The following is a 72,089-nucleotide window of genomic DNA, read 5'->3' as shown; positions in this document are numbered from 1 at the left end:
CAGACAAATGTTAGGAAGGAGGAGGTTTGAAATACAGGGGCGCCCATGTCTTGTTCAACCTAGATATATACAGGATAAGCTCAAATAACAAACAGCTGTGCTTCTCTCAAAATCAAGTTCAATCATCAGGATGCTAACATTCCCATTGAACATAGAAGAGTTTGGCACAGGAACAGACCCTTTGTCATATGGGGGTGTTGGGAATGGATCCAAATGCCAGACACAGACAATGAGGTACTGGGAACTGGACTGGACTAGAGTTAGGGACAGGTCTGGACACAGACTAGGAGCTGGGACAGGAACACAGATTTGGGCTAGGACTTTGGCTAAGAAAGCGGGACCAGGACAAGGAACTGGGAACGAGGAGCCTGGGCTTGGACTCCAAGCCAGAGACTGGACAAGGACTCAGACTCAGACCCCAGAACTAGGCAAGGAAATGAGTCAAGACCCAGGTGCCGGGTCGCTGTCCAGTCTCTGGCTCGGAGTCCTTGTCCAAGTTCCCAGTTCCTAGTTCCTCGTCCAGGTCCCACTTTCCTATTCTAGTCCTAGGCCATGCCCAGTCTCCTAGTCTTGTCTAGGGCCTGTGTCTTGTCCAGTGACACTTCTTCCCCACTTCCCTTGCTTTCTTGATACACCTAGTCCTCTTCCTAGTACTTAAGTGTCAGTACCTTGCATTTGGGTCCATTCCCAGCCCACCTTATGACATAGACAGGTGAGAAGAAGTGGTCATAAAGGTCAGAGTGGGCAATAGAGGAATAGCATAAACATGAAACATTACTAGAAAGATAATTTGTATTAGGAAAAGGACAATCCAAATAATAAGATTAAAATAATTATAGAGGACAAAAGAAGAATGGAGAAAGCAAAGAGAAACTCATTTGTGACAAAGTACAAAGTAGAATGGCAGAGGGAAGGAGCTGAGGATGATGATGTCTCTGGACACGAAACAGTGGGAATGCGTGGAAGGAGTTAAGCAACCAAATTTTGAAAGCTGCCGGCAAAGAGGTGTTACCCATTATTTATCAGTATTTTTCTTCAGTGCGATAATAAAACACAGCTTTCCCAAATTGGAAGCCAGGAAAGGTTATGCATATAAAGGAGCATTGAAAATTGGAGTTAAAAAGATTAAAGGTAGAATTAAAGCTTGTTATTCAGTCACTCTTGTGCAGCAATTATTTTGCTTGATCAATTAATAGTGGTCTGCACAAGCAGTGAATCAATATTTTATTATCTGGCAAGTCATTCAGTCAAGGTGATTCTGAGCCTGGTTCTAGGTACTAATTAAACAGTTGAACGTTAAGATATTATTACAGAACTGTCTTCTACTGCAATAAATGACAAGTCATATTAAAGAGGTAATCTTATTTAATAATTAGTCTATTAATTAATGTGGTATTGAAATGATTTAACTTTGTTAAAATTAAACTAATAAATTATATCATTCTGAGGAGAAAACATCATGAACCTATGAAACAGGGAATGTTTCACATCCTTTAATACGATGAATTTGAAAATGAGTGGGGATAAAACGTACTGAAAATGAAAACTAACTAGAAACAAACACAGTTCTCTGACCCTTTCAGCATAAGCTCAGTATGATGTGTGCTGAAACTCCCCTGTGAGAGCAGCTTGGTAATTTCCATATGACAACCAAGCAAGCACACACATTGGCAATGTCGGGAAGAATTTACAAGTGACTCTGCCAATAACTATCTCAATATCATAGTTTGCTCTATTAATATCATATGAAAAATTTTCTTCAGAGATGTTTATTTTGGGAGGTTGCTGAGAATGTCCTGGAAAAAGTCATGTTAAATGTGGAAGTGATCCAGTGCTGATGAAGAGTCTCGGCATTGACTGTTCATTTCCCTCCATAGACGCTGCCTGACCTGCTGAATTCCTTCATCATTTTGTGTGTGCTGATCCAGGTTTGCAGCATCAGCAGTCTCACTTGTGTGCCATATTTGAAATTGTCTCTATGAACTTTGCAAATGACTGACTGTTATGGCATGCAGGATCAAAGGAAACATAGAAACATAGAAAACCTACAGCACAATACAGGCCCTTCGGCCCACAATGCTGTGCCGAGCATGTACTTATTTTAGAACTTAACTAGGGTTACTCATAACTCTCTATTTTTCTAAGCTCCATGTCCTATCCAAGAGTCTCTTAAAAGACCCTACTCTATCCGCCTCCACCACCGTCGCCGGCAGCCCATTCCACGTACTCACCACTCTCTGCGTAAAAAACTTTCTCCTGACATCCCCTCTGTACCTACTTCCAAGCACCTTAAAGCTGTGCCCTCTCATTTGAGCCATTTCAGCTTTAGGAAAAAACCTCTGACTATCCTCACAATCAATGCCTCTCATCATCTTATACACCTCTATCAGGTCACCTCACATCCTTCATCGTTCCAAGGAGAAAAGGCCAAGTTCACTCAACCAAAAAGGAGGATCTGTGTTTATAATATTCATTCACTGACATTTGGCATGATTTCATATTATGTGTCCTGTTTTAGTGCATGTCATAATCTCAGATCAGTAATTTGTTTTGTAGATTCTCTCTTACATTTGTAGTTTTTTTGGTTCTTTTGTTGTATTATTTATGCTTATTTTGTTTTTTTATATACTGCATCAGATGCGGAGTAACAATCATTTTATTCTCTGTAACACTTGTGCACTGAACACAGATAATAAACTGACGTGAATCTTTCAAGTTTCAAGATTGTTTAAAGTCATTTCCAGTACACAAGTATAAAGGGCAATGAAATAATTTTTATTCCGGATCCGATGCAGCACAAAAATACACACAATCAGATAATGAAGACAATAATAATAAAACACAATAAATTTAAATGCATAAGATAGTTTATAAGCATAGATTGATTGTATGTCCGCAAAGTGATGCCAGGCACAGGAGTGTCTGTACATAAGGTGACTGATAGGAAGTAATAGAGTAGTGGTGGTTGGGGGTGGGGTGGGTTAGTGGATGGAGGTGTTGATCAGCCTTACTGCGTGGAGAAAGTTACTGTTTTTGAGTATGGTTGCCCTGGTGTGGTTGCGATGTTACCTCCTCCCTGATGGAAGTGGGACAGTCCATGAGCAGGGTGGGTATGATCCTTCACAATGTTGCTGGCCTGTTTCTGGCACCTTGAACTTTGAGGCCAAGTAGGCTGGTGCTAGTGACTGGTTTGTCAGTTTTGTGGAGCCTTGCTCTCTGTCACAGTGTCCTTTCTGCACCTTACAGCGATGCAGAATGTTAGGGTATTCTCTACTGCACATCTGGAGAAGGATGTGAGTGTTGATGTGCATAGCCCAGCTGTCGTAGCCCGCTTTAGAAAGTGAAAGCATTGGTGAGCTTCGTTGATTGTGTAGAATGTGTTCTGGGACCATGAGGAGTTGTGCTATATGTGCACTCCCAAGATTTTGAAACTTGAATCTTGAATGAGAAAGAAAATAATTGAGATGTTGTAAAAGACCCTAACACATCCCTGTACATTTTGTACTCTTTGCTGTACACTGTTTTTTCTCTCTACTGCAGACAGCAATGTGATAATAATCAAGTAATCAAATTGTTTTTTTTGAATAGGTATCATATAGGGGATTAGCATTGGCTAGAGCACCAGGGAGAATTCCTCCATGTTCTTTGAAATAGTATAATGGAATCAAGGGAAAAGTCTTGTTTATTAATCTCAGCTTATAAATTTCTCTTTCAACAGTCCTACAATCCCTTAGTACTATACAGGAAGATCAACTTGAAGCAATTATACTCAATAATCTTAAATAAGACTAATGTCTGCATTGACTATTCAAGTAATTTTGTTTGAAGAATAAAGCAAACTTGAGGGCTTCCCAACTTTTCTCTGAATGGAAAACTGGTGGAGGCTTATAAGGGAGAAATATCTGGTAGACCTATATCAGCTGATGTCAGTTCCCAGAGGAGCATTCTCATTCCACTGTCATCTTACAATCTTGCAGTTTATTCTCCCTCAGATCAAAGTGTTGTATACTGCCTCTAAAATTCATTTCCAATGAATGCAATTTAATAAATTCCAAAGGCAGAAAACAGAGCATGGTATCATTATATGGCATTTTTAACTAAGCTGGAGGGGCATGTAGATTAATGGAGTCTTAGAGCACTACAGCACAGAAACAAACCCTGTGGGCCATCTAGTCCATGCCAAATTGTTAATCTGTCTAGTCCCATTGACCATCACCTGGACCATGGCCTTCCATCTCCCTCTCATCTATTTACTTAGCCAAACTTCTCTTAAATGTTTCAATTAAACCCGCAGATCTTTAAGCTTTCTACTACACTCTCCCTGCCTAATGTGCAGTTTCATGAGATTCATGAAATTCACATATTTTTTCATTCCAGAATCTGTTATTGAAGACAACATGTGTCACAGTAGGATATTTTCCAGCTTGGGCTGTTCTAAGAAAGATTGAGATCAGTGGGTTGGTATTAGGTTGTTCAGAGTGCCGGGGGGTGCATGGCCACCCACTCTATTACTTGTAGGGAGAGAGAAAGAGAGAGAGAGAGAGACATGCATGCATGCACACACACATCACTTTGGTAACCTTCTTAAAGACCAGTGTGCCAATTGGCCCATTGCCCTATTCTTCTTTGGAAGTGTGAGCTGACATACATACAGTATAGTGAGGGAACCAAATCATTCAAGACCTTAGTAAGCAAAGTCACATTTTAATCAATGACATTTTACGAATGAGAAAGAAGCAAAGGTAGCTCTAGAAAAGTGAATTAAATCAGATAAAGGAGAGATGAGAAAAGGGCAAGAAAAATGAGATGCAGAGAGATAAAAAGGAAAACAGGCAAAATGAAGATAATGAGAAATATAGGAAAAATGAAATGAAATACCAATTTCTAGTAACAATTTATGACAGGTAGAATGACATTTAATTATCTGAATTCTTCCTTTCTTGGCAGGAGTAGCTTAGTTGCAAGGCAGCAACATTAATATCAGCGATTTGAAGTTAACTTTATAATGCTGATATTAATGTTATTTTATAACTGTATGAAGTTATCATACCCTTGGCATTAATTGATGATAAATGTACAAATGACACAATTTTATGAAATTCAGGAGAATTTAAGGATGAGCTGCCACTCTTGCAAGAAAAATAGAAAGCATTGTCAGTTGTTCAGCAAAGTACTCTGACTTTTCACCTCAGGAGACATTATCTCATATGTTGTTATCTTTTCCTCTTCATAATTCACAGAGCACTTGCACAGTTAGTAACTGTGATCACTGATGGTTCAATCACAAATGTCCTGATGAAGGGTCTCGGCCCAAAGTGTTGACTGGACTCATTTCCATAGATGCTGCCTGGCCTGCTGAGCTCCTCCAGCATTTTGTGTGTGTTGTTTCCATTAATGGTTATTTTGATGATTAAAACCTGGGCCAATGTGTTGATAACCAAGAAGAAAGTACAATTGCAGAACAACACAGATGAGATTAACTTCAAATACAGCACATGTTCTGATTATATATAAAAAAATGAGTCACATAGTCAGAGCTTTAGTATGATATAATCTAATAATATGGTTTGCATATTTATTGCATTAATGAATTAATATAGTCATAGAGACACCAGAATTCAACACCCAGTAATAATAGGTTCAAAACATTTGGATCTTAGGTCAATACCATATGATGTTGTGGATCCATGTTGAATAACTAGGTTCTGCTTTTTTGTTGAAACAGTAGAGTTAAAGCTTTGTTATCAATGAGTAAAATTCTTGAATTAAAAATAAAATTTTACTTCACTGTGATAACATTAACTTGTTTCAAATGGGATGGGCAAATTGATCCACTTAACAGGAAAACAAAATAAAACATTGGGCTGCTGGCAACAGGCAAACAGCAACTAAATAAGTTAGACAGCATTTTATCAAGATCTTTGATTTTTATCTTGAATATACCTGTCAGGTTTGTCATACTTGTCAATCTCCAACACCCAAAGTAAATTAAGTCTAAGCCAAACAAGAAGAGTTTTGGATTTTAAGGGATGGCAATTTAACAGAAACACTTAGGATAAGTTATTTAGGGTTTGATTAAAAAAAACCAATTGCACTGTTGAGATAAAATGGTTTTACCATGATGCATTTTTCAACTTAGAACATCAGTCAGAAAGAGATCACTGAAAGATTGAGAAAATAGAAAATGCTCGTCAGTAGCCACTGTGAAATGAAGAACATTTCCAATCTGCTGAAGGGACTTTGACCTCAATTGTTAACTCAATGTTTTTTTCCAGTTTGTTTTTGAATTATTATTGTGAATATTTATCACTATTGCAGAGTAAGAAATTTGAACTAGGTATCTTAAGAATGAAATAAATAATCTGCAGCATTAAATTCTTCCCTGTGTATCATAATGTAAGATAGGTCTTTGCAATGATTTTAAATTTGAACCATGCCAAATTTATTATCAAGGGCTATAATACTTTAATTTGTGTTCCTTCATAAATTTTCATAATTAACTGTTATTAGTTTTATATAACCATATAATAATTACAGCATGGAAATTGGCTATCTTGGCCCTCCTAGTCCGTGCCGAACGCTTATTCTCACCTAGTCCCACTGGCCCGCACTCAGCCCATAACCCTCCATTCCTTTCCTGTCCATATACCTATCCAATTTTACTTTAAATGACAATACCGAACCTGCCTCTACCTGCCTCTTTGACTTCAATTATTAGATATAGTTTGACTTGCAGTAAAAGTTACATTATTTACCTCATTCCAGAAATATACAATACAAATCTAGAAGAAAATATTGTGTGCATCCTAAATTTAGACCAAATCATTCTTGATGAGTGATGAACTAAGACAATGTTATTTAAAGGGTTTAACTGGATTAATTGTATCAGCAATGATTAATTAACAGGCTAATAAATCTATTCTTGTGAAAAGAATACACCACTGAAGGATTAGAATTCATTAATATTAGATAAAACTGAAATAACATGGAAAAAATACTTGGGCAGACTAGAGCAAGACCTCTTATGGGTTGTTGGTGGCCCTAAGGCAGAATAATAATCATCCTTTTGGATTATAAAAAAAAATTCAGATTAAAATAAACCATTTAATACATGCAGAGGGCAAAAAATAAGATTTTAAGATTTACTTTAATATGTGTGCTGCTGGTATAACATACATGTCCTGTTTGCCAGATGCAGAAAATAATGTTATTTATTTCAAAGTATATTTTTTATCGAAGTATGAATACCATTTACAACCTCGAGATTTGTCTTCTTGCAGGCAGCCACAAAGCAAAGAAACACAAGAGAATCCATGAGAAACCTCACACAATAAATACCGTCAAACACCTAATGTGCAAAAAAAAAAGAACAAATCATGCAAATAATAGAAAAATCTCACAGCTGAAGTGCCCTACAGACAGTGCAGACACCTCCAGGAGCAATGATATCATCTGTCTAAACAGAGATCTTCACACCTAATCACTGGGAGGGGTCTCAGTTGCATTAGGAAACTGATTGAAAGATGTTGAAGGCTGGTGGCAGTGTCTGCCATTTGCTCAGTCCTGATATTTGTTCTGCTTGTTAGAATCAACTGCTAGAGTTAGTCATTCTCTGTGGAACTACTTACCTGTGCTGGTTCTGAGAAAAAAAAAACTTGCCTGGGATCTAGCCTGTGGAAAAGCCCCCGTTGTTTTGTGGACTGACTGCCTGATTTTCTCCTGAAGCCTTGGATCTTGTGAGACAGCTTATCTGAAGCTTTTCTGTTACATTTTCTGTGAACTCTAAGTAGCTTCCATATTTTATTTGAAATCTGAACAAGTGAATGTGGCAAGACACTTGTACTGAGTGCTTCTGATTGTTGAAATAAAGTTTGAATGAACTGTTGCCCTCTCTATCTGTGAGTGTGCTCAGACCACCTATATTGTTACAAAAAATGAATCAAATAAGACACAGAATATGCCTTCGAGTTCCTGAAAGTGAGGCCACAGCCATTGAGCCAGTTCAGGGCCACACTTGATCCAGGAGCCTGATTGCTACAGGGCATAGCCATGGATTTCTTTGGAGTCCCACTGGGAAATTTGAACTATGTGTTGTATTCATGGAAACTTCTCTGAGGATCATCACCTTGTCGAGGTGGAGAGGCTGAGATCCTGAGAGGGATACTGTCTAAATCATAGCTCTTGGAAGGGTCACCCATGGTAGAAAGGTCAAGGGTGTGGGTCTGGACACAGAGTAATCCAACAAGATCTCAATGGTGGAGCTGATGGAAGATGATGACATCAGAAAGGTAGTGAAGACAAAGGAAGGCTGTAACAATAAAGGGTCCCCAGTCACCTTGCATGCCATGCCACTGGACTCTGACACTGATTAATCAATGACTGTGCGATAGCTGTCTATGCATAAGCCTGCCAATGTTAAACAAAGTCATGCAAAATTGTTCTCCATTAAAGGCATTAACCCCTTGGGAGAACATCATACTTGAGAGATCAGACAACTAATTTTGCTAATTATGGAAGGATGTACATACTGTAATATATGGAAAAATGTACAGAAAACAGAAGGTCTTTTCATTAATTCCCAATATGATTAGATAGTCCAGCTGAAATATTATTCAAATATGGCTCAACAATTTGTAGATCTTTAGTACCAAACCGACTGTTGATGCTGATGTTTACATGATGTGACAGAGTGTGGGAATTTCACACATCATTGTCAAAGCTGGAAGTCCTGAATTTTCTTCAAATTTGTCAAGTTCCTCTGTTGCTGGACTCGTCCGGTAGTGGAGCTTCACTTATACTGTAAAAGTACTTCTCAGATTTAGCAACTATCAGAAGCATCAATATTCCAATGATTTTAGTAAGGATAACACAGCTATAGGTCAAGAAACTAAGGGGAAGACATAGTTTTAACAAAAAAAAATAGTTCATAGTTATACATCACTTAAACAGGGTCTTCAGGCCCACTGGTCTATTCCAACCAAGATGCCCCTACAAGCTAGTCCCATTTGTTAGGATTTGGCCCATAAGCTAAACCTTTTCTGTCCATGTACCTGTCTGATTGTCCTTTAAAATTTGTTATTGTATCTGCCTCAGTTATGTCCTCTGGCAGCACATTCCATATATGAGGTATCTTTTGTGTAAAGACTTTGCCCCTCAAGTTCCTATTAAATCTTTCCTCATTCACCTTAAACTCATGACCTCTAGTTCTTGATTCTTCAACTATAGGAAAAAGATAGAGTGCAGTTCACCTTATGTGTGCTCCTCATGATGTTGTACACCTCTGTAAGATTACCTCTCAGTCTTATTCTCTTTAATGAATAAAGTCCTAGCCTGCCCACCCTCTCTCTAAACTCAGTTCCTCAAGTCCTGGCAACATGCTTGTAAATCTCTAATATTCTGTCTAGTTTAATAACAAAAATGAACACAATACTCCAAGTATATCCTCACCTGTATTCTATATAACAGCATCATGATCTCCCAATGCCCTGACTAATGCAGGCCAATGTGCTGAAAAACAGCTTAATCACCCTGTCTACCTGTGACTCCACTCACCAAGGTTCTATGATTCACTGTGAAAGTCCAACCTAGATTTGCTCTTCCAACTAACTACTCCATTTACCACTCCTTAACCCAATTACTCAACTGACCAAATTCCTCTGTATATTTGATAACTACCTTCATTGTCCACTATATCATCTGCAAACTAGCTATCAATGAACTGTGTATTCTTATATTATTATATTTCTTATATTATAAGATAAAATTCCCTACTATGTTTAGGAACAGTTACCCCTCAAACATTAGGCTCTTGAACCAGAGTGGATAACTTTGCTCACTCCAACAATCAGCTGATTCCACAACTTTAAAGGACTTACTTTCAAGAAGTCAACAACTCGCATTTTTTGTATTTATTACCTATTTATTACTATTATTTTGTCTTTTTCTTTTTTTGTATTTGCACTATCTTTTGTCTTTTGCACATCGGCTGTTCATCATTGTGTGCAGTTTTTTAAATAATTCTATTGTGTTTCTTTGTATTTAATGTGAATGTCTGCAAGAGAATTAATCTCATGTTGACATATAGTAATGATACTTTGAACTTCTAACCCTATTATTCTTGTAACTCTCCACAATCTCTCTGCAAAATTGTTCTAATTCTTGTTGACAATTTGGGGGTTTATATTACAACCCCAAGGTAATTATCTCATTCTTATTTCCAAGCTCCACTCATAAATCTTCACTGGATGATCTTTCATTAATTTCATCTCCGAATACTGCTGTGATATTGCAGTTGTTTTGCTGTAATATTTTAATTATCTTTAAGTGACTTAATTAACTTACTTTAGTGTTTAAATATTCTTTATTGCTTTAATTTTACATTCAGCATACTCAAGACTTTGAGCAGGATTTATTGGGCTATAGGGCATTAGTCCTATTATTACCCAAACAAACTTCTTCACTCTTTTTTCAACTTGTTACACAGAGGTATACCACATTTCCAGTGAACCCAGTGAGTTTAAAGGGAGTGGAAAATAGACTGTATAATCTCACGTCAGGATCCTGGCTCATGCCATGAATCTACCCACATTGCTGACCCCTGGCATTTCAGATCCCAACACTGGCTACACACTTGATTTTTCCTATAACAGCCAGAGTATTTAGTGCTCCAGTTGCCTGATTATCAGGATATCTGCATTAAAGGATGGTTGATTATAAGGGTTTTTTAGTGGTCCTGCAGAAGGAAGACATGTAAGAACTATTCAACATGTACAAGCAAGCTGGATAAACTCAGCAGGTTGGACAGCATCCGTTGAAATGAGCAGTTAACGTTTCGGGCCGAGACCCTTCGTCAGGACCAACGGATGCTGCCCGACCTGCTGAGTTCATCCAGCTTGTTTGTACGTGTTGATTTGACCACAGCATCTGCAGTGTACTTTGTGTTTATGTAAGAACTATTACCATTTCTTCCAATTGTTTTCCTTTAGTAAAACAGAACAAAATGGAATAGACTGGAATCCACTGAAGGGTGGCAATAGAGGCAGTTTTCATAATGTCATTAGAAAGGTAAACGGGTAAATATTTGATATATTTGAATATGCACAGTATGCAAAATAAGGTAAATAATCTTGTAGCACCATTATAACCGGGCATCACAGAGTCATGACTGAAAGATAACAACAGGGAGTTAAACATCCAAAGATGCACACCATATTGAAAGGACAGGGAAGTGGGTGGAGTAGGTGGGATGACTTTGTTGGTAAAAAAATATATATGAACAAATCCTTGGAGACATAGGATTAGAAGATGTAGAATTCTAGTGGGTAGAGTTAATAAACTACAATGCTAAATAAAACCCTGATGGGAGTTAAGTACAAGCCCGTTATAATGGGAGTTATGAACAGTAGCCAGAGTGTGAGGTTCAAATTACAATGGGAGATTGAATAGGCAGGTTAAATGGGCAATGTTACAATGGTCATTGGGAATTTCAATATGCATGTAGATTGGGAAAATTAGATTAGTAGAATGTTTACAAGATGTAGAGCAACTTGCAGTCAAGCCCACTGGGGAAAAGAGAATTTTGGATTGGGTGTGGTGTAATGAACCAGATTTGATTAGGGAGCTTAAGGTAAAGGAGCCCTTCTGAGAGAATGATCATAATATGATAGAAATGACCCTGCAGTTTGAGAGGAAGAAACTAACATCACATGTGTTAAAGTTGAGTAAATATAACTACAGAGACCTGAGAGAGGAGCTGGAAAAGTTGATTAGAAGGTAACCCTAGCAAGGACAGTAATAGGAGTAATTCAGAAGTTACAAGATCAGTTTATCCCAAAGAAGAATCATTCTAAAGGGAGAATAAAGTAAGCTGACATAGCTGACAAAGGGAATCAAAGACAACATAAAAGCAAAAGGGAGGGCATATAATATAGAACAAATCGTGGGAAGGAAGAAGATGGGGAAGGTTTAAAAAACCAATAGAAGGCAACTAAACAAACAGTAAGCCAGTAACCTGGGTTCATTTCCCACCACTGAATGTAAGGAGTTTTTATGTTCTCCCCATGATCGACTGGGTTTCTTCCAGGTTCTCCAGTTTCCGCTCACATTCCAAAGACATACAGGTTATGCTTAATAAGTTGTGGGAACACTATGTTGGTGCTGGATGTATGACATCTCTTCCGGAGTGCCCTGAGCACATCCTCTAACCATGTTGGCTGCTGATGCAATGAGACATTTTGCTGTATGTTGCGATGTTTCAAAGTACAGTACCTGTGATAAATAAAGCTAATCTTCATAAATCTTTTTCAAACCAGAATGCTGAGCTGCACTAAATAGCAGCTCAGGGAGCATTACACTCTTGATGGTGTTATGATATGTTATTTTATGTTATTAAATTATGTACAATTTTCAGACATCGTTGCTGTACAAGTCAAGAAAAAGAAAAGAGCTCTGTACAGTTCAACTTTCTGATCCATGTCCCTTTTGGGTGACATCTCTGACCAAGACTGGAGTTATGCACTACCACTGAAGAACATAAACAATTAGATATTTATCAACTGTCTATCATCCGTCTAGCTATCCACCTGTCTACCCTGTCTGCCCGGTTTAGTCTGCTCAGGCTGGTTGTGGTTTTGCAAGCACAAACTCGGGATCAGAATTCAACAAACTGTTGATGGCAGTTTTAAACTGATATCCACTATAACATCATGTTAGGTATATGAAGATGAATGGTTGGAATTTCTTTAACTGTGAAATCAAGCCATGGCGTTTTTTAATAAATGAACTAAGTGACTTGGTAAAAAAGATGTTTAACATGCTGGTCTTCATCAGTGATGATACTGACTATCAGAGTTGGGATGTTATATTGCAATTGAATAAGTCATTGGTGAGGCCACACTTGGAGTTCTGTTTACAGTTTTGGTCACCCTGTTATAGATTATAGGAAAGATGTGGTTTAACTGGAAAAAATGTGCAGGACTAAAAGAAAAGAATGTTGCCAGGACTAGAGAGTCTGAGTTATAGGAAGGGGTTGGTCAAGTTAGGTCTTTATTGCTTGGAGGGTAGAAGAATGATTCATATTCAGATTTAGTTTATTTCATGTAAATTGAAACATACAGTGAACTGCATCATTTTTGTTAAAAATCATCAGACCCAAGGAGTTGCTGGGAGCAGCCCGCAAAGTGTTGCCACAGATTCTGGAGCGAACATGGCACACCCTCAGTGTTCAACAGAACAACGCAAGTAGCTGTTTTCCACACTCCACACCCACTCACTCATACATACAGGCAGCTCTCAAACCCAGGCCAGATGGCATCCAGGCCTCCAGACCTTGGTCCCAGCTCTCACACATTGAGCCTCTAACTTCAGAATTCACCAACTGCTGGGTATCAACCCCAACACTCGCCAATCAAGAATTTAGCCTTTGGGCCTAGATCCCAGGGCTTGCAGAACAAAGATTTGATTTTCAGTTGTCAACTTTAGGGCTTGCATGGACCTCTGACCCTGGTGACCCTCATGACTCTATTGGGCCTCTACCTCTGTGATCGCCCACTTCAGTCTTTGACCTTTGGACTTCTATGTCCAGACTTGCTGAGTTCTGGGCTCTGTGGGTCTAATTTAGAGAAATATTTTAAATTATGAGAAGGTGGATGATAACAGTCTTTTCCCTAGAATAGGGGAGACCAAAACTTGGGGGCATAGACTTAGGGTGAAAAGGGAAAGTTTTCAATTTCAAAGGGACCTGTGAGACAACTTTTTCACAGTGCTATGTATATAGAGCAGGCTGAATGAGAAAATGTTTGAGGTACAGTAGGTACAAAAATAGCATTTAAGAATTTCAATACATGGAGGGGCAAGAATGAGAGAGAATTGGGCTGAATGATGGAAATTAGGACTAGCTGTGTGGGCTCATTGGTCAGGATGGACTCATTGAGCTTAATGGCCTGCATCCATGACTCTATAATTCTAATATAAAAATCGTGCCTACAATGTTTTTGAAAATCACCCAATTCTCTATGGAAAACATTGTCAAGTCAAATGTGCCATGGTGAGATTTGATAAAAATGCTGGTAGAAATTAGGAATCAAAATAAAGCAGAAAGTGTATAAGGGCTTATAAAAGAAAAGCTGTAGATGTTGGAAATGTGGAGCAGCTCACAAAATGTTGGAAGAACTCCACAGGTCCGACAGCATTTATGGAGGGAAATAACAGTCAATGTTTCAGGTGAAAATCCTTCAACAACACTGGGAATAAAAAGCGGAGATAGCCTGTATAAAAGGGCGGGGCAAAGGGTAGAGCAAGAACTTGCAGGTGAATCCAGGTGAAAGTGGGAAATTAGGTGGGGGGAGGGTGAGAATGATGAAAGAAACGGTGAAGTGACCAGTAGAAGTAATGGAGGGTTGAAAGAGAAGGAATCTGAGAGGAGAGGACAGTAAACCCAGGAATAAAAGGAAGGGGACCAGAGGGAAGAATTTGTGGGTGATGGACAATTTGGGTGGGAGAAGGGTAAGAGATGAGATGATAGGTGTTGGTTTGTTAAGGAAAAAAAGAGTGGTCTGTGGGAAGAGGTTTCCAGAAGTTCATGTAATCAGTTTGTAGTCTAACAAGGCAGAATATGAGATACAGATTCTCTAATGTACATCTAGCCTCAATTTGGCTTTAGAGGAGACGGCGTACAGGTATGTTGGTGTGGGAATGAGAAGTGGAATTAAAATTGTTGGCCACTGGGAGATCCTGGGTGTTCTGGCCGATGTAGTAAAGATGCTTGCTGAAGTGAATTATTTCCCCCAGTCTGTGTAGGGTGTTGCCAATGTAGGCGAGACTGCTCTAAGAGCACTGGATGCAATAAATGACACTGATAGATCTCACCTGTAAGGACTATTTAGGGTCCTCAATTGTGATGACGGAGGAGGTGTAAGGACAGCTGTAACACTGGGCAAGGCTACAGGGCTAAGTGCCTGGAAGAGAATAGATGAGGAGGGATGAGCGGACAAGGGAATGTTGGAGAAAGTGATCCCATCAGAAAGCGTAGAGGGGAGGAGAAAGAATGCTGTGTCTATTGGTGTGATCTCTTTGGAAATGATGAATGATATATTGGATATGGAGACTGGTGGGGTGTTAGATGACGATGAAGAGAACTCTATCCCTGCTATGTCTGGGGATAATGGACTGAAAGCAGACATGTGGAAAAGAAGGTGATGCGAGTGGGTGCTGCATTAATAGCAGCAAAGGAGAAACCCTATTTTATGAAAAAACACCATGACCTGGAGTGGAAAGCCTCATCATGAACAGTTGCTCTGCAGATGCATGAAAAGAAAGAAGGGAATAACATCTTTGCAAGTGATAGTCTAGGAAGTGATATTGTTATGGTAATTATGGGAAAAAACAGGCTTGTAAAAGATGTAAGTGGATACTCTGTCTCCAGGGATGGAGTCAGTGATATCAAAAAGCAGAGGGAGGTGTCGGAAATGGACGAAATGAAGCTGAGAGTAGGATGGAAGTTGGTAGCAAAGTTGACTAAAAACAACAAGCTCCACAGGAATCAGCAATAATGCAGATGTGGACCAGAGCTGGTGTAGTTATGGTACATCAATTGCACCACATCGTCAATGAAAATCTAGGCATAGTCGGGGTTCATCCAAGTACCCATGGCTACACATTTAGTCTGTGGATCTGGGAGGAGCTGAAAGAGTTATTTTTGAGGGTGGGTACCAGTTCTTCCAGATGGAGGAGGGAGGAGAACAGGTTGGGTCCTTTATTCAGAAAGAAGCAGACTACATTGAGATCTTCTGATGGGGGGAGCAGTGAAAGAGTACAGGGACTGAATGTCTATGGTAAGAATGAGGTGGTCAATGCCAGGAAACTAAAAGTTCTTGAAATGGTGAAGTGAAGCCCATTCAAAGGTTAATTTGCTTTCTGCTAGTAGCCTCATTTGAGTATTTTGACTATGCATGCCACAGACAAGCCTATCCCTTAGTGCATCTGAAAGTCCATCTCTGAAGTCAAAGTGCTGGAAAAGTTTGCACAGTTCTGCAATGTATTCAAAAATGCTTTCATCTTTTGACTGGTTCCTTTTGTAAAATCTAAATCTCTGAGCTGTTGCAAGTGGTATAAGACTCAAGTGATTTTGTAAAATTGTAACAATTTTGTTGAACGTCTTGCTTGCTGGCTTTTCAGGGGTTACTAGGTTGCACAAGAGACAGTATATTCTTGGGCTTATTAAGCTAAGAAGTGTAGAGGTTTTCTTTTGTTCCTCCACGTTGTTCATATTCCAATACAGTTCAACCCTCTCGATAATCTCCTCCCAGACTTCATTAATTCATCAACTTCCCCAACTGAGGCCATCATCATGTTATTTTCACTTTAAATTCAGTTCGTCTTTCACTGTTACGGTGTATTGTACTCACATGTTTGTAGGCTTTTGTGATGGCCTTCTCATGCTGTGTAACTCTCACTGTTTCGTCCAGTAACTGTTAGTGCACTTCGTGATGTTTTCTGACATTCAGGTTCGTACTCGTTATCAATTTGTTGTGTCTGTGCACAATACATACATTTTAAATAAAAGCACACATGCGGGAGAATGTATTCACATTGCAGCGAGAGAGAGGGAGAGAAAACAATGGACATACGCAGAGAACAGCACATGCACAGACAACAGACAACACCCCGCCCCGTAGTTCTAAATTGGGGGGGGGGGGTGGTCATTGTCATTTTTCAATTCCCTTTTCATTATCTGAGGAACTAAACAGTTCTTTCAGGTGAAGTAGCTATTCGCTTACGCTGCCTCTAATCTGGATCCAGCACTCACAATTTGGTCTCCTCACACCTGAAGAAGCAAAACAGATTGTTTTGCTTTCAGTCAATAGGTATAACTTTGAGCTTCCAGTTAAACAGAAAGTTCATCATTGGCAATGAAATGAGATTAGTTCTTTTGCATTATGTCATGATTATTTGATTTTTGTAACTAAGGATAGTTGACATTTCCACAGAATCTCCAGTAGAATTTCTGGCATTGCCTGAGTAACTGTGTGGATGTTGGAAACTTACCCAAGGACAGGAAAATATGTAAGTCCTAAACATCCACATCCTTTCTACATTTTCCTTTCCATTAGTCATAGGCATATAACTTTTTCGACAGTTTTGACAACTGATTAAGCTCAGCATGCAGGGAGTGGGATAATTTCTGTGGGAAAGATGATGAGTGAGGGTTAGGGCTGCTCAATGTCTCACCAGTTAGGCTGAGAACCAGTTTTATGTGAATACTCAACGTAAGAAATGGTTTAATAGTTAGACATGTGCCAAGCTGATTTGAGGAAGTGCTGAAAGGTTAATGTCAAATAATTTCAATGCAAGTATAACATACCTTGACAAAGTGACTCACAACAATTAAGTTTAATTATGTCTGAAAACACTAAAGTTAATGTAGGTTTTTAGATGATCGTCATGCAATGAAATACATGGGGTTTAAAGAAATGCATGACCCTAGTTTACTAAGGTTTGATTGCTGCTGATCCTGTCGATTGCACTTTTAATTCTAGTGTAATATAATGAGAATAAATAATAATGTAATCTGAGTAGTGTTACTAATTTACTGGCATTGATCAAAATGCATTAAGAAAATTGACATCACTTTGATTTTAAAGCATACATTACAGTTTCAATCATGGAATAGCTTTATTAAAAACATTCAATTGTGTACTGGTGACCTAATAATGTCAAATAAAATGACTAAATAAATTTAAAAAAATAGATCTTTTCTCAGAGATCTTTTTTTGGACAGATTTTAGAAGTTGAAACAAACAATTTGCTGGGGAAGCTCAGTAGGTTGTGCAGCAAATGTAGGAGGAAAGACATTGTTGATGTTCTGGGTTGAAACCTTGTTCAAGTTTATTTATTGTCATCCTTCAGTACACCAGTGTAAAGGAGAACAAAATGTTTGTTACTCTAGGTCTAATGCAGTTTAAGAAAACAAAGAATGCAATAAAATTACAAGCCTATGTATTTGCATTTATTATGTACACAGACTGATTGTATGTACATAAAATTATGTGAGGTACAGGAGTATTTCTATATAAAGTGACTGACAGGGAATGATGAAGTAGTGCTGGTGGAGTGGGTTAATTTCTGGAGCTATTGGTGTTTTCAGTGAGATAATGACTCAAGTTTTCATTCCATCTCCGTATTTGCTGGATGTGAAATCTTTTCTGTAATCTCCAGCATGATAGCATGATTGACAGTGATCCCTGCCTGAAGGTTTGAATTCACTAAAGTTATCACATGAGGAGATCCTATGTACGTATTCCTTAAGGAAGTCAAGTGTTAGAAACTGCTCACCTCATTGCTCAGCTGTTTCCTGAGTTCTACCAGAACTTTTGTGCTGCAGTGCTCACAAACCCTTTATTATCACAGTATAAATATAGTGCATCCGAGACAAAAGGCATCTCTGAGGAAATTCCTTGTGCAAATCCTTTAAAGTATTTTATTAAAATAGCTTTAAAAGCTTTGGATGGATTTATTCCACAGATCTTTTATCCTTTTGAGGAAAATTCTAATCTTTCATAGGACTTTAATCTTTGACTTTGTACAGTTTATATTTGCTTTTCTTCAGTCACAGTCAAGGTTGGAAAACACTATGCTGATAATTACTCTGTGGTTCCTTCTAAAATTCATTCCACTTTGTTGTGGAAAAGATTCTAGTGATTCATAACTAGAGATGAACATTTGCTGAAATAGACTTTGTGGTTTGTGTCATACAAAAACACACACACACACACACACACACACACACACACACACACACACACACACACACACACACACACACACACACACACACACACACACACACACACACACACACACACACACACACACAAGACTATAGGGAGACCCAATACACTGCACACTAGACCATAAGACCATACCTCATAGGAGCAGAATTATGGTATTCGGCCCATTGACTCTGTTCTGCCGTTCTATCATGGCTGATTTATTAATCCCTTCAACTTTTTCTCCTGCCTGCTCCCTGTAACCTTTGATACCTTTACTAATCAACAACCGATCAACCTCCACTTTAAATATACTCAATCAGACTAAGGGCTGAGAAACATCCAGAACTATAATTTTTTATTGACAAAATTACCTTTATTCAAAATAAAAATTACATACAAGACTAAATTGTTCAATGGCTTTTTTCTTTGCATACATGGCCAATGCTTTCTATACTGTTTTATTACACTCATACATATTAATAACACTGCTACCACTTGTGGTTCTCTAGGGTGATATACCAACTACTACAACAATTGAGAGGTCCCACCCCCACCCGGCCCCTTCCTGTCCAGAGAAGAACTCTACACTGTGGCCATTCCCCATCTAGCCTTGCAGTTGCTGCAGCAAGTATCAGTGCATCACTCAGCGTGTACTCCTGCAGTCTGGAATGTGCTAGTCAGCAGCATTCTTCCACGGCCATCCTGATGTGCTGGTAGATCAACAACTTTTGGGTAGACCACTGAGTTTATCATCTGCCAGCAGCACATGACGTTTCTCCCCATCTGTGTCCCTGGGAACAGCTCACAGGTCAGAGAGTCCTCTCGTGCTGTTGCTCAGGTGAAATGCACCACAGGCCATTTCACATTTCTCCAGGCTCTCTTCACAAACCCCCAGGCTGCAAAGAGGTGAGCTACTGCCTCTTTCCAACTGCAGTCATCCCGTGGGCAGCAGTCTGTGGGGGTGATGCTCCAGGCACACAGGGAAGATCTGTCTGGAGGGCTTGATCGCCAGCCAGGCGAAGTCTTTGTGCCTGTTAGTGAGGTCTGGTGACGAGGCATTCTGCCAGATGGTCTGGTCACTCTGCTCAGGAAACTGCCCCGAGTCCAAGTCTTTCTTCTGCAGCGTCTGCAGGACGTTCCATGCTGACCACTGTCTGATCACCTTTTGGTTAAAGGTGTTTGTCTGGAAGAACTTATCAATGAAGGACAGGTAGTGCTGCACCTTCAAGCTGACTGGGATGTCACGTGACAACTGGTCCTGATCAATTTTTCTCAACACTGGGAACAGGTAAAACCTTGTCAAATGGTGGTACTTGGTGCCCACACACATGCTGGTGCGGCTACACACAGACAGACATACTTTATTGATCCCGAGGGAAATTGGGTATTTCCACAATGTATTCATCAGGGCGAGGGTGACTTAAGTTAAATGTTTCATTCCTGAGATCATTCTTGTGAACCTCCTCTTCACCCTCTCTGACTTCAACACATCCTTTCTCAGATAAGGGGAACAAAACTGCTCACAGTGTTCTAAGTGTGGTCTGATCAATGCCTTATAAAGCTTCAGCATTAGGTCCTTGCTTTTATATTCTAGCCCTCTACAGAGACTCTAATTCACATTTAAATAGACTATTAAGAAAGCTTGGATACATGCATATTAAATTACAAGTGTGTTAATTGTAATTGGATCACATCACCACTTATTTGGGGATAAGGCTGACCTCTCAATGCTGAGATCTGTGATGTCACTGTGCCACGGGTGATCCCCAAAAGGATAGTGAGACCATTATCTGTCGAGGTCTGATAAACATTTGACCCAAAACAATACATTCCTTCATCAGTAAGTTTATGTACTTCAGACACTGTTGAATTAAACAATACCCAGTGGGAAAAAGGGCAGTGAACTTAAGCTGAAACTGTCTAATAGTGTCTTGAATTCATTAGTAAAAGGCATAGTTATGTCCATGTTTATGCTATTTTAATGATCTTATGAACTGAACCCACTGGGTACTATTAAATAACCGCACTGCTTCTCTTTAGCTTAATCATTTTCCTTTAGATGGGGGGGGCAGCTGATTTGAGTTGTGATTTAAGGATTAGGGGGGAGATGAGGATTTTTGTTTTCCCCCAGACATGACAGTAGTCTGGAACTCACTGCCTGAGTGGGTGTTGGAAACATCACATTCATAAAGTATTTGGGCATATACACTTGTTAAAGTGAGTCTTGCAGATCAAGTGGTGTGTTTGGCTGGGTAGTTCTTCAAATAGCACTGACATGAGGGGCCAATTGGCCACATTCTGTGCAGTGAAATTCCTATATTCAGAACCCTACAGAATCTCAGTTGACTGATTTTTACAGAGAATCCCTATCTTTAGAAAAGCATTTGCTTTACAAAGTGCTAGGTGTTGCTGCAGGCTTACTTGCGCAAAGCAAATCCTCCAGATAAAGACAAACTGAAATAAAAACAGCAAGCACTGGAAATACCCAACATGTCTGGCAGATTCCGTGGAGAGAAGAACAGGGCCAATGGTACAGCCTGCTGATCTATCATCAGAATTAGGGATAAATACAAACCAAATATGTTTTAATTGCAAAAAGACAAGGGTTAGGGCGTTTCTGCTGAGGAAGAATACTTTCCAAATGAGCCTTTCTGAATGAGTGGTGGGTGCGTGGAATGCACTGATGTCGATAGTGGTGGAGGCAGATGCAATGGGGTATTTTAAGAGACACTAAGATAGGTACGTGGACTTAGAAAAATAGAGGGCTATTGTGATGAGCGGGGACAGGAATGGACCCAAGTGCAGGATGCAGGCACTGAAGTACTAGGGGTAGGACAGGAAGGGGATTTCATGGCATGCAAGGCGTAATGCTGGGGTTCAGGAAGGCAGAGCAGGATTCCAGGGTTCTGGCAGGCAGAGCAGGATTCCAGGGTTCTGGCAGGCAGAGCAGGATCACAGAGTTCAGGCAGACAGAGCAGGATCCCAGAGTTCAGGCAGGCAGAGCAGGATCCCAGAGTTCAGGCAGGCAGGGCAGGATCCCAGAGTTCCGGAAGGCAGGGCAGGATCCCAGAGTTCAGGCAGACAGAGCAGGATCCCAGAGATCAGGCAGGCAGAGCAGGATCCCAGAGTTCTGGCAGGCAGAGCAGGATCCCAGAGTTCAGGCAGGCAGAGCAGGATTCCAGAGTTCCAGTGAGGCAGAGCAGGATTCCAGAGTTCCAGCGAGACAGAGCAGGATCCCAAAGTTCCAGCGAGGCAGAGCAGGATTCCAGAGTTCCAGCGAGGCAGAGCAGGATTCCAGAGTTTAGGCAGGCAGAGCAGGATCCCAGAGTTCAGGCAGACAGAGCAGGATCCCAGAGTTCAGGCAGACAGAGCAGGATCCCAGAGTTCAGGCAGGCAGAGCAGGATCCCAGAGTTCAGGCAGACAGAGCAGGATCCCAGAGTTCAGGCAGGCAGAGCAGGATTCCAGAGTTCAGGCAGACAGAGCAGGATCCCAGAGTTCAGGCAGTCAGAGCAGGATCCCAGAGTTCAGGCAGGCAGAGCAGGATCCCAGAGTTCAGGCAGACAGAGCAGGATTCCAGAGTTCAGGCAGACAGAGCAGGATCCCAGAGTTCCGGTGAGGCAGAGCAGGATCCCAGAGTTCCGGCAGGCAGAGCAGGATTCCAGAGTTCCGGCAGACAGAGCAGGATTCCAGGGTTCTGGCAGGCAGAACAGGATTCCAGAGTTCAGGCAGGCAGAGCAGGATTCCAGAGTTCAGGCAGGCAGAGCAGGATCCCAGAGTTCAGGCAGGCAGAGCAAGATTCCAGAGTTCAGATAGGCAGAGCAGGATCCCAGAGTTCAGGTGAGGCAGAGCAGGATTCCAGAGTTCAGGCAGGCAGAGCAGGATTCCAGAGTTCAGGCAGACAGAGCAGGAACCCAGAGTTCCAGCGAGGCAGAGCAGGATTCCAGAGTTCAGGCAGGCAGAGCAGGATTCCAGAGTTCCGGTGAGGCAGAGCAGGATCCCAGAGTTCAGGCAGGCTGAGCAGGATTCCAGAGTTCAGGCAGGCAGAGCAGGATTCCAGAGTTCCGGCAGGCAGAGCAGGATTCCAGAGTTCAGGCAGGCAGAGCAGGATCCCAGAGTTCAGGCAGGCAGAGCAGGATTCCAGAGTTCCGGCAGGCAGAGCAGGATTCCAGAGTTCAGGCAGGCAGAGCAGGATCCCAGAGTTCAGGCAGGCAGAGCAGGATTCCAGAGTTCAGGCAGGCAGAGCAGGATCCCAGAGTTCAGGCAGGCAGAGCAGGATTCCAGAGTTCAGGCAGGCAGAGCAGGAGCCCAGAGTTCAGGCAGGCAGAGCAGGATTCCAGAGTTCAGGCAGGCAGAGCAGGATTCCAGGGTTCTGGCAGACAGAGCAGGATTCCAGAGTTCAGGCAGGCAGAGCAGGAGCCCAGAGTTCCGGTGAGGCAGAGCAGGATCCCAGAGTTCAGGCAGGCAGAGCAGGATCCCAGAGTTCCAGCGAGGCAGAGCCGGATTCCAGAGTTCAGGTAGGCAGAGCAGGATCCCAGAGTTCCGGCAGGCAGAGCAGGATCCCAGAGTTCAGGCAGGCAGAGCAAGATTCCAGAGTTCAGATAGGCAGAGCAGGATCCCAGAGTTCAGGTGAGGCAGAGCAGGATTCCAGAGTTCAGGCAGGCAGAGCAGGATTCCAGAGTTCAGGCAGACAGAGCAGGAACCCAGAGTTCCAGCGAGGCAGAGCAGGATTCCAGAGTTCAGGCAGGCAGAGCAGGATTCCAGAGTTCCGGTGAGGCAGAGCAGGATCCCAGAGTTCAGGCAGGCTGAGCAGGATTCCAGAGTTCAGGCAGGCAGAGCAGGATTCCAGAGTTCCGGCAGGCAGAGCAGGATTCCAGAGTTCAGGCAGGCAGAGCAGGATCCCAGAGTTCAGGCAGGCAGAGCAGGATTCCAGAGTTCCGGCAGGCAGAGCAGGATTCCAGAGTTCAGGCAGGCAGAGCAGGATCCCAGAGTTCAGGCAGGCAGAGCAGGATTCCAGAGTTCAGGCAGGCAGAGCAGGATCCCAGAGTTCAGGCAGGCAGAGCAGGATTCCAGAGTTCAGGCAGGCAGAGCAGGAGCCCAGAGTTCAGGCAGGCAGAGCAGGATTCCAGAGTTCAGGCAGGCAGAGCAGGATTCCAGGGTTCTGGCAGACAGAGCAGGATTCCAGAGTTCAGGCAGGCAGAGCAGGAGCCCAGAGTTCCGGTGAGGCAGAGCAGGATCCCAGAGTTCAGGCAGGCAGAGCAGGATCCCAGAGTTCCAGCGAGGCAGAGCCGGATTCCAGAGTTCAGGTAGGCAGAGCAGGATCCCAGAGTTCCGGCAGGCAGAGCAGGATCATAGAGTTCAGGCAGGCAGAGCAGGATTCCAGAGTTCAGGCAGGCAGAGCAGGATTCCAGGGTTCTGGCAGACAGAGCAGGATTCCAGAGTTCAGGCAGGCAGAGCAGGATCCCAGAGTTCCGGCAGGCAGAGCAGGATCCCAGAGTTCAGGCAGGCAGAGCAGGATTCCAGAGTTCAGGCAGGCAGAGCAGGATTCCAGGGTTCTGGCAGACAGAGCAGGATTCCAGAGTTCAGGCAGGCAGAGCAGGAGCCCAGAGTTCCGGTGAGGCAGAGCAGGATCCCAGAGTTCAGGCAGGCAGAGCAGGATCCCAGAGTTCCAGCGAGGCAGTGCCGGATTCCAGAGTTCAGGTAGGCAGAGCAGGATCCCAGAGTTCCGGCAGGCAGAGCAGGATCCCAGAGTTCAGGCAGGCAGAGCAGGATTCCAGAGTTCAGGCAGGCAGAGCAGGATTCCAGGGTTCTGGCAGACAGAGCAGGATTCCAGAGTTCAGGCAGGCAGAGCAGGAGCCCAGAGTTCCGGTGAGGCAGAGCAGGATCCCAGAGTTCAGGCAGGCAGAGCAGGATCCCAGAGTTCCAGCGAGGCAGAGCCGGATTCCAGAGTTCAGGTAGGCAGAGCAGGATCCCAGAGTTCCGGCAGGCAGAGCAGGATCCCAGAGTTCAGGCAGGCAGAGCAGGATTCCAGAGTTCAGGCAGGCAGAGCAGGATTCCAGGGTTCTGGCAGACAGAGCAGGATTCCAGAGTTCAGGCAGGCAGAGCAGGAGCCCAGAGTTCAGGTAGGCAGAGCAGGATTCCAGAGTTCAGGCAGACAGAGCAGGATCCCAGAGTTCAGGCAGGCAGAGCAGGATCCCAGTGTTCAGGCAGACAGAGCAGGATCCCAGAGTTCAGGCAGGCAGAGCAGGATTCCAGAGTTCAGGCAGGCAGAGCAGGATTCCAGGGTTCTGGCAGACAGAGCAGGATTCCAGAGTTCAGGCAGGCAGAGCAGGAGCCCAGAGTTCCGGTGAGGCAGAGCAGGATTCCAGAGTTCAGGCAGGCAGAGCAGGATCCCAGAGTTCAGGCAGGCAGAGCAGGATCCCAGAGTTCAGGCAGGCAGAGCAGGATTCCAGAGTTCAGGCAGGCAGAGCAGGAGCCCAGAGTTCAGGCAGGCAGAGCAGGATTCCAGAGTTCAGGCAGGCAGAGCAGGATTCCAGGGTTCTGGCAGACAGAGCAGGATTCCAGAGTTCAGGCAGGCAGAGCAGGAGCCCAGAGTTCCGGTGAGGCAGAGCAGGATCCCAGAGTTCAGGCAGGCAGAGCAGGATCCCAGAGTTCCAGCGAGGCAGAGCCGGATTCCAGAGTTCAGGTAGGCAGAGCAGGATCCCAGAGTTCCGGCAGGCAGAGCAGGATCCCAGAGTTCAGGCAGGCAGAGCAGGATTCCAGAGTTCAGGCAGGCAGAGCAGGATTCCAGGGTTCTGGCAGACAGAGCAGGATTCCAGAGTTCAGGCAGGCAGAGCAGGATCCCAGAGTTCCGGCAGGCAGAGCAGGATCCCAGAGTTCAGGCAGGCAGAGCAGGATTCCAGAGTTCAGGCAGGCAGAGCAGGATTCCAGGGTTCTGGCAGACAGAGCAGGATTCCAGAGTTCAGGCAGGCAGAGCAGGAGCCCAGAGTTCCGGTGAGGCAGAGCAGGATCCCAGAGTTCAGGCAGGCAGAGCAGGATCCCAGAGTTCCAGCGAGGCAGTGCCGGATTCCAGAGTTCAGGTAGGCAGAGCAGGATCCCAGAGTTCCGGCAGGCAGAGCAGGATCCCAGAGTTCAGGCAGGCAGAGCAGGATTCCAGAGTTCAGGCAGGCAGAGCAGGATTCCAGGGTTCTGGCAGACAGAGCAGGATTCCAGAGTTCAGGCAGGCAGAGCAGGAGCCCAGAGTTCCGGTGAGGCAGAGCAGGATCCCAGAGTTCAGGCAGGCAGAGCAGGATCCCAGAGTTCCAGCGAGGCAGAGCCGGATTCCAGAGTTCAGGTAGGCAGAGCAGGATCCCAGAGTTCCGGCAGGCAGAGCAGGATCCCAGAGTTCAGGCAGGCAGAGCAGGATTCCAGAGTTCAGGCAGGCAGAGCAGGATTCCAGGGTTCTGGCAGACAGAGCAGGATTCCAGAGTTCAGGCAGGCAGAGCAGGAGCCCAGAGTTCAGGTAGGCAGAGCAGGATTCCAGAGTTCAGGCAGACAGAGCAGGATCCCAGAGTTCAGGCAGGCAGAGCAGGATCCCAGAGTTCAGGCAGGCAGAGCAGGATCCCAGAGTTCCAGCGAGGCAGTGCCGGATTCCAGAGTTCAGGTAGGCAGAGCAGGATCCCAGAGTTCCGGCAGGCAGAGCAGGATCCCAGAGTTCAGGCAGGCAGAGCAGGATTCCAGAGTTCAGGCAGGCAGAGCAGGATTCCAGGGTTCTGGCAGACAGAGCAGGATTCCAGAGTTCAGGCAGGCAGAGCAGGAGCCCAGAGTTCCGGTGAGGCAGAGCAGGATCCCAGAGTTCAGGCAGGCAGAGCAGGATCCCAGAGTTCCAGCGAGGCAGAGCCGGATTCCAGAGTTCAGGTAGGCAGAGCAGGATCCCAGAGTTCCGGCAGGCAGAGCAGGATCCCAGAGTTCAGGCAGGCAGAGCAGGATCCCAGAGTTCAGGCAGGCAGAGAAGGATCCCAGAGTTCCGGTGAGGCAGAGCAGGATCCCAGAGTTCAGGCAGGCAGAGCAGGATCCCAGAGTTCAGGCAGACAGAGCAGGATCCCAGAGTTCAGGCAGGCAGAGCAGGATTCCAGAGTTCCGGTGAAGCAGAGCAGGATCCCAGAGTTCCAGCGAGGCAGAGCAGGATCCCAGAGTTCAGGCAGGCAGAGCAGGACCCCAGAGTTCAGGCAGGCAGAGCAGGATCCCAGAGTTCAGGCAGGCAGAGCAGGATCCCAGAGTTCAGGCAGGCAGAGCAGGATTCCAGAGTTCCGGTGAAGCAGAGCAGGATCCCAGAGTTCCGGCGAGGCATAGCAGGATCCCAGAGTTCAGGCAGGCAGAGCAGGACCCCAGAGATCAGGCAGGCAGAGCAGGATCCCAGAGTTCAGACAGGCAGAGCAGGATCCCAGAGTTCCAGTGAGGCAGAGCAGGATTCCAGAGTTCAGGCAGGCAGAGCAGGATCCCAGAGTTCCAGCGAGGCAGAGCAGGATCCCAGAGTTCCAGCGAGGCAGAGCAGGATTCCAGAGTTCCGGTGAGGCAGAGCAGGATTCCAGAGTTCCGGTGAAGCAGAGCAGGATCCCAGAGTTCAGGCAGGCAGAGCAGGACCCCAGAGATCAGGCAGGCAGAGCAGGATCCCAGAGTTCAGGCAGGCAGAGCAGGATCCCAGAGTTCCGGTGAGGCAGAGCAGGATCCCAGAGTTCAGGCAGGCAGAGCAGGATCCCAGAGTTCAGGCAGATAGAGCAGGATCCCAGAGTTCAGGCAGGCAGCGCAGGATTCCAGAGTTCCGGTGAAGCAGAGCAGGATCCCAGAGTTCCAGCGAGGCAGAGCAGGATTCCAGAGTTCTGGTGAGGCAGAGCAGGATCCCAGAGTTCAGGCAGACAGAGCAGGATCCCAGAGTTCAGGCAGGCAGAGCAGGATTCCAGAGTTCAGGCAGGCAGAGCAGGTTCCCAGAGTTCCAGCGAGGCAGAGCAGGATCCCAGAGTTCCAGCGAGGCAGAGCAGGATTCCAGAGTTCCGGTGAGGCAGAGCAGGATTCCAGAGTTCCGGTGAAGCAGAGCAGGATTCCAGAGTTCAGGCAGGCAGAGCAGGATCCCAGAGTTCAGGCAGGCAGAGCAGGATCCCAGAGTTCAGGCAGACAGAGCAGGATCCCAGAGTTCAGGCAGGCAGAGCAGGATTCGAGAGTTCAGGCAGGCAGAGCAGGATTCCAGAGTTCCGGTGAAGCAGAGCAGGATTCCAGAGTTCAGGCAGGCAGAGCAGGATCCCAGTGTTCAGGCAGGCAGAGCAGGATTGGCAGGAGGATCCCAGAGGTTGGGCAGAAGGATCCCAGAGTTCGGGCATAAGGCGGGATCTTGAGGTACATAACTTGGCTGGAGGAGAGCCCCCACTGGGCGGGCCGCATATATCCCGGGTAGGGCCGCCTCCCAGGCGGAAACAATGAGGCCTGGGCAAGACATGGACTCCTAGGCAGGTGCGGGGCACAACCCATTGGAAGCGGGGGGGATGGAGCAGAACACCCCACCGGGCAGCAGCAGGCCAGCTGGGCCTGCCCAACAGAGGCAACGGATAGAAAAGGGCAGAACACCCTGCTAGGCAGCTGCAGTCCGGCTGGACCTGCCCGACGGAGGCAATGGGGTAGAACGGAGACTAGGTCCAGGGTAACCAGCATGACAACCATAATCCCCAGGTAACTCGGGAGAGGCAGGCAGATAGCATGACAGCGCGAGCAAGGCAAAACGGGCGGAGCAGTAGGACCAGCACATGCGAGAAAAAGCAGGGGAACAAGACCAACCTGGACAGATCAGATACAGAGCAGGTCGGAACCCGGGCAGGGTAAACAGGATGCGGAGCAGAGTACGGAGCAGGAGACACAGCAGGATACGGAACAAAACAACCACCTGCCTGGTCTCAGTCCTGAGGCCTCTTATAAACACCTGCAGCGGAATAGGCCATTGGTGTGCCTCCTTAAGCCAGGAGGGTCCTAACTGGCTCAAGGGTGATGGGAGGGACAGCTGCAAAACCCAGAGTCCGGAGTCTGCAGACCAGATCAAGACCCGGATCGGACCCCGACAGCTATGTGGTAGAGTTATTCTGGGTTACATGATCAGCACAGCATTGTGGGCTGAAGGGCCTGTAATGTGCTGTAGATTTCTATGTTCTATGTAATAGAAAGGGAATAATCTATGATTGGATGGAGACTAAGAGACTGAAATATTATTGCTGCTGACTGAGAGAAGCTGGTAAAGACATACAAATCTTCTAAAATAAAACATTCATAACCTTCTCTGTGTACACATTATTCTACGATTCTGTTGCTAAGCAGTTGAGACTTCTTCACTAAAAATATTTAAGAAACAGTTAGGTAGGTTTTGACATAGTAAGGGAATTAAGGGTTATGGGGAAAAGGCAGGTAGATGGACCTGAATTTATGAACAGATTAGCCATGATCTTATTGAATGGTGGGGCAGGCTCGACGGACCGGATGGCTTACTCCTGCTCTTACTTCTTACGTTCTTATGTAAACTGTATATTTACAAACACATCATGCATCTCTGGCCTATTTTAAAGATTATATCACCTTTTCAACTCAGGTTATTCTGCCTATTCTTTGAAGGCAAGGCACATGTTGGGAATAGCTGCCTTATGAATAACATTGGCAATCTCCCAGCTTTTGTTACAAAAAACAGTTGACTTTCTGTTCATTCTGAAAGAGAGTTTGAAAGATCTTGCCGAGTAAACAGCCCTGCCACTATCAATGCAATCCTAAAGCAGTAAAAATTTAAGAAGGCGTTCATGTGTGAAATGGTAAACCAAGGACTTAAATACTACTAACATCAACCAATCAATACAGGTGCAAGTTGTAGTATGGAGCAAACCAATTAATAGGCTGATGAGGATATTTTTTTAAATGGACCTCTTACTCAAACACTGCACATTTTCTATAAACTTTACGAGCCAAATCCCAAAATTACAACATGTTTAAATTGCACCAGTTTAGGCATTACACTGAAAGAGCATTGCAAATAGTCATTATTCTAATAGTACAATCTGAAGTAAACAACCAAGCTCAGCTAATCCCGCATCATGTAAAATGCTGAAGTACACAAAACATATAGAAGTATGCAATTTAGATTGGATTATCTGTGCAGAAACACTGGGCACAGATGCAAAATGTGCAAGGGTTAGAGACAGAAGATTTTTCTTTACATACAGGACTTAAAATATCATTAAACGTTGTACAAAACATTGGTTAGGGAACACTTGGTGTATTGTGTGCTGTTCTGTTCACCATTCTAAAGAAGAATGGAATTAACGTCAAAGTCAAGTTTATTGTCAGATAACACAAATACATGCATGTAATGAAAATCTTACGGTACTTGCAGCGGTATCACAGGCACATAGCATCAGTAACACAAAGTTCACAAGAAAAGCAAAACTTAAATGATCCACAATTTTTGTAAGACTGACACAATTAGAATAAGAAATAACAAAGTCCATTGCAGTGTAACGTGGCCAAAGTTAGAACCAGTGGTCAAAATGATTTAAGTAGAGAGTATGCAGAAATGATACATAGATTATCTCTGACAAGGTCCTGCATGGGAGGTAGCTCTAGAAGTTTAAGACATTTGCATTCAAAATGACGTAGTAAAGTGGATTAGACTTTGGCTTGTCAGGACGTGGGTGCCTCTCGGACTGGAGGCCTATGATAGTGGTGTGCTGCAGGTGCTGAATCCATGGTTGCTTGTCACCTATATCAACAATCTGGATGATAATATGATAAACTGGATCAGCAAATTTGTGGATGACTCCCAGATTTAAGGTGGTTGCGATCATAGCAATCTATTAGGCACTCAGCTAAGGCAAATAAAAGGAATGGAGCTTTAAGTGGAGCGGCCATTGTGTGAGTGGACAGCGCAAGAGTGGTCAGGCTTTGGCTCAACAGGCTTCAGTGAAAACAGGTGGAGGCTCAAAGTAAGTTTCTAGCAAGGGTTTCTTTTTCTTCTTTGTCCATTAGCTAGTGTAGTGAGAATGGTATGTTCTTTGTGTGAAATTTAGGAACATTGGGAGACCTCTGCTCTCCTGATAACTACATTTATGTGAAGTGTATTGAGCTGCAGCTCCTTAGAGACTGTGTTAAGCAACTAAAGCTGCAGCTGGATTACCTTCAGCTCTTGCAGGAGAATATGGAAGTGATAGATAGGAGTGACAGGGAGATAGTCACTCCTAAATTGCAGGAGGGAGTTACCTGTGTGATTGTCAGGAGAGGGAAAGGGATAGGCAGACTGTACCAAGTATCCCTGTGGCCATTCTCCTCAGTAATAGGTAGACCATTTGAGGTAGTATTGGGGGATAGCCTACCATGGGAAAGCCACAGTGACTAGGTCTTTGGCGCTGAGTTTGGCTCTGTAGAGTACAGTAGTGGTAAGGCATTCCATAGTTAAAGGAACAAACAGGAGATTCTGTGGATGTGAAAGAGACACTCAGATGGTATATTGCCTCCCAATTTCCAGGGTCAGGGGTACCTCAGATCAGATCCACAGCATTCTAAAGGGGTAGAGTGAGCAGCCAGAAGTTGTGGTACCTATTGATACCAACAACATTGTTAGGAAAAGGGAGGAGGTCCTGAAGAGAGGATGTAGAGAGTTAGATAGAAAGTCAAAACACAGGACCTCCAGTGTAGTAATCTCTGGATTGCTGCCTGTACCACACACCAGTGACGGTGAGAATAGGACGATTTGGCAAATGACTGCATGGCCAAGCAACTGGTGCAAAGGGGCTAGGTTTCAGATCTCTTCACATGGGGGCAAAATCAAAAAGGTGAGGAATTCAGGATTGAAGGTGCTATATGCATGCAGTATACAATGTAAAATAAATGCTTTTGAAACACAGTTAGAGATAGGTGGGATTGTCATTATTGGCAATGCTGAGTCATGGGTGAAAGCAGATCATTTGTGAGTTTAACATCCAAAGATACAACTTGCATTGAAAGGACAGGTCAATAGGCAGAGGGCGGTGAAGTGGCTCTGTTGGTAAAAAATTAAGTCAAATCCTTAGAAAGAGGTGACATAGGACTGGAAGATGTAGAATCCTCATGGGTGAAGTTAAGAAACTGCAAAGGTCAAAAGGCTCTGATGGTAGTTATAAAAAGGCAATATGTAGTCAATATGTGAGATACAAGCTACATTGGGGGATAGTAAATGCATGTATTACAAGAAAGGTACTGGTATAAACAGGAAATTGGCTGATTGGCAAGAGGCTAAGAGTGGGAATAAAGACATGAGATTCTGCTGATGTTAGCAGTGCAGAGCAATACACATAAAATGCTGGAGGAACTCAGCAGGTCAGGCAGCATCCATGGAAATGAATAAACAGTCAACATTTCGGGCCAAGACCCTTCATCAAGGTCTGGAAAGGAAGGGGGAAGGTGCCAGAGTAAAATGGTGGGGGGAAGGGATGGAAGACAAACTAGAAGGTGACAGGTGGGTTGGAGTAGAAGGAATACTGCAAACTTTCCGAAGAGGAGAGAGAACCATGGGAGACAGGGAAAAGGAGGGGGACACCAATGGAAGGTGATAGGCAGGTAATAAGTGGTAAGAGGGCACAGTGGGAAATAGAAGAAGAGGGAATATGGAACAATAAATAGGACCATTTCTGGCTGGCTGACAGTGATAAGTGGTTTTCCACAGAGGTCGGTGTTGGAAACATTTCTTTTTATGCTATATATCAATGACTTAGTTGACAGAAATGATGGCTCTGTGGCCATGTTTGTGGATGGTTTGAAGATAGTTAAAGGGACATTAGTACTGAAGAAGCAGGAAGTCCACAGAAGAACTTAGGCAAATTAGGAGATGGGACAAAGAAGTGGAAGGTGAAATATAGTATAGGGGAGTGTATGGCTATGCACTTTGGTAGAAGGAACCAAGGTGTACAGTACACTATTTTCTAAAAGTGGTGAAAATTAAAATTCAAGAAAAATTTGGATAGAAACATGGGTGGGAAGGGATGGAGGGTTGTGGTCCATATGCAGGTCGTTAAGACTAGGCTGCATAATAGTTCAGCACAGAGTAGATGGGCCAAAGGATCCATTTCTGTGCTGTAGTATTCTATGACTCTATGTTACTGTGTTAATTGAAGGACTTGAGTTGTAAGGAGCGATTCGGTCGCTTGCTCTGCGTTCTGTGGAAAAGAAACTCAGAGATGACATGATAAACATAACGCCATGGGAGGTGCAAATAGCCATTGTCTGTTTCCCATGATAGGAGTGTGTAATGCTGGAGGATATTGGTTTAAGATGAGATGGAGCAGACTGAAATGCCTAAATATTTAATGCATAATTGGTATCTGAAATGAGCTGCCAGAGGTGATGGTGGATGCAGGAACAGTAACAACATTTATGAGACATCTAGATAGGTACCTGATTGAGCAAGGCCTTAAGGGCTAAAGAATGAATGCAGGTAAGTGGGATAAACATGGAAAGAAATGATGGTTGACATAGACACTATTAATGAAGAAATGCTGCTGTACTGTACAATTCTATATCTCTGCATCTTATGCTTTGGAGAATACCATCAATTCTTGAAATCGTACTCTTTGAATTCCAGCATCTTGATGATCCCTGGATTTCATCACTTCTTAAAGTTTGACCATTCCTGGAATTCCTGCTTTATACCTTTCTATCTCTAGACTCCTGTTTCTCTTTCATTAAAGTAATCTTTAAAACCTTCCTCTTGACTAGACCTTGGATTATTTGTGGCTCAGAATAAAACATTGTCTGTCTGGTTGAAGGCTACCCAAATGAAATATGAGGTGTTCCTCCTCCAAATTGAGGGTGGCCTCATTGTGATAATAGACGAGGCCATGAATTTAAACTTTGATCAATTGACCTTTAATATACCTCACTATATTCCTGATTTTGAATTAATCTTAAGGATATAAATTGTACATTATTCCAAAATCATCCTTTTTCTTTGCTCTCATCTCCTTCTTCTTGAGAAATATGGAGTGAATGAATGGTCTAACAGAGTTCTTTAAAATTATACAAGGTTTTGAAAAAGTGGACTTAGGAAGAATGCTTCAAAGAGAATAACCAAGGGTAGTATAATGCAAGTAGTACAAGTATAGTATAAGACAGTCACAGAGAAATCCAAAAAAAGGAATCCCAAAGAAATTTCTTTACCCAATGAGCAGAGAGAATGTCTAACACTTTGCCACAGGGAGTCTTTCAAGTAAATAGCACTGATGCATTTTAAGAGAGCCTGGACAAACATTTCATGAATTTTTGAACAAACGATTGTGCTCAGAACTTTGACCGAGAAAAGACAGATAAAGCTTAAATCAAGCATGGACTGGTTAGACATAATGGCCTGCTTTGATGTTATTTTACTGCATTACCTTCAAATAATCAATTTAAGTTATTTCCCACTACATTTGGTCCAATTTTACAAAATACCACTCAAACACAACCTCAGGGCTAGACTGTCAAATAGCATTCTAGGCATTTCTCGCAATTTAGAAATACTTGTTTAATTTGTATCACAACAATTTTCCGTTGGCTGCATGTGTATTCATGCCTAAGAAATAAGATGTGTTAGTTTATTTTAATTTTTATACAAGGTGAGAAATCCATCAAATGATGCTTCGATCTGATTTTCTTTTGGGGATGATGACAGTAAATCTCTTTCTGCCATTGTGGTAATCAATTCCAAGATTTGATTTCAGACTGAACTTGCAAGTTGTGAATAGTCTTCGCTAAATGCCATGGACCTTTAAGAGGTTTCCTGAAAAATTTCATCATTGAATTGAATTGACTTTATTTTCTACATCCTTCACATACGCGAGGAGTAAAAACCTTTACATTACGTCTCCATCTAAAAAGGCAATGTGCAATTTATAGTAATTTGTAATAAATAGTATATACAACAGGACAGTCAATATAACATATAAATAGAATTGTATCAACATGAATTAATCAGTCTGTTGGCCTGGTAAAAGAAGCTGTCCCGGAGGTTATTGGCCCTGGCTTTTACACTACAGTACTGTCTCCTGGACGGTAGCAGCTGGAACAGTTTATGGTTGGGGTGATTCAGATCCCCAATGATCCTTCGGGCCCTTTTTACGTACCTGTCTCTGTAAATGTCCTGAATAGTGGGAAGTTCACAGCTACACATGTGCTGGGCTGTCCACATCATTCCTTGCAGAGTTCTGCAGTTGAGGGAAGTACAGTTCCCATACCGGACAGTGATGCAGCCAGTCAGGATGCTCTCAATTGTGCCCCTGTAGAAAGTCTTTAGGGTTTGGGAACTCGTACCAAACTTCTTCAACCATCTGAGGTGAAAGAGGCGCTGTTGTGCTTTTTTCACACACAGCCAGTATTTACAGACCACTTGAGATCCTCAGTGATATGTATGCCGCGGAACTTAAAGCTGTTCACCCTCTCAACACAAGATCCATTGATGTCAACAGAGTTTAGCTTGTCTCCATTCCTCCTGCAGTCCACAACCAGCTCCTTTGTTTTTGTGACATTGAGGGAGAGGTTGTTTTCTTGACATTAATATGCCAGGGTGATGACTTCTTCTCTGTAGGCTTCCTCATTATTATTTCAGATCAGGCCGATCAGTGTAGTGTCATAGGCAAATTTAATTAGCAGATTAGAACTGTGAGTGGCGACATAGTCATGGGTACACAGAGAGTAAAGGAGGGGACTTAGGACCCAGCCCTCAGGGGCTCCTGTGCTGAGGGTCAGAGGGGCAGAGGTGAGGGAGCCCACTCTTACCATCTGCCGACAATCTGACAGGAAGTCCAGGGTCCAGCTGCACATGGCAGGGTGAAGGCTGAGTTCTCTGAGCTTCCTGTCAAGCTTGGTGGAAATTATGGTGTTGAATGCTGAACTGTAGTCCAAGAACAGCATTCTCACATAAGCATCCTTCTTCTCCAGATGTGTAAGGAAAGTGTGTAGAGCAATGACTATTGTGTCATCTGTCGAGAGGTTGTGTCAGTGGGTGAATTTTGTAGGGTGTCCAGTGTGGGTGGTAGCATGCTGCAGATGTAGTTCTTGACCAGCCTCTCAAAGCATTTGCTTATTATTGAGGTGAATGCGAATGGACGCCAGTCGTTCAGACATATTACCTTGGTCTTTTTAGGTACAGTGACGATGGTGGATGCTTTGAGGGCACTTTACAGTGGGAGAGGGACAGATTAAAAATGTCTGTAAACACACCTACAAGTTGTGCCGTCCACATCCTGAGTACCTGCCCTCAGATGCCGTCTGATCCTGCAGCCTTGCGACTGTCCACTCATTGGAAATACCTGGTACTTCAGCCTCAGAGATGACCAAGGTGCAGGTCTCAGTGTTGGCGATATTGAAATGAGCATAAAAATTATTTAGCGCATCTGGGAGAGAGGCAGCGATGTTGGCAGCACCACTGCACTTAGCTTTGAAGTCTGCGATGATGTGCAGACCTTGCCATAAGCTGCGTGTGTTGTTGGTGGAGAGATGTGTCTGGATCTTGACTCTGTGTTGTCATTTTGCTGCCTTGATGACTTTGCCTAGATCTAGCTGTATTTCTTAAGATCCTTTTGGTTACCGACAATATAAGCTCTATCTCGCACGGTAAGTGCGGCTTGCATAGAACTGTTGATGCAGGGTTTCTGGTTTGGATAGACCTTGACCAATTATTGAGGGACAACATCCTTGATGCACTTCTGGATGAAGTTCATGACCTCTTCCGTGAACTCGGAGACATGGAAGACATTCCAGTGACGTCATCAAAGCAGTTCTGTAGCATGGAGACTGATTGGTCGGACCAACAGTGGACGGTTTTAACTGTGGCTGCTTCTTGTTTCAGCTTCTGCCTGTATATCGGCAGAAGCAAGATGGAGGAGTGATCCGACTTTCCAAGTGGCAGACGGAGGAGCGCTTCGTAAGCATTTTGGAAGGGAGAGTAGCAGTGGTCAAGTTTGCTTTCTCCCCATGTGCTCACCTGGATGTGTTGACAAAACTTTGGAGAGAATTTAGACAGCGACGCTATATTAAAATCTCCGGCAACAATGAAGGCAGCTTCTGGGTGTGCAGTTCCAGGGTGCTGATAGTCTTGTACAGTTCCTTGAGAGCCAGGAATAGTGCAGTTACATTCACCTACGTTATAGCACAGAATGAAGGGAAAATTATGACATTCAAGAAATAAGCTTATTTTATATTATGTCAGAATTTCCTTAACTTAACATACTGTGGGGTGGGGGGGAGGGATGTGTGGTTGACAGCCCACTCCAGCATTCCTAGTGCAATTGCGGGATTATTGTGCGATGTCCAAGGACATATTTTGTTATATTTCAGCTCAGGTTATAGAGATACTTGCTTTATTTATTTTTTGTGGTGTAATATATAATTGATGTAAAAAGTTATATTGCACTAATCTTAACCGAACATTTATTGTATTTGTCATACTATCAAGACACAGTCTTGACCAATTTGTTTCTTCAATTTTAATATTCAAATCACTTTCCCATTTTTGTCTTGACTTATGGACTCCTTGTTTAGTTGCCTGATTTTGAATCAAATTATACATACAAGATATAAATTTTTTAATATTTCCTTTTTGAATTAAAATTTCTATTTCTTTAGATTTCGGCAATAACATTGTTTGACCTAGTTTTTCTCTTATATAAGCCCTTAATTGAAAGTAACAAAATAAAGTGTTATTTGATATTTTATATTTATTCTTTAGTTGATCAAATGACATTAATATACCTCCTTCAAAACACCACAAAAAATAAATAAATTAAATCCAAGTTTATCTGATCAGTGTTTCCGAAGTAAACAAGAAACTGGTACATTTTTACATTCTACATGGTCTTGTTCTAAAATTCAACCTTTTTGGACAAATTTAAGACTTTTATTGGAACAAATTACGGGAATAAAACTTCCTCATAATCCAATATTACTTTTACTAGGTGATATTGAAGGGACAAAACCGAAACTCAAACTTAATAAATATCAGAAAGAATTTATAAAAATTGCGCTGGCTGTAGCCAAAAAGGCTATTGCAATTACTTGGAAATCAGATACATATTTAAGTATAGATTGTTGGAAAAAAGAAATCTATGGCTGTATTCCATTAGAAAAAATTACTTATAACTTAAGAGATAAATATGAAACATTTTTGAAAATCTTTTCAAAAGATTTACACCCGGCCCTTATTTACAAAAGACAGGATTAAATATATAGGTGCTCTGAAGAGAAAATTAATGGTTACTTGGGGAAAGAAATAAATATATATACTAAAGTTATTAAGAACTCCATGGAGCATGTGGAGACCTTCCAACAACCAGGCACTCTTTCTTTCTTTCTTTTCTTTCTTTCTTAATTTTTTTTATATAGGGAAGTTAGGGGGGAGGGATTAAGGGGAGGGGGGAAGGGTCACATACTTTTTTTTCTACACTTGTAATCATTTAAAAATGCAATTAAATAAAATTAAAAAAAAAGAGATACTTGCTTGTGGGTTTGTGGGTCACCTGACTGTAATCAGGGTGTGTAATAATCACCTACCCCATCTGTTTGTGACTGAGTGGGTTCACTCCCTGGGTCACAATGCCCTGTCTGTTTTTGTGCTTGTCACAATAAGTACAAGCCAGCTTTTCCTGATTGTCATCATGGACCAAATTCATGCCACATTGCTGTCAGGAGTGGGATTAGAAATTGACTGCAAAATTAAAGAGCTATGGCATCGGATGGAGTGCCTTAAAACCCAGGGAATAAGTCAAGGGACTGAGCAGTATGCCTACCCTGCTCTCCAGGGCCGGGCTTCCAAAGACGAGATGTTGACCCGGAGGGAGGACCAGGGAACCAAGTATCGTGCCTTCCCAGGGAGCCCCTGTGGGATGAGCGTCCCCAGGTTCCCCAAACCCAGGGAGTCAGCGGAGTGCGTCACCTGCCTCCCTCGTGACCCGCACCAGGTACCCCAGGACGCTGTAGCCATGGGAGGATGGGCAACATGGCAATCACCACGATGTCACCGAAGCAAGAGGAAGACCAATAGGCCTCAGCAATTAATAGCACAAGGTCCCCCCTGAAGCTCCCCAGGCACACTGGTATCAGCCGCCTGTCAAACCTGCTGCATGGCACGATGGTTGGAGCCCCACCGAGATGGCAGTGCACTTTGCCCAGGCACTGGAGGGGGATGTCCTGTGGGGCCGGCTGAGCAGCTTATCTACAGAACCCCCAGTGCAGCGCTGAAGCAGCGTTTCAAGCTGAGGCCATTGAGTGAAGAACTAGGCAGCAGACAGCACCCTCTGGGTGAAAGTCCGGTGGTATTCACTGCAGATCTCTGCCACTGTGCTCAGCATGGCTAGCCCCAGTTCCCTCCCGCGGCCCAGGAAGAGCTTGGTCTCCACACCTTTGTAAAGGCGCTAACGCTGGAGTGCCTTGGGCAGAATGTTTGCCTGACATCTGCATCATTGCAGGCCAAGGCGCTGGCAGAGGTGGAGGGGCAGAAACATTTTTAGCACTCCAAGGCTTTCCAGCATCACCGGCATGCTACAGGCCCAGGTTTGTGTCACTGAGATGGAGGAGCAAACTGACGAGGAGGAGTCGATGAGATAGGCCTGGCCAGCGCCACTCCAGCACTTCCATGTGCCATGGAGAGATATCTGCTACCTATGTGGCGAGGTAGGCCACGTGGCCTGGAATTGGCCCACACCACCGCCATGATACAGACCAGCACAGCTATTGGTGAGCGTTGAGTGTGCAGTACCGCCCGAGACCTCCAGCAGAATCCCTCCATTGCCTCTCTGGGTGAAAAGCAAGGCTTATACATGGACTGCGTGGTGGAGGTCATCAGAGGTCATCGTGCATTGGTGGACACGGCATCAACCTTCACCGTGATCCATCTGGGTATCCTCCCCAACACAGACCAGCCATCCCTGCCTGATGATGGTCCAGCTGGCTATGGCAACTGTGCGATGATGAGTGGGCAGAGGTGGCCACACATCGCAGTCAGGAAACACACAGTGGAGCACGAGGTGACATTCGGGAGTCCTGTATCATTAGCCTGGACCTGCTGTCCCGCTGCCCCTGTGGATGTGCTGGGGGCATCTCAGAGCTAAAAACATGGCTCTCCAGCAGAGGGGCTTCAGAAAGCAGACCTGGCAGGCACAGCAACAACCACCTCTGGCCTCGTAGCAGCTCGCCGCAGTGGAGCACACCCCGCAGCGGCCTGACACAGCACAGCGGAACCAGGGGCAAGGCCAGCAGCGATGACGACATCCCCACCATCGACCAGCAGCTGCTCAGTGAGCAGGTCAGCGATCCCGGGTTGGCCTGTGCGAGGGGATTTTTTTATTAAACAAAATATACTTTATTCAAAAAATAAAATTATATACACTAAACCATTCAATTATGCTCAATCCTTTACAAGTGTCTCCTTTGCGGTCTTTACGCTTCCACAGTTCTCGCCTCCCACGTGGCTTTCTGTTATTCCATATTTACATACCCTTTTTGAAGGGTATACACCCCAGCCCCCTACCCCTCAACTCCCGCGGGAGAAGAACCCTAGACTGTGATCCTTCCCCACCGGGCCCTTGCGGTGGCTGCACCAAGTTTGAGTGCGTCCCTCAGCACGTACTCCTGCAGCCGAGAATGTGCCAGTTGGCAGCATTCCCCCACGGACATCTCCGTGTGCTGGTAGACCATCAAGTTTCGGGCCGACCAAAGAGCGTCTTTCACCGAGCTGATGATCTGCCAGCAGCACTGGATGTTGGTCTCCGTGCGTGTCCCCAGGAAAAGCCCATAGATCAGAGAGTCCTCTGTCACGTAGCTGCTGGGGATGAACCTTGACAATGTCCCTTCCATCCTCCTCCACACCTTCTCCGTGAACCCACAGTGTGCAAAGAGGTGGGTCACCGACTCCTCCTCACTGCAGTGTGAGGGGATAGCTGAGCATGGGGCGGCAGCCGGAGCGGGCAGAGGTCTCTGCCCTGGACCCGGAGACCAAAGCCCTATACGTTCAGTGGGACACATCACTGACCTGGCGGTGGCAGTTTTCCGACGACAACAGATATCTCCTGCAGCTGGTAGCCCCCAGGGCTCCTCGGCACAGTGCTGCAGTCAGTGTGTGGGCTGGTGAGGGCCAGCCATTTTGGTGTTGCAAGGACATTGGTCATGCTTCTATTGGCCGAGGCACAGGTAAGACGTGGAGCTGTAAACACAAAGTACACTGCAGATGCTGTGGTCAAATAAACACGTACAAACAAGCTGGAGACGTGGAGCTGTTTGTGCACTGCTGCAACACTTGCATGTCCCAGAAGGGGCCAGGCAGCCAGTCTGAAGTGCCAGTGCAGCAGTACATGGTGAGGGTCCCAGTAGGGGTCTACTGCCCCTCTGGAAGAAGGGACTATCCCCCAGTGCACTAGGCATCAGCGTCGACCGCCACCAGGACTCTTGGGCTTTGTTGTTGTTGCAATGTGAGTATTATTAAAAGTAAGTTAATACTAATCAGGAAGCTGTTGATACCAAGAGGCGGGATCCGCGGTTGGTGGGGTTTTTACTTCCGCTCTTTTTACTCCCAGTCTGCATTGTATATAGTTCCTCCACCCATGCCGCACGAGGTACCTGAAAGCCTCTGTATTATAAATATCATTTGCCGTCCCAGATAAAGATGTTCTTTTGGCCATAAAATTGTTGAGTGGTCTTTTGTAATGTAGAAGTTACCACAGTTGTGGACTCTGGGGTTGTGGGGGATGGCTGACCTTTCAGATAAGGGGCAGGGTGGCATTCCAGGGGTCAGGGTGGTCGAACTGTCTCCAAAATTCCTACTGGCTAACCCTCTCTATTGTTCTCATTTTAAAATGCTTTTGTGGGATTATAGTGGAATGCTCAAGTTGATTAATTGTTATGTTTTAGCTCGGGTTACACAGTTATTTGCTTGTGTGTTTGAGGGTCACCCTGACTGTTATCAGGGTGTGTAATAATCACCTCCCCAATTGTATGTGGCTGAGTGGGTTCTCTCCCTGGGTCATAGCGCCCGGTCTGTTTTTGTGCTTGTCACAATATAAACAGTTGTTGAGTTAAACGAACTTTTCTCGTCTATTGCCGTGGACTGGATGCTCGCCACAATGCTTTATTAAGGCTCAATCGCATGTATGTTACCCTGAGGCCTAAGACTACCCTTCGCACTGTCAAAAACTCCACCAATTTTGTATCATCAGTGGATTTACTGAACATGCTTCCCAGAGCCGCATCTGAATTATTCATGTTTATTTCAATCGACAATGGTCCTTGTACTGATTCCTGTGAAACACAGCTGGACAATCCTCTGCAATTACTCTCTGTCTCCTATTTTTGCTTCAATTTGCCAACCTTTCTTAATCTTTTGAACTATTTCTAATATTGGGCCTTTTCAAATGTTTTACTGAAATCCATGCTAATACATCTATTGCACTGTCCTCATCAATATACTTTGTTACCTCTTCAAAGTATTTAATCAAATTGGTCATACAGGATTTGCCTTTAAGCAAAGCCATGCTAGCTGTTACTGATTACTTTCTATTCCTTCAAGTCATCATTAATTTGTGAAAATTCGTTAAAATTAATTTAAAGAGCTACCTCCTTATGTCTTAACTTGTTCAGTGTATTCTATTCCTGAGATACAGTTTCAGGTTGGGCACTTGGAAATTAACTTTTATTTGAGATACTGCAATATACATAGAAACATAGAAAACCTGCAGCACAATACAGGCCCTTCAGCCCACAAAGTTGTGCCAAGCAAGTCCTTATCTTAGAAATTACTAGGCTTACCTACAGCGCTCTATTTTTCTAAGTTTGATGTACCTATCCTAAAGTCTCTTAAAAGACCCTATCGTATCCGCCTCCACCACCGCTGATGGCACCCCGTTCCACGCACTCACCACTCTCTGAGTAAAAAACTTACCCCTGACATCTCTTCTGTACCTACTCCCCAGCACCTTAAACCTGTGTCCTCTTGTGGCAACCACTTCAGCCCTGGGAAAAAGCCTCTGACTATCCACATGATCAACGCATCTCATTATCTTGTACACCTCTGTCAGGTCACCTCTCATCCTCCGTCGCTCCAAGGAGAAAAGGTCGAGTTCACTCAACATATTCTCATAAGGCATGCTCCCCAATCCAGGCAACATCCTTCTAAATCTCCTCTGCACCCTTTCTATGGCTTCCACATCATTCCTGTAGTGAGGTGACCAGAACTGAGTGCAGTACTCCAAGTGGGGTCTGACCAGCATCCCATATAGCTGCAACATTACCTCTCAGCTCCTAAATTCTATTCCACGATTGATGAAGGCTAATATACCATACGTCTTCTTAACCACAGAGTCAACCTGCACAGCTGCTTTGAGCGTCCTATGGACTCGGCCCCCAAGTTCCCTCTGATCCTCCACACAGCCAAGAGTCTTACCATTAATACTATATTCTGCCATCATATTTGACCTACCGAAATGAACCACTTCACACTTATCTGGGTTGAACTCCATCTGCCACTTCTCAGCCCAGTTTTGCATCCTATTGATGTCCTGCTGTAACCTCTGACAGCCCTCCACACTATCCACAACATCTCCAACCTTTGAGTCATCAGCAAGCTTACTAACCCATCCCTCCACTTCCTCATCCAGCTCATTTATAAAAATCATGAAGAGTTGGGGTCCCAGAACAGATCCCTGAGGCACTCCACTGGTCACCGAGCTCCATGCAGAATATGACCTGTCTACAACCACTATACCTACTATACACTACTGTATATACTATACACTACTGTATATACTATACCTATACCTATATATAATACATATTTTAAATTTCTCTTGTTCTATTCATTGACAAAAAGATATTTCCCTTTAAGTACTTAAGTGTCCCAAGCACAGAGATTGTAAACAAATTGAATAACTTTCTATGAGGTTTTCATTAGATTTAGCTCAGTCTGAATCATCACTCAGAAGGTAATATATCCACCAATTTGCATCAACACTGGCAAAGATTATGCAAACCCTCACGCAGTTAATTAATTACTATTGGTGTTGCTGTGAGTTGTGTTACAAATCATGTAAGTAGGCCCTAATTAAAACTTGCAGCCATGTAATCTCTTACAAGAATGATTTCTTGCTGATGTCCTTCCTGGTTATGGTTTTAAGTGATAAAGAGGCCTTACAATATAAAAGTAACTTGTCTTAACATCTTGAAGAATTGCATGTGTTTTATTTCCAAATGACAAATTAAATCACAGTGAACAATTCTTATTGCCAGTATTTCAAATTTAATTTGAGAATTTAGCCTCCAGAATAGTGATCTAGTCATTGGGTATATTTAAAATGGATGTTGATCAGCTCTTGATTAGTAATGGCATCAAAGGTTACAGGAAGAAAGCAAGAGAATGGGGTTGATGAAATGCTGGAACAATTCCGATGGGCCAAATGACTTAATTCTGCTCCTGCATTTTATAGTCTTATTATTATGGTCTAAATCCAACCTATTAACTTGGTTTTAGGAGTTGTTGCCACTTTTGCAAATGTTGAAAGGAACTTTCCAGCAAACCTACCAGTAATTTGAGCCAACTGCATCAGAAATAGAGTAAAAATATGCATTAGTAATCTTGCAGCAAGGAAGCTGGAGCCAATTTTGTGATGACAGTTACTTTCTTTATCAACTTTTCATAGGATGAGTTCCCAATGCATTTGAATATAACTATAAATACAGCATAAGGCTTTCTAAATCTGACACAATGTTTCTAGTTGATTGCACCATTTAGGTATTCCAGACAAAATGCTTTAGAAGGTTGGAATTTCACTTAACATTGAAAATAGTTCAATAATTCAGTGATAATAATTCTGATTCTATTCTAAGAGCTGTTGAACTGATAAGCCTTAGAGAAATCACACTGAAGGCCATGTCTGGTGTTTGGGCTCAAAATATCTGAGTTCCTGAGAGTTCTTCAGGAAAGTTCAAACTAGTCTTGATTGATGTGAGCCTAATGCACAGAACAGTCCCTAATAAATCAGTCTTACTCAGAAGATAGTAGGGATGAAGGTAATGGGAAAATAGGCAGTTAACCTTTAATGTTGGAGCTATGACATAGTAACACAAGGGACAGAGAATGGGATAGTATACAACCATTAATTAGTCTCCAAAGGTATGAAGAAGAAAAAAAATTACCAGTTACACCAGGTATTTTAGCACTTCCTATTTATCTTCAACTTTGAGATTATTTTAATACCATTAAATAAAACATCAAATTTTGATTTGCTGAAGATTAGAAGAATTTTGCTTCCTTGTAACAACTTAAATAACCTCGAGGAGCCATAAAGATGTAATATTAGACCCAGGGTGAATCTTGACCCCAGAGTGAAGTTTTCACATTTTCTTGTGACTATATGGGTTTCTTGCAGAAGCTCCAGTTTCCTCCCACACCCCAAGGATATGACTGTGGTCGCTGTAACTCACCACAAGTGTGTAGTTGAGGTGAATTGTAACAGTCTGCTACTGGAACTACGGTATATTAACAGCATAGGGGGAAATACATATTATGTTAATTTCAGTTGATATAATTTATATTTCCATGTTTTAATGTACTGTGTTGCTACTGTAAAGAGATGATTCATAATGACATTTATGTGTAACATTTATGGTGTGTAACACCATAATAATAAACTGGAACTTAAAAAATGTGAAAATATATGTTATTTTCATAGTTTCCAAAAATGAAACTGTTTAAATGGCACATATTGTGGGTAGTTGTTTTGACTTAATGAACCAGATTCAAATTATAATTGTACAAACCAAAACTGTTTTATTGACTCATTGTATTTTGAATGTCATTGAAGGCATTAGGTAAAGTTGACGAGCATTGGACTGTCCAAGTATTAGGTTACCCAGAACCAATTTCCTCTAAATCCATTGTTTCTAAACTATCGGAATTCATTGCCCTTGAAATAATGCAACTGGAGCTGGCTGTCTTTGAAAACAGACATACCGTACTTGTTTCAGCTCTCTTCAATAGTTGCATTCAATGTGATGCATAAGCTTCAGTACATTATACATTACCTCTCTGAACCTCACAGCTATTTCATAAAAGCTTCTCAAAGTCAAGCCATTTGATTACTGCTCCACTTTGTCGAAAGCCTAAAACAGCTTTAAATGATAGCTAGCTAGTTGATCCACTGGTTTAAGCAATGCATGATGTCCAAATAGATAAAATGTTATTAGTTTGTCCAGTATGCTCACTGATGGAATCCATATATGAGACATAGCTGAAGTAAGATAAATACTGCATGTAAACAAGGCCTTTAAGAGACCTGGTCTCTGCCTACTGCCAAGCACCCATTTACAGTAATCCTATGTTAATCCCATTTTATTAAATGTCTTCACATTCCCATCAACTATAACCCCCCTTCCCCATCCCCAGCTGTACACTAGAGGTCATTTACAGTGTCAGTCTAACTGTTGGACTCTGCTGTGTTAATCCAAAGTTCTTTCAGAAAAGAGGCATAAAACTTGATGCTTCATGATCATTTTATTAAGCATTAATAGAATAAAGAAATATCGAAATGAACAGTAACAGGAGCAGAAGCTAGTACCAGAAGGCTGAAAGACAAAGAAACTAAGATGGCACTGCCTTGCAGTCAGCTATTTTTATACCCACAGATAAGGAAAATTCCATTCACATTCATAGATAAGAGTCAGCCAACGGGAAAGAACTTATTCAAATAATACAACACCAAAAGAAGCTTCCAGAATTGTACCAGTGCAGCCACAAGGGGAACACACTGAACAACTGCATATACAGTACATAGTGTGACTGCTATGAAGCAGAGTGAGCTGTTACTTGTACATATATCAGTAATTATATGAAGTACAAGCAGGCAATTACTTGTTAAACTGCAAAGAAAATAATAATTAAACTAATATAGAATTGAACAGTTGGATCCAACATAATCTACAAATCATCACATCCCTGAGATGTGGGATGAAACTGGAGTATCTGCAAGGAACCCCACATAGTCATTAGAAGAACATGCAAACTCCACACAGACAGCACCTGAGATCAGGATTGACCCTGGGTCTCAAGCTCTGTGAGGCATTTCTTCTACTATGTGCATAGAGAGTTACAGTAATCCTTGAAGGCCTTGGAGACTTCTTCCAACTTCTCACTCATGGGCCTACTTGTTTGGTGGATCCCTCTGTCTCAGCGGTCAATTAGTATTTTCACCTTCTTTCTTCCCCTTTGTCAGCTATAGTCAGCTAGATGAAGAGAGAAAATGCTTCCTTTTATGCTTCCATTCAGCTGACAAGTTACTAGCTTTCAAGGACAGCTGTGGAGGAGATTCTATCTATACGATCTTCCAACATACTCCTCAGAGGTGTACTGTTCAATGGAGAAAGACTAAATCTAATCATTGGATAACATGTCTATCCTGTGCTATTTCAATCATACTGCTGCTGCCATACTGTTATAGCAGATGAATCCAAAATCTGTCATGTTCAATCTTCTCCTTCTGCCTTTTCACTCCTAGAAAGCAGAAAGTGGGTACAGAAGCCTGAAGGCACACACTCAATGATTCAGGAACAGCTTCTTCCCCTCTACCATACGATTCCTAAATGGACATTGAACCCATCAACATTACCTCACTTTTTAAAAAAAAATTATTTCTTTTTTGTACTATTTTAAAATATATATATTAAAGATTTTAATAATATACTGTTACGTACCTCTAGGGTTCATATTTTCTGTGGACTATCACTTTAAAATGTCGGGAGAATGAGACTGGCTTTTGTACACTGTTTGAGCTGTTACAAAGAGAGAAAGGGAGGTGTCCAACACAGTGAATGAAAGAGAGAGAGAGAGACAGAAACTGCTCGAAAGATTGATGTTATGGTTTCTCTACAGTTTGTTTACCTTTCCACAAGGACACTTGTCTGCTTATAAAACTCCTACAGAGAGAGGAGGACGGAGCAGGTTGATGGACAGCTGGTGTCCAACATGTGAAGATAAAAACCAGGTCTGCTGTTACACAGACAGACACACGCAGTTTCAGACACTGATTGAGCTTTGTTGCACCCACAAGAAGGTGGGGTTTTTGGAAGATCGATTCAGGGAAAGCGATCAGTTGTTCTCATAGTGTGAACAAGTGCGACCAGTGGGGAATTATTTGTGTGTCTACCCTCGCCTGGGTGATAATTCCACCACTGAAGAATGGTCATACATATCATGGTCATAGTCGGTGACCACAACAGGACTTCGGAAGACAACAGGAAGATCGATGGCATCAGCTCACCTCTCTCTCTCTCTCTCTCTCTCCAACGCTACTCAAATAATTACCTTGAACTGAACTGTATTCACTACATTATCGTAAGACTCTATTCATTCACCCCTTAGGTTTGAAAGAGTCTAGTTTTGTTCCTAGTTCCACACTTATGTACATATATATCTTTGCTAACCTGGTTGATATATCTGTATTTATAGTACTGTATTGCGTAGTTACTAATAAACACTATTAGTTATTAGCAATACCAGACTCCAATGTGTTTTTCATTTCTGCTGGTTCTTTAACCAGTCACGGGGTACATGACAATACTTAATGTGTAATTAATTACTAATAAATATATATATATATATATATATATATATATATATATATATATATAATTGATTTACTTTATATATATATATAAAGTTGATTTACTTTTTTTCTTTCTATATTATCATGTATTGCATTGAACTGCTGCTGCTAAGTTAATAAATTTCACAACACTTCAAATGGTAATCAGCCTGATTCTGAATGAACTGCCCAATGATTCTCAACTGCTTTTCCAGGCAAAATCTTTTTAAATGCCTCTCTAACACCATATTGAGTTAGGTTGTCTCCAATAGCTGTTTCAACACGAGCTGCTACTTACAGTGGGTTCTTAGTTTTAAGCTTATTTCTGATCTACTTACAAACCTGCAAGATTGTTGTCCTTGGTAATAATGATCAAAGGGCAGGCAAAGCTTTGTACACGCAAATGTTGTATCATTATGAAATGGTGTTAAGTGTTACGAGAAGTTTAATTGGGTGACGTGAACTCATTGGGCCAGACTGTACCTTTGAATAATTTTTTAAAAACTGTTATTGTCACAGTGGCTAAATTGCCAGACAAGGGATCAAGATGCCTGAACTAACAATCCAAATTTGAATTCCACTATGACACACATGGAATTTAAATTCAGCTTATAACTGAGAATTTGAACAGAAAAGTAATTATGATAAAAAACAACTAGGTTATTGTAACAACAAACTGGCAATAAAGGAGATCCTGTCCAGCATATATATGACTCTAAATCCATCTTTGTCTTATAAATGCCTTTTGAAATGCCAGTAAGACAAGTTACTCTGTCATTACCGACTCTACCTGTGGACGCACTCTGGGCAAGCACCTTGTAATCAGTGGAAGATCAGACCCATTACCTCTCCAAGTCGCTCGCTGCTTTTAGATCTTGGAGTCATAATGTCTGAGTTATATGGCACACAGATAGGCCCTTCAATCCAGCATCTAGAATATACAACAGTACTGCACAGGACAGGTCCTTCAGCCCACAGTGTTGTGCCAAACCAATTAAATTAGTCATCAAATGGCTAACTAATCTAATCCCCTCTGCCTACACAATGTCTAAATCCTTCCATTTTCCTCACATTCATGTGCCTACCTAAACACCCCTTAAAGGTTTCTAATGTATCTCTCCCTATCACTGCCCAGGCAGGGCATTCTAGACATCCACCACTCTCTGTATAAAAAGATCTTGTCCTTCACATTTCCTTTGAATTGCGCCCTCTCACCTGAAATAAATACTCTCTGAAATCAGACATTTCAACCCTGGCTAAAAGAACTTCATCAAAAACCTTAAGGACAATGGACAATGTGAAGTGTTGCACATTGGTAGATCAAGTTTAAAGAGCTAAGGTTAAGACCGTAAACAGTTTTGAGGACTAGAGGGATCTTAGGATCCAAGCTTATAGCTCCATGTAAGTGGCTACACAGGTTTATAGAGTGGTTAAGAAGACTTGCCTTTATTAGTTCAAAAGTCATTAAGTTATGTTGCAGCTTTATAAAGCTGTAGTTAGGCTGCATTTGGAGTATTGCATAAGCCATGGTTTCCCAAATGCTCATAAATCATATCCCTAAGAATTCTCTCCAGTAATTTCCCAACTAGGGTCCATCCATTGATCGTCATTGATGAAGACCTCGACATCATTAGTACTTTTTACGAGGTTGACGCTCAACTCAGCACAGATGGAGAGCATACAAGGGAGCCGGCTGGATTCAAACTCGACACTTCTTTCACCGAAGTCCAGCGCTGATGCCACTATGCCACCAGCCGACTTAAGGTGGTGTCGAGACTAGCACTTAGTTTGGATTTCAGTGAGGGAGATTTGCGCAGCGTCAGCCACACTCTCTCTTCCCAATTCCCATCTGGATCCAGTGGTAAGACAGGAGTCAAGACAGCTGGAGATGGGACTAGGTGCAATGGATGACCAGGGAATCTTCTGTGTCTTGTCGTGCTCTACGCATTCCACGACACTTGCAGAGACCACCTTCTTGACCGTTGGACCTTCCATTGGTCTCATCTGCACAATCCGCCGAAGTCTGTCTTCACATGCTGGGATAGACAACTCCCTATCTCACCAAGGGTTTGAGACCCGTTGGCTACCCTCATCTTGTTTAGCCGGCTTGTCGAAGCCATTGCCCTGGGTGTGGCCACTGTCGCATGCAAGCAGCTACGGGGAGCCACAGGTGAGAGCTGAGTGCCAGGTGAGGACCAAAGGTGGACAAATCACCTGAAAAGGACGCAAATGTTCCCCCACCAGAGGCGCTACCCCTCCCTGACACCCCATACACCCCAACTACTAATGTAAGATTCACCAGTCTGTAGTATCCATGATAATCCCTGGTTCCACTCTTGAATAATGGAACAACATTAGCTCCAGGACCTCACCTGTGGCTAGAGAAGACACAAAACTATCATTCAATGCCCCAGCAATCTCTCTACTTGCCTCTCTCAATAACCTGGGTTACACCCCATCAAGCCCTGGAGACTATTCCAACTTAATGCTCTTTAGAGAGCATTAAAGAGCATTAAGGAACCTAATATTCTGTCCTTTTTACTTCAAAATGCCCCATCATATTAATATTCTTGGCACTGATCTCTCAATCCACCACTTCCTTCTCCTTGGTAAATACTGATTTGAAGTACTCATTAAAGACTTCACCCATATACTCTGCATCTGTTTCCCCTTCTATCATCTGCATACAAGCATTTCTCTTTTTATCCTTGAGTAGTGCTACTCTCTCCCTAGTTATTCTCTTGCTTCTGATGTACATATAGAATGGCGTAAGATTCTGCTTAATTCTACTGGCTAGGGACTTTTCATGGACCTGGTTTTCCCATTTCCCTTCTTGAGTTCTTCTCTGGCTTATTTATAATAATCATTGTCTCTGTTTGCTTCTAGCTTCCTAAGATTTATCTACACTTATTTTTCCTTCTTGACTAAATTCATCACTTCCCTCGATATCCAAGCTTTTTTTACCTTGTAAACCTTGTCCTTCCTTCTGACTGTAACATACATGTTCTGTACTCTGTGCAATTGGTTTTTAAACACCCTCCACATGTTGGATATAGACCTACCCAAAAGCAGCTATTCATAATTAACTCCCCTGAGTTCTTGCCAAATGCTCTCGTAATATGCCCTGCTCTAATTTAATACTCTCCCACATAGCTCATACCTATCCTTATCTTACCTAACAAATGCTGCCCCACTTAAACCTCTTGCACTCACTAAAACCCTCATGACACCAACCCTCTTGTTTTTATACCTTTCCTTAATCTGCATGCATATCAGTTATCAGTTGGCTACTGGGTATCGGTAATACAACCCCATCAAAATGATTGCACTCTTCATATTTTACAGTTCTACCCATACAAACTCATTGGCTGAGACCTCCATTATATCCCCTCTGAGTGCAGCTGTGGTGTTGTCCCTGATTAGTAGTGTAACTTCTCCCCCTCTTTTACTTCCCTCTCTATCTTTTCTAAAACATCAAAACCCTGAGATATTAAACACCCATTCCTGTCCCTCGCTGAACCAAGTCTCTATAATGGCCACATCATAGTACCATGAACTGATCCATGCTCTGAGTTCATCACTTTTATCTATAATACTCCTAGCATTAAAATATACAGAAACTATCCGTTCCATTGCACCTATTACTTCGCTCCTGCATGTTTTTACTGGCCCTGACACCTACCTTCCTCTTGATCCCCCCACTTTCTGACTTGATGCTCTGGTTCCCATCTCCCTGCCAAACTACGTTAAACCCTCCGGAGCAGCACTAGTGAACTTTCCGGCCAGAACGTAGTTAAAAAAGGGAGGTAATCAGAGTAGAATGGCCAGAATGATTCAAGCTTACATGAAGTTGACAGTAATTCAAATAACTACGCATTACAACAGTGGTTTGTAGAAAAACATTTTGTATACATATGCTGAAAATTGAAAAGGATGGGCTAGAGCAGCAGAAGACGACAAACACACTTTCGGTGGCCACTTTATTAGGGTCAGGAGGTACCTAATCAGTGACTACTGAATGTAAATGTATTTTCCAGTACTCTTCTTCATGTTGTTAATTTAGTACAGTGATTACTCGCAGGGGCAGTACCACATCCCAAGGTGTACGTGTCCTAAAGTGGTATTAGGGGAAATAGAAGTTCTTGGGGCGGGGCATTCAACATTCTTTGCAAGGAGGGACAGTAAGCAGCATCCTAACTTGAGGCACAAGATCTGACTGACTGTTAGTAGAGCAGGCACTTCCAAAAAAGGCAGTGGAACACGCGAAGAACCATAGCTCTGCAGGCAGTGAGCAATCGTCGTCACAACGCGTCTGAAACTCGGCGATCTAATCCGACATTACCAACCAAACAGACATTATTGGGTTGCATTAATTAGCAGCCAGGGTGCTCAACAGTTCCCCTTGACTCGCAGCACAGAATGAGTTAATGCAACAGTTTTGGGTTGTTATTGAAGAGAGTCCAGAGAGGTTCACGAGAATGATTCCAGGAATGAAGGGGTTAACATATGAGGAGGTTTGGCAGCTTTGGGCCTGTTTCTTATGGTAGACTTATTCAGAACTAGAAGCGACAGCCTCAAAATTGAACGGTGAGGTAAGGAGAAAACTTCTAGCCAGAGAGCTGTGGATCTGTTGAATGCTCTGACACAGACTGTGGTGGAGGTCATGTCCATGGATATACTTAAAATGGAAATTGATAGTTTCCTAACTGATCAGGGCTCAAAGGATATGGTGAGAAGGCAGGTGTATGGGATTGAGTGGGATCTGGGATTAGCCATGATGCAATGCCAGCACAGACTAGATGGGCTGAATGGCCTAATTCAGCTCCTAAGTCTTATGCTCTAATTTAACAGTTGGTAGGTCAAGTACACCCTCTCAACTTTCTCTACAGATCAATGGAAAACAGGTTGAGCAATGATGCAGTACAGGCTGGAACAAAACAGTGAAATGGAGATAATCAGTGAACTTGCTGACGCTGAAGATACCTCTTGGAATTTTCAAAGTACCCTTGTGTCGTGCGTGCAGTCAAGACTATGAGACCTTCTGTGATTGGTCAATCATGCTGGTTGGAATAGTATAACAGTAGCTTACTGACCACCAGCTGTATCCTGACAAACACTCAGATTTCAATCTGAATCCTTGGCAACATAATTTTTGCTGCTGTGATTGTCTTCATCTTCACTTCACCATTCTGTTGAGTATCACTACCATCATTCCATCCACGTCAAGTCACTGCCATCATTAACATTTGATCAGCATTGCCAGTTTGTGTTAGTTTTTTTTATTTTCATTAGCCCTGTTAAGGATGGATAAAAACATACAGCACAATCTCTATGAGTCTGCAGGTGGTGAAGCCTTGAATTTTAATCCTGCTAAGAAACAGAAACTACAGAAAGTGCATTCATACAATGTTACATATCTGGAGTATGGTTTTATTCCATACCCATCAGATCAGCAACACCCCATGTGTCTTATTTGTAATAATGTACTGTCTAATGAAGCCACAAAACCATCAAGATTGCGAGAACACTTCCGTAAAAGACACCCTGAAAATGGTATTACTCAGTTCCAGAAGATGAAAGAAGCATTTGAAAAGCATTGCACACTCCAGTCATTTGACAAGAAAGCTAAAAATGCCCTTTATAGTTGTCTCATTGTTTCTTACAACATTTCCAAAATGATAGCAAAGTGTGGAAAATCTCATACAATTGGTGAAAGATTAATAATGTCTACTGTATCAGACATGCTCACCACTGTTCACAAAAAGGAGACCAGTATTTTAAAGTCAATTCCTTCAAGTAATAACTGTGTAGCTCATCATATCAATGAAATGAGTAAAGTCATTTAGCCTCAACTATGCACAGAACTACAAAAAAACAGAATTTGGGATAGAACTGGATGAAGGCATTGTTAATGGCATATGTATGGCTTACTAAAAATGGAAAAGTTTATGAAGAGATTCTCTTTTGAAGGTTCAAAACAAATATCAATGAAGAATCAATTTACGACCAGCTCAAAATGTGTATTGCGGATAAAAGTATTCCGATCAGGAACATGGTTTCTTGTGCAACAGATGGAGCACCATATATGACAGGTCGCCATGCTGGTTTAGTGACATTTAGAAATTCCAAGTCTGTTTTCAATCCATTATGTAATTCATCTTCAATATCTCACAGCCAAAAACCTCAGCCAGTGATTCTTTCAAGCATGACTCATGTAATATCTACTATCAACAAAATTAAATCTCATCCATTAAAATAGCAGAATAGTTTGCCTGTTATGCCAAGATAACGATGAAGAGTTTGAATGCTTGCTTCTTCACACTGAATTGCTTCGGCTGTTAAAAGGCTGCTACTTAAAATGTTTATTTGGTTTTTTTGACACTTTCGTTAAATTTTTGCTTCAAGTCAACAAGAGCTTGGGAAACAAGATTGAATTATGTAAGATGTGGCATACCTAGCTGATCTGTATGACAAAATGAACATTCTAAATATGAAACTGCCGCTGAGAATTTTAATTTAATCCAGGGAAAATGCAGTGTTCACGTTTATTGGAAAATTGGAAATATATAAGCAAAACATTGGGAGAAGACTGTTCTCACAGTTTAACTGCATGGAAAGTATGGCATTCTCTTTCACAGATGGTGATTTATGAGAGTCCAGCTTACATTTGCAGTTACTGAAGCAGGATATTCAAAATTGATTCAACGACTTGAATGATGTGGAATTTCCAGACTAGGCAATTAAACTATTTTTTTGCAAGGTGGAAGAGTAGAATGGATCTTGCAAAAAGAAATGAGCTTAAACTTGGAGTGATGAAGAAGCAGAAATGCTTTTCAAAAATGTTGTCTTTTGTAGTATGTGAAGTTTCCTGGTCATTGGAGAAGCCCCAAACTATTCTTCATTACATTTCCACCCTCCTAGCTTGTTGAAAGAGGCTACAGTGCAGTGAAACACACAAAAAAAAACCAAAAATGGCAGAGATACTTAAAGCATCCTTGGCCACAGGTGAAGTGCCAGAGAACTGGAGAATATCTAATATTGATCATAGAAAACATAGAAAAACTACAGCACAGTACAGGCCCTTCGGCCTACAAAGTTGTGCCGGAAATGTCCCTATCTTAGAACTTACTAGGCTTACTTATAGCTCTTTATTTTACTAAGCTTCATGTACCTATCCAAAAGTCTCTTAAAAGACCCTATCGTATCCGCCTCCACCACCGTTGCTGGCAGCCCATTCCACACACTTACCACTCTCTGAGTAAAATACTTACTCCTGTCATCTCCTCTGTACCTAATCCCCAGCACCTTAAATCTGTGTCCTCTTGTGGCAACCATTTCAGCCCTGGGAAAAAGCCTCTGACTATCCACACAATCAATACCTGTCATCATCTTGTACACCTTTATCAGGTCACCTCTCAACCTCCGTCGCTCCAAGGAGAAAAGGCCGAGTTCACTCAACCTATTCTCATAAGGCATGCTCCCCAATCCAGGCAACATCCTTCTAAATCTCCTCTGCACCCTTTCTATGGCTTCCACATCCTGCCTGTAGTGAGACTACAAATCTTTTGTTTAAGAAATTCTCTAAAAATAAGTTAGAAAATTATAGGCTGGTGAGCCTGACATCAGTAGTGGGAAAGTTAGTGGAAGGTTTTCTAAGGGACTGAATATATAATATTTGGATAGACTGGGACTGATTAGGGATAATCAACATGGCTTTATGTGTAGTAAGTCATGTCTAACCAATCTTATAGACTTTTTTGAGGAAGTTACCAGCAAAGTTGATGAAGACAAGGCAGTGAATGTTTTGATGTAATGGGTGTAGTTGACAGCAAGGAGGACTATCAAAGGTTGCTATGGAATCCAGATCAACTGGGCACATGGGCTGAAAAGTTGCAGATGGAACTTAACACAGACAAATGTGAGGTGTTGCTCTTTGGAAGCACCAGCTCTATGGTAGGTATTACACAGTGAGTGGTAGGGCACTGATGAGTGTAGTAGAATAGAGGTATCTGGGAATATAGCTGCATAATCCTTGAAAGTGGCACCACAGGTAGGTTGGGTCATAGAGAATGCTTTTGGTACATTGGCCTTCATAAATCAAAGTATCAGGTACAGGAGATGGGATGTTATGCTGAAGTTGCATAAGTCATTGGTCAAGCCTAGCTTGGAGTTTTATGTGCAGCTTTGGTCACCTACCTCTAGGAAAGATTTAAGATTGAAAGAGTGCAGAGAAAATTTTCAAGGATGTTGGTGGGACTTGACTTGCCTTTTTCAGTGCTGAAGTATTCTATGACTCAGTGACTCTATCAAGATAGGATCTGTGCAGTTCCTAATCAGAATTGCATGCATGTCCTGTAGCTGCAGCGTCGATGCAGGCATGCAAGTCAGCATTTAATTGTCCCATTGCAAACCACAGTGCAGCAACAGTAGAGACTTCCAAATGTGAGGGAAAATGTGTTAGGGTGGGGTAACGTGGTGCTTTCATTTGTGTCTTCATTCCCATCACAACTTTGTTGGGTTTGATCAACTGCCTTAAGTAGCCCCATGTGCTTATGGGGCCAGTGTTCTCAACATGTAACTTGGTAGTGATGAATGAGCTGCTTTCAGTGAAGAGAACACCATTAAATCACAGTGTAGTAAATACATCAATGCAACATGTCACATTAATGAACCCTGTGTAGTGTACTCATATTTTGATTTACAAGTGAATGGCAGAAGCCACTTATGTACAAATGCTTCCATGCCTGCTGGCCATGAAGAAGACACAGTGAACAAGCTTATGACATCATTAGGTGCATGGCAGTTGCAAAGGTGAACTGTAGATGGCGCATAGGAGCTACTGATATGCAGTTCCAGTCAGGAGTGATATTTTATACAATCTATCAGGGAAAAAGTCCCTTTTATAGATACAATCAGTGGCCACCTTATTAGGTACACCTGCTCATTAATCCAAATATCTAATCAACCAATCATGAGGCAGCAACTCAATGAATAAGAGCATGCAGAGATAGTTGAAAAGGTTCAGTTGTTCATACTAAACATCAGAATTAGAAAGAAATGTGATGTAAACTGTGGAATGATTGTTGGAGTCAGATGAGGTGGTTTGAGTACCTCTGAAACTGCTGATCCTTTGTGATTTTCAGGCACAACAGTCTCTCGAGTTTATGGGGAATGGAGTGATAAACAGAAGCATCCAGTGACCAGCAGTTCTGTGGGCAAAAACACCTTGTTAATAAGAGTTCAAGCTGACTGGAAAGTGACAGCAACTTAAATTACCACACATTACAAAGTGGTATGCAGAAGAACATTTCTGAATGCAGAACATGTTGAACCTTGAAGTGGATGGGCTACAGCAGCAGAAGACCACACAGGGTTCCACTCCTGTATCAGATAAAGTGGCCGCTGAGTGTATTTTGTGACTTAAAAGAACAATTACAAATGTATCCAATTTCCCAGATGTGATAGATTGTGGAACAGAGATATAATTGAGGATGAAATCCAGCACAGGTAAGTGTGAGATATTACATTTCAGTTGGAAAAATAAAGCTTCACATATTGTTTCTAAATAATGTACAGATTAAAAACCACAGTAGATTAAATCTAATGACATTTATTAATTAATCAAACTAAGTACATAGACTTATTTCTGGAGGGATGGAAGTGGAGTAAAGAACTTTGAGGAAACCTGAGTTACTTCATACTTGAAATGCACCATTTGCAGGCTTTGCAAATCAAGTTCAGATATTAAGCAAGGCTGAAAGGAAACAAACATTCAGCCTGCCCAAAACTGCAGGGTAGAGTTCACATTTTATAAACTATAAAATGTGAACTCAGGTGAACAATACATTCTGTTTTAACTCGTAGAAAATCAGTGAGGCAAAATGATAACATATCATTCAATTAACACAATTTCAAAACAATTAGAGAAGGTGTATGCACCCTGACCCCTCAAGCCTGCCCTCACTGCATTCAATGTGATCATGGCTGATCTGTTTTAGGCTTCAACGCCTCTTTTGTGTTGGTTCCCTATTGCCCTCACTTTCCCAATCTTGAAATGAGGCACCATCACTTTACATACTATTAGTAATCAGGGTAACACAATCTTCCATGGTATAAAATCCCAGAGGCTTTTCACCCTCTGCAAGAAGAAATTCCCCAGGTTTAAATGATTGCCCAAACTCAAATGCTTTTAAAACTATGGCCTTTATTGGAGATTGACCTTCTAGTGGAACCAACATTACTTCAACATAACCTGTCGGGCCATTTAGGATCTCAATTCTTTCTGATGAGAGCTGATTTGATTGCTTATGCTAAGATACATGGTTCATGGTTCACTCCTAGATGGCTAGCAAGTATCATAGTGTCCAAAGTTAATTCTATTTTGACATAAGATGAGTTCCATAGTGGAACTCCATAATGTCTAAACACAAAGGAGATAGTAACTGTAAGAGAAGCTGATACTAGGTCAAACTTCAAGTGTATTCTCACAGTCTGCAGCATGCAGCAGACTGGGGAAGGCCTCATTAATGATTCCATTATATTCAATCAGATAACCCAAACCAGTATACCTGGGGACATTCTTGTTTTGGAAATGAGAATAGAGATTTATATTTGATATGGCAAACCTGAGTTTGTTCATTGGGTACTGCCTAAATAGCTTGGCCCAGACAATTTTAGCAGTGTCCAAAATGCATTTCAAAGATTTAAACTTTGAAAGGTCCAATTTAATGTCAGAGAAATGTATACAATATACTTCCTGAAATGCTTTTTCTTTGCAAGCATCCACAAAAGCAGGGAAGTGCCCCAAAGAATGATCAACAGCTAAACATAAGAACCCCAAAGTCCCCCCAACTCCCCCATCCCATGTGTAAGTGGCAGCAAGCAACGATCTCCCCTTCACCCCCACCAGCAAATGAAAAAGTGTGCCAACTACCGAGCACAAGCGTGAGCTGGGCGATTGCAAAGACACAGACCTTGCAGTTACCCCAAAGGCTATCGTATTTCATCCAGCATTCGATAAGCCACAGGTTCTCTCTCTTCCTAATAAGGGAGGGGGAGGTGTCCCCCATTTTCACAGTGAGCGGAAGACGTAACATCGACCCGCCGGTTTACGATGTTAAGTCAGTTTCATCGCTTTTTACAAGCTCTGTGCCTGAAGATCGCAAAGATCTCGGGTCTTTAGATAGATAGATAGATAGATACTTTATTCATCCCCATGGGGAAATTCAACTTTTTTCCAATGTCCCATACACTTGTTGTAGCAAAACTAATTACATACAATACTTAACTCAGTAAAGAATATGATATGCATCTAAATCACTATCTCAAAAAGCATTAATAATAGCTTTTAAAAAGTTCTTAAGTCCTGGCGGTAGAATTGTAAAGCCTAATGGCATTGGGGAGTATTGACCTCTTCATCCTGTCTGAGGAGCATTGCATCGATAGTAACCTGTCGCTGAAACTGCTTCTCTGTCTCTGGATGGTGCTATGTAGAGGATGTTCAGAGTTATCCATAATTGACCGTAGCCTACTCAGCGCCCTTCGCTCAGCTACCGATGTTAAACTCTCCAGTACTTTGCCCACGACAGAGCCCGCCTTCCTTACCAGCTTATTAAGACGTGAGGCGTCCCTCTTCTTAATGCTTCCTCCCCAACACGCCACCACAAAGAAGAGGGCGCTCTCCACAACTGACCTATAGAACATCTTCAGCATCTAGGACTGCAGTGAAAGATTTTCCAGCCTTCCCAACAACACATGAGTCTCCTGCCGTGACTCCAACCCTCGATCCGCCCATCTCCAGAGTCCCGAGATCTTAGGCTCCAAACACAAGCGAGACTCTCAGGCCAAACCCTTGGCATGCTGAGCAACAACGGACGGTTCTGAAACCCCAAGAATGGGTCCCATTCCTGCAAAGAACTAAAGTCTGCATGTAACTTCAGGTCAGGGTCTTCAAAAGAACCCTGAAAGGGAAAAATAGAGATATTAACGATGGAAATAGAGCTGTTTCTGAAGATGCAAGCAAAGGATTCACCTTTTAGCACCATCTTAATTCCACCTCCACCTTCTTGAGGATCAAGTTGAAGCTTCTTCTTTACTCCAATGGTTATCATAATTTCCATTTAATACATGGGGTCAAGGCACAACGATATGAACATTAGGGTCTATTACAGTCTTGGAATCAGAATCAGGCTTGTTATCACTGATGTATGTCATAAAATTCATCATTTCATACCAGGAGTACAGTGCTGTCAATGGAGCAGCAGTGCTGTCTAAGGAGGCCGCAGTCCTCCTTCCCACGAGGAAGTGAAAAGCATGTAAAATATTCATGAGCTAATTAGTCCATCCAAGTAACGTGAATATAATATAAAAAAAATTAATCCAAGTGAGTTGGAATGTGCTTAAGTCTACTCCAAAACTGATACCTAAGCATTGGCTGAAGAGTTAAACAAGTCAATGACTGATGAATAGCTACCATTTTGAAACAGGATGTTAAAAGCTGCACATGATCTAATTTATTCCTGATTATTAAAACCGCTTTGAAAATTTCCAGGTCCAAAACATGCACTCAGTGGCTACTTTATTATGTATGTCTATACACCTACTCAGGGCAGCAACTCGAATAAAAGCGTTCAAAGATGCTCAAGAGTTGTTCAGACCAAACATCAGAATGGGGAAGAAATACGATCTAAGTGACTTTGACTGTGGAATGATTGTTGGTGCCAGACAAAGTGGTTAGAGGATCTCAGAAGTTGCTGCTGTCCTGAGATTTTCATGCACAACAGTCTCTAGAGTTTACAGAGACTGGAGTGAAAGACAAACAAAAAATATTCAATGAGTAGCAGTTCTATGGGCAAAAACACTTTGCAAATGAGAGAAGTCAGAGCAGAATGGCCAGACTCAAGCTGACAGGAGGTGACAGTAACTCAAACAACCATATGTTACAACAGAGGTGTGCAGAAAAGCATCTCTGAACACACAACACATTGAACCTTGAAGTGGATGGACTACACCAATAAAAGGCCACAAACATACACTCAGTGGCCACTATTAAGTATAGGATGTACCCAATAAAGAGATCACTGAGCGTATATTACACTAACACGAAATTATCCAAAATATCATATGGGATTGCAATCAAGGACATATTAAGATATAGATTAATCCTAAATCATGAAATTCACTGGTGCCTATGTGAACTGCATTATACCTCTTAAACACTGGTCCACTAACTTTGGTCAACTCCATCTTCAGAAACATCTGCTAATACATTACATATTCAGCAAAATTGACTGAGGAAAGTTTGATGCCCCATGAACTAATGCCAATTTTATTTATGTGACAGAGAAATGCTTTTATACAGGTTCATTCAAAATACATGTTGTTGAAATTAAGGTTTTCATTGCCTTAGAATGAGTGAGGAACATGTAGAAGATAAAACGCCTATATGCTAGTTAGAGATTTATGAAGTGCTTGCCTAATGCGTGCAACAAAGGGATTTTTTTACATTGTTACATCGGTACTTCTACTTGAATGGACACTCAAATGATATTGTAACTGATGTGAACTCCTTATTATACCGTGCCAGTCAGTAACAACCTGCAGATGCTCATTTTGTGGGATGCACATAATGGATGCAGCAGCATTCAAAGAAGGGATGTCTTGAATCATTGATGTCTGTTTGATAAGTTTGTGAGGAAAAGTTATAGTAGAACTAGACGTCATAAAGTGAATGCTAGCTGCCTGGCTTTCACATCCCAAAGTCCTCTTCAGCATGAGATCTTTGTTCTGAAGATATGCAAATGCAAGAACCCCTTCTGATCACAGCAGTCTAAACACCAGGTGTTGGAGCATTTCTTAGAGATGCTGATTAAATGTTGAATGCTGATAGAAAATGCTTCTCTGATAGTGCGCGGATCTTTAAAGCAAGGCCAGGAGAGTATGTGTCGATAATTCTTTTCTAGATAGAGCATTCTATTAAAGAAAAAAATCCTACTAACCTCTTAATATGCAATGATAATTTATTAAAATCAACAATAGCATAATAATAATACTAAGTACTTTATTGATCCCAAGTGGGAAATTATCTCATTACAGCAGCAACATTTAAAAACACACTTGGCAATAATAAATAATAATAATAAGTTAATACTAATGCTATTAACTAATAAATACAGAATAATAATATACACTATAATTTACCAATGTGCAATACTGTGGAATAATAATGTAAATAATCATAATGCATACCTTATGTATCTTAAAAGCAGGTAAGTAGCAATGATGTAATTCAGATTCAAGGACGACTTCCACTCCAGTTTTGTGGGTTCTGAAGTGGTTGATGGGGGCAATATGGGAATTGCAGGCTCTTCCACAGGTGGGGCAGGGTTGACTGAGGGAGTAGGTGGTTGTGCAGCTTGTGAAGGTCTGCTCCTTCTGCTGCTTATGCAGGGCCTCTATGTATTCCTGATGCCTGACCCTGAGGTCCTCAAGATGCCACCCCAGATCCTATTTCTACACCTTAAGCAATCATGTACAAGAGGAATGGAGTGCACCTGAACTGGAAGGGAATCAATATCGCAGCTGCGAGGTTTGATGCTACTTAGGAGAGTCTAAATTAGTTTAGCGGGGGCTGGGAACCGAGCCCCAGGTTATTAAGGGAAGGTGGATGTCAGGAAAAGGATTGAAAGGCAAAATCGAATTAACAGGTATGATGGGTCGCATAGTTTGAGGGGTGTATATTTTATTTTTAGGAGTGCTATGGGTAAGGATGTTCAAAGATCAATTGTACAGAGTGCATGAAAGGTATGTTCCTGTTAGAAGGAAGGGTGGGGATGGAGAGATAAGAGGACCTTGGATGTTCAGAGGCATGATGAATTTAGTCAAGCAGTAAAGTATTGTAAAGCTTTGGAAGGTAGGATCAAAGAAAGCAAATGAGGAGAATAAAGAAGCAAGAAAAGAACTAACGAAGGGAATTAGGAAAGCCAGAAGGGACCTTCAAAAGTTATTGGAAAGTAAGATTAAGGTGAATCCCAAGGCATTCTGTACATATATCAAGAATAAAATGATAACTAGGGAGAGGGTGGGACTGCTCAAGGATAAATGGGCAAGCATCTGCTTGCATGCATAGAATGTGGGTGAGGTACTTAATTAGTACTTTGTTTCAGTATTTACCAAGGAGAAGGATATGGAGAGCCAGGAGATCTGTGCTGAGTGTATAAATACATTAGGGAGTTTAGACGTCAAGGAGGAGGAAGTGTTGGGCATCCTAATGAGTATTAGGGTGGATAATTCCCCAGGGCCTGATGGGATTTACCCCAGGCTATTGAAGGAGGCAAAAGATGAGATTTCTGGGCCCTTGACCAGTATCTTTATGTCCTCACAAGCCACAGGCAAGATCCTGGAGTACTGGCGAGTGGCTGTACTTAAGAGCGAAACAAGGGAAAATCCTGGGAACCAGCAGACTAGTGAGTCTCACGTCAGTTGTAGGAAAATTTCTGGAGAAAACTGTTAGGGCTAGAATATATGGGCATTTGGAAACCCAGGGCCTAATTAGAGAGAGCCGGTGTGGTTTTGTGTATGGCAGGTTGTGCCTTACCAACTTGATTAATTTTTTTGACAAGGTGACAAGAGAGATTGATGAGAGTAGGGCAGTAGATATTGCCTACATGGATTTTAGTAAGGCATTTGACAAAGTCCCTCATGGAAGGCTAATTCAGAATATTAATATGCACAGGATCCATGGCAAATTAGCCTTTGGATTCAGACCTGGCTTGCACATAGAATTCAGAGGGTAGTGGTTGAAGGGACTTATTCAAGCTGGAGGTCTGCAATTAATGGAGTTCTGCAGTGATCTGTGCTGGGGCCTCCGTTGTTTGTAATATCTGGATCAAAATGTTGATGGGTGGGTTAGTAAGTTTGCAGATGATACCAAGATTGGTGGAGTTGTGGATAACATAGAAGGCTGGCAAAGAATGCAGTACAATATAGATCAATTGCAGAGATGGGCTGAGAAATGGCAGAAGGAGTTTAACCCAGATAAATGTGAGGTGTTGCACCTTGGTAGGGCAAATGCAAGACAGTACATTGCTCCAGTAAATGCTGAGCAGAGAGATCTTGGGATCCAAGTTCATTGCTCCTTGAAAGTGGCTACATAGGTCAATAAGAGGTTAAGAAATATTATGGAATGTTAGGAGGTTATGTTGCAACTTTATAAAACACTGGTTAGGCCACATCTGGGGTATTGTGTACAGTTCTGGCCACCCCACTATAGGAAGGATGTTGAGGCTTTGGAGAGGTGCAGAGGAGGTTTATCAGGATGCTGCCTGATTTAGAGGCCATGTGCCATCACAAGAGACTGGATAAACTTGTTTTCTCTGGAGTATCAGAGGCTGAGGAGAGTTCTGTTTGAGGTTTGGGAGATTATGAGAGGCATAAATAGATTGGACAGAGAGTATTTGTTTCCCAGGGTTGAAATGATTAATATGACAGGGCATGCATTGGAAGTGAAAGGCCGTCGGTTCAAGGGAAATGTGAGGGGTAAGTTATTTCCTCAGAGTGTAGTGGATGCCTGCAATGCGCTCTGTGGTATGGTGGTAGCAACAAATACTTTAGAGGCTTTTAAGAGATGTTTGGACAGGCACATGGATGTAAGGAGGGATGGAAGACGTGGACATGGTGTAGGTAGGAGGGATTGGTGTTTGGGTGTTTTTGATTTGTTTTTTAGCTGGTTCGGCACACCATTGTAAGCCCAATGGTGTGCACCTATGCTGTACTCTTCTGTGTTGCATGTGCTTGAAAATTTCAGTAGTAAATATTAATGTTCTATTTCATCAAAGAAGATTTAAGTGTATCCTTGTGTCTTTTCCTCTTTGTTCCTTGCAATATTTGCTCATGACTGGGATCTCAAGTATGAAAACAACAGCTGCATCCTAGCCTGGATGTGATCTTGGAGGACCTGTGTTCAGTGAAACTCCTTGCAAAATCATTTTGGTTTATCACTGTGTGTTGTCTTTGTAGAAGTTGAAGGATGATTGAAATTATATCAGATATGGTTATAATCCTAAACAGTCTCAGTGCCTTCAGGAGGCTACAGGGTTCTATTCTATTTCAAAAGGAAACAATGAATTTCATAGGTTGGTAGTTATGATGGGGCTTGAAGAGAGTTATATATTGCTCTAGGGTAAAAGTATATTATAATAAAGCTTCTGGGAAGTAAGAGCCAAAGTATTCGAGTGAAACAATAAACTTTAACAGGCGCCCAAGCACCCCTTACAGAAATTCCTCATTAAATTGCAATTTTCTCTTGGAAATGATCTCCAGTCAAACTGGAGAAATGTAAAGTTTATTTTTTTCTACTATCCTACAATGGACAGATATGAACCAAGCTTATATCTTCTATTATCCAATGTGCATTTTAAACAACTTGAACAGGATGGAAGCTGGAAATTATTTTTCTAAACTAAATTATGAGGCTGTAATTGAACACACTCTGGAGGAGTTGCAGCCTAAGCAAAATCGACGGCTTTGATTGCTTTTCCATGTTCTGTTTTTGTAGGATTGGTATTTTAAAGAAGACATAATCACCAAAGCATTTCAGGCTACCTTTTGTTCCATATAAAGTTAAATTGTATTGCGTGTGTGTGTGTAATCAACTGGCATGAAGTGAAGGACTGCCAGTTTTCCCAGTCGATCTATCTACTGTTCAAAGATGACAAAGACATTAAATGAAGTATCAGCTTGTACAATCACTGGAGACTTCAGGGCAGAACCATGCACTAGAATAGCATTTACATATAGATTGTACTTCTCCACATAAAATTGAAGTAAGATTTAATACATTCGGATAAGATCCAATCTGTTGGTGGTTCAGTTCAGCTGGTCATTAGATGAGTATTTGAAAACAGCCCAGCCATATTTCCCAGGCGATGAAACATGTCAAAGTTTCCATTCATAGAGTAATATTTTGAAGTGCATATCAATGTTCTCCAATGCTGAGGCAAAAAAAGGTATCAGGGCATCTGTCCATAGCTCTGTTTAAACCTCAGTGAATGCAGCACATGGCAGCTCTAGAAGGAGGTAATATTAAAAAAGGGCTAGCTCACATAGACATCTTATTCAGCATAGATTAACTGGGACAAATGCCCTGCTACTGTGGTGTATAACTCCTATGACAATCTTCGAACACTTGTAGGTGCATGAAGTTACATACTATGGACCTGCACCACAATGTTAAACTGTTAAGTTCCAGTTCCTTGGGCCAGTATAATAATTGGTTAACACTAAGTTCTTGTCAGGCATATTTCAGAGTAATGGTTACAAGTGACCTTTAAAACGTGGAGTCGTGAGATACTGAGTAATTGGAGATTGGCAAGCCTGGTGTTGTACTTTTTTTCAATGTTACCTGGTTTAGTGCGAATGTTGGATGGAAACAGGTTTTGCTGGTTGTATGTAATACATAGACTAATGGAAACTTGTATTACGTTCACTTAGACCTTTCTGCTTCGTCACATTTCCTTCTCCCTTTTGCATTTGCTGCTTCCCCGTTTGTCTTCTCCTCACTCTGTCCTGTGTCTAATTTTTTGCTTCTGCAAGAGCACAGAATGCTGCCACAATTCCAGCAGCAATCCATCGTCAGTGTAACTTCTGACTGGTAGAAGTTTTTAGGAGATGAATAATGTAAAATATTAGCAGGTGATTTGATTTAAGTAGAATCTAGTAGTGTGACATAGTAAGGTGCATATTCCTCCTCTCTCTGCATATTCATGTGCCTTTCTGAGATAATCTAAAATGTCTCTATTGTATCTGCAGCAAGTTCCAGGCATCCAAGCTCTTGCCTACGTATGCCATTTGACCTTCCCTCTCTTAACTTAAATGTGTGCCCTCTTTTCTCAGGACTCCCCTCAGCCTCCAATGCAATATATCAGACATGCCTAACTAGAGTGTGAGTGTTATAAAGCTACAACACAACTTGCTAACTCATGATCTGAATGCTTTGACTAATAAAAGCAAACATAGCATACTCCTTCTTTGCAACCCTATTAACTTGTGTGGTTTCTATGTTGGCTTTTGTTGAAGAATTCCCAGCAGCACCTGCTGCTGTCACGATGCTCATCCCTCTACAGAAGTGAAGCCTGGGGATAGGTGTCATAATTTTAGCCTGCAGAGATTTTCAGAAATGAGTTCTGAGCTTAGCGCTGAATGTTCCAGTGACATAAATGAATATACAGAACAAAGGCAACATGCTGCTCAGAATACAATGATTGACTGAGGTTTAATAGAACTTAAATATTCCACTGCCTACTTTTGGAGTCTGTTCTACTTTGCTTCCATACTTGGCTCACTGTTGGAGAAGGAAATTATTCAACAATATCCACGTCTAAAATTATAACTTAATGTGATTTACTTAAATAGAAATAACAAACGTTGTTGCTATCATGTTTTTTAGTAGCCACATATCTAAGAAAACTCCTTCATTTCCCATTATGTTTTGTGATAATCGCTCCTATCAGTGAGTTGTTCTGAGAAATTAATATATTTTGTGCATGGGAAAAAAATGATTGAGTTCAAAGAAATCCCCTCTCATCACAAATGGATCTCAGCAGCAGCTCTGTCTCTCTTTATACACCTCCTTAATTACAGGTGCAGCCATTCCATCATTGACTTGTGAATAAGCCTCAGATGTATCTATCTCATCTCTCAATGAGATTTCCATTTGGAGCGAAGGGAACTGGAATATTTACATAAACATATGGCACATAAGCAGAACAGAATAAAATTAGTAAACATGGCTAACATGAGCAAACTGAAAAAAAATGCCATTTGGCATTTACTCACAAATAAATGTTGGATGGTTCTAAGAGGGCTGCAGTCAAAATATTACGGTCCGTATCTTCCTCTAGAATATGTTCTTTGAATTTCTGAAAACTATAAACTAACAGGGCAGAAGGCAGGGAAGTTGTAGTTTAAGAAAGTCATAACATATTGCATCTTCTCGCCCTAGCAGCTATTACATAACACCACACATGACAACTGTACTGTATGACAAGAACAAATGTTAACTTCAGTACAGTATTGCCATATACTGTAAGATATAAAACTTTGATTTTCCTTGGAAACTCAGACAGTTCTCTTTAGTTCATGAGATATGGAAAAAAAAACTAGACCAAAATTTAACTCGTGTTGTCAACTGTCCTTGAGAAGGTAATGCTGAGAACCTCCTGAGAACTACTGCAGTTGTTTTGAGGGAGGCCATTCCATACTGATACTCGGCAAATAGTTTCAGGTTTCACATCTGCAATGAAAGAATGATAGTCTGCACTCAGTGGCCACTTTATTAGGTACACCTGCTCATAGAACCATAGAACAGAACCAACAACGTTGGAAAGAGGCCTTTTGGCCCTTCTTGGCTGTGTCGAACCACATTTCTGCCTAGTCCCACTGACATGCACCTGGCCCATATCCCTCCATACACCTCTCATCCATGTACTTGTCCAAGTTTTTCTTAAATGTTAAAAGTGAGCCCACATTTACCATTTCATCCGTCAGCTCATTCCACACTCCCACCACTCACTGTGTGAAGAAGCCCCCCTTTAAAGTTCCCTTTAAACTTTTCCCCCTTCACCCTTAACCCATGTCCTCTAGTTTTTTTCTCTCCTAGCCTCTGGAAAAAGCCTGCTTGCATTCACTCTATCCATACCCATCATAATTTTATATACCTCTATCAAATCTCCCCTCATTCTCTATGCTCTAGGAAATAAAGTCCTAACCTATTCAACCTTTCTCTGTAACTCAGTTTCTCAAGTCCCGGCAACATCCTTGTAAACCTTCTCTGCACTCTTTCAACTTTATTAATATCCTTCCTGTAATTTTGTGACCAAAACTGCACACAATACTCCAAATGCGGCCTCACCATTGCCTTATACAACCTCACCAATGCCTTATTCAACCTCACCATAACATTCCAACTCTTATACTCAATACCTTGATTTATAAAGGCCAATGTACCAAAAGCTCTCATAAATACAAATATCTAATCAGCCGATCATGTGGTAGCAGTTCAATGTATGGAGATTCATTTGTTGTTCAGACCAAATTTCAGAACGGGGAAGAAATGTAATCTAAGTTACTTTGGTTGTGGAATGATCGTTGGTGCCAGACAGGGTGGTTTGAGTATCTCAGAAATTGCTGATCTCCTGGGATTTTCATGCACAACAGTCTCAAGAATTTACAGAGAATGGTGTGAAAAACAACAAAAAAAACACCTTCATTGAGCACCAGTTCTACGGATGAAAATGCTTGCTAATGAGAGAGGTCAGAGGAGAATGGCCAGAATGTTGCAAGCTGACAGGAAGGCAACAATAACTCAAATAACCACACGTTACCACAGTGATGTGCAGAAGAGCATCTCTGAATGCACCACAGATCAATACTTGAAGTGGATGGGGTACGCAGCAGAAGACCATGAACATATATTCAATGGCCACTTTATTAGGTACAGGAGATACCTAGGTGTATTGCCTAGGAAAGATGGTGTGTGATTTATGGGGGAACTTTCAGGTGTTGTATCTGAAGACCTTGTCCATTTTAGTGTTAGGCATAGCAGGGTGGACAGTGATATTAGAGTAGGGAGAGAAATTACAGAGCATTTTATTAATGATGGACATCAAGATCAAAGGAGTAAATGATAAAGATAGTAAATTCAATGTTTATCAAGTGACCGATTTATGACCTTGAGTATTGTTGAAGCTGCAATCATCCAGCCAAGTAGAGACAATTCCAATAATTCTGACCTGTGCCTTGCTGCTGGTGGAAAGACTTGGGATAATCAGGAGTTGAGTCACCCACCATAGAAAGCTCCCAACCTCTGATCTGCAGTATTCATGTAGTTGATTCAGTTAAGTTTCTGATCAATGGTGATCTCTTGGATATTGATGATGCTGGATTCAATAATGAGTGTGTCATTAGATGTCAAAAGGAACATGGGGGTTAGACTCTTCCTTCTGAGACAGTTGTTAATTGCATTTCAGTGACATCATTGTGCAATGTAAACTAAATCCTTTGATTTTGTTTTAGAAGTTATGTCTGGTTAAAAAAATGTGTAACCTTCATTCAGAAAACAGTATCATAATCAGATTGTGTTTATTATTGCTAAATACACACCCATTAAAAAAATTAACAACCACTATCCTTTCCTGACCTCCACCTTGCCATTATCATTTAAGTATTAAGCAGGCAGCATACAGATAGGAAAAAACATTCAGTATCGATTGTGAAAAGAAAACTATTGTTTTAAATTTCTAGTGCAATATCCCTTATCAAAACTGAAAGAAGATAAAAACATAATGTAAAAGGATTGAAAGGTACAGGTCACAGGAGGTAGAATGGAAGAAACTACAAGAAGTTGAATAATCTGTGGCATTATGGTGACGTGCAAAAGAAGACCAATGAAAGTCAATGGAAGAGCATCATGGGTCTGAATGGGTTTGAATACAGACATGCTATAGGCTTACAGGGCTTCTCTGTGGAGGCCCATGTCAATTCAATACAGCACTGCAGATGGTAATTTTGATTCACAGATGAAATACATGGCATGCGTGTGAGTGGGCTTTCATGCTCCAATGAACTTCCACGTCCTTTGACATGACTGAAAAGGCCTGACTAAGCAACAATAGACATATTTTACAAAATTAGTAACACCTTACACATACACGAGATCTTAAATTGCTCCATTATTCCTCTCTCTCAGAAGTCCCTTTGTTTTGCCTACTGCCCTCTCCCACCTTCTCTGCTATCTAACACGATTAGTTTATTTCCTGAAGAAGGGTCTCGGCCCAAAATGTCAACTGTTTAAACATTTCCATGGATGTTGCCAGACCTGCTGAGTTTCCCCAGCATCTTGTGTGTGTTGCTTTAGTTTTTTCAGTTCTGAGGAAGAGTTTCAGACCTGAACCATTCACTGTTTCACTTTCCAAAGATGATGACTGACATGCTGAACTTCCTCCAAAAATGTCTGTTTTATTCTCAATTATCTAATACAGACGGGATGTGCAAAGTAAAACATTACATTCACCCTGAATATCAAATTGTTCAATTTACCCAGTTTCATTCAGGATTGTTCAATTGTTACTTTTTACTTTGAGCTTGGCCTGAAGCACCCTGATTATTTCATTTCAGTTTGGCTTCCAGCCTCTGTGAGCTGCCTTCTTTCCTGAAACCTTGTTCTGCTCTCTTCTTCACACCTTTGCATTTGACACTTAGCTCACTTCTTGTCTCATCTGCCCTGCTATTTGCTCAGATCCTAATGTGAGCCAGCAACTGTATTTGCAAGGGCTGGTCTGAGAGCAAGCCAAACACTCTGCATGCTACTTCCCACCAAGGAGAATGAGCTGGTGGAGGAGGAGGAGGGGGAAGAAACACCCACACTATTTTAGTTCATCAATTTCTACTCCACCCCATCAAAATTCATGATAATTTTTAGTGCGATTAGAGGTGACACATTTCAATTCTTTAAGCATGCATATTACCCCAGCTGTCAGATAAATCTTAAAGACAGATGGTTTTGGTTCTGATCTGGAACCATTCTCTACTCTGTCACCTTCTCTCTCTGGCAGTCTTGTCTGAGCTTCACAAAATTAAAATGCAACTGTTGCCCATCACTCTCCTACTGATCTTCGATGGATCACTTATTGCAAATTACAA

The sequence above is a fragment of the Hemitrygon akajei genome, chromosome 9, assembly GCF_048418815.1.
Source record: "Hemitrygon akajei chromosome 9, sHemAka1.3, whole genome shotgun sequence".
In the NCBI taxonomy this organism is placed as follows: Eukaryota; Metazoa; Chordata; class Chondrichthyes; order Myliobatiformes; family Dasyatidae; genus Hemitrygon; species Hemitrygon akajei.
The sequence above is the reverse complement of the archived record's forward strand: the minus strand, read 5'-3'. Positions refer to the sequence as shown.